This window comes from Heptranchias perlo, chromosome 20 (assembly GCF_035084215.1).
Source record: "Heptranchias perlo isolate sHepPer1 chromosome 20, sHepPer1.hap1, whole genome shotgun sequence".
NCBI classification, from domain to species: Eukaryota; Metazoa; Chordata; class Chondrichthyes; order Hexanchiformes; family Hexanchidae; genus Heptranchias; species Heptranchias perlo.
The window spans coordinates 26670549-26742637 of record NC_090344.1 but is presented as its reverse complement, the minus strand read 5'-3'; the positions used below and the strand labels follow the sequence as shown (position 1 = coordinate 26742637).

Genomic DNA, 72089 nt, shown 5'->3' with positions numbered 1-72089 from the left:
TCTTTCTTCGGACAAAAGTGGATGACCTCGCACTTTCCCACATTGAACTCTATTTGCCGCAGTTTTGCCCACTCTCTTAATCTGTCAACGTCACTTTTCAACTTCCTGCTTCCATCTACATTATTATTGTGTCACAGGAAAGCTGCGTGTTCAAATCACGCGGGGCTATCAGTTGTTTTTAGAGTTGATCGGATTCTGGATGTTCCAGAATGAATGTTTTATTTGCTCATTCTAATTATACAGAACCTTACTCTAAAGTCTGTCTCCCGAGTTCCCCAGTTTCAGGGAGGTGTCTCTTTCTGCCCTCGACTTTTACATAGAGTCCATAGCACCGAAACAGGCCATTCGGCCCAACTTGTCAATGCTGGCGTTGATGCACCACACGAGCCTTCTCTCACCCTTCCACATCCATCCCGATCAGCATATCCTTCTATTCCTTTCTCCTTTGTGTGCTTAACTAGTTTTCCTTTAAATATATCTGTGCTGTTTGTCTCAACTACTCTTTGTGCTAGCGTGCTCCACATTTCGACCACAGCCTGGGTAAAGAAGTTTATCCTGAATTGACTATTGGATTTATCAGTGACTATCTTATACTTATGATCACTAGTTTTGGACACCTCCACAAGGCAAGTGGAAAGATTTTCTCCATGTCTACCGTATCAAACCATTTCATTATCTTCATTACTTCTATCAGGTCACATCTCGGCCTTCGCTTTTCTAGAGAAAAGAGCCTTAGCCTGTTCAGCCTTTCCTGATAAGTATATCCTCTCAGCCCTGGTAGCATCCTTGTGAATCTTATTGCACCTTCCCCATTACCCCTATATCCTTCTTATTATATGGAGACCTGAACTGTAGCCAGCACTCGAAATGTTGTCTAACCTAGGCTCACTGAAAGTTTAATATAACTTCTCTGCTTTTCAATTCTATCCCTCTAGAAATGAACCCCGGTGCTTGGTTTGTTTTCTTATAGCCTTATTAACCTGCGTCGTGACTTTTAATGATTTGTCTATGTACCCATAGATCCCTTTGCTCCTCTCCTCCATTTCGACTCTTATTATCCAGCAGTATGTGGCCTACTTATTCTTTCTACCAAAATGCACCCCCTCACACTTAACTATATTGAAATTAATATGCCATTTGCACGCCCATTCTGCAAGTTTACTAATGTCTTCCTGTATTTTTCGCATTTTTCTTTTGCATTAACTACAGCACCCAATTAGGTGTCGTCCGCAAATTTTGAAATTGTACTTCCGATTTCCGTGTCCAAATCATTAATGCAAATTGTGAACAACAGTGGCGCCAGCACCGATAAATTGTGAACAACAGTGGCGCCAGCACCGATAAATTGTGAACAACAATCGTCCCAGCACCGATAAATTGTGAACAACAGTGGTCCCTGCACCGATAAACTGTGAACAACAACTGTCCCAGCACCAATAAACTGTGAACAACAACGGTCCCAGCACAGAAAAATTGTGAACAACAATGGTCCCAGCACCGATAAATTGAGAACAACAGTGGTCCCAGCACCGATAAATTGAGAACAACAGTGGTCCCAGGGCTTTTGACCTTGAACTTCAGTTGAAACTTTTGCATAAAATGAAAAGAAGTCCCCAAATCGCCCCACGTGAATCTCAAACGCTTTGGGAAGAAGTTCAGTGCAAACAATCAGAACTTTAAAAGCACCTCATTGACCTGCACTTGCTTTGAATGGGTTTTGTTGGCTATTACATTCGACCGTGAAATCGGGCTCGGCTTTCATCTCACCGAAGCTCACTGTCGCCGCTTTGTATCTGTCAGCGTGTAAGTGACGAGCTTGGATCAGGCACGGGTCTTATCCAATTTTTGAAATATCACAAGCACCAGGGAAAAGGAACTTGGAGTCGAACTGTCCCTATTCGTGATGAGTTGAAGGAATATGGATCCAAGCAGATCTGGACAGCGCACAGTGCAGTCTCACAGGAGTTCCATATCCACTGTTCAGCTGCTCGGCAATCATAAATTTTAACTGAACTTTACTCTGGCCCGGAGTCAGCCTCTGAAATCCAGTCTTTCTCGGACACATTTTTTTCTTAACATTACAACCACTGGTTTAAAAGTGAAAACTACGGTCCGCTTCACTGTGAGTGCAAGAGACAACTTTATAGATGCTGTGTAGCGTAAAAGGCCGGTTCGTTGGACTTGCTCATTTCAACTCATCTTATTTTCAGCAAACCTGAAAATTACTGAAATGGAGGATGGTGAATCACAGCTCGAAAGATCAATGCTGTCCATCACTGGGTGACTGAGTCTTCCAACATAGAGGCATTTAGGGGCAAGGGGAGTTTGAAGTTCAGAAATATGACAGCACCGATTTTCAATCGTGCAAGCTGCACAGCCTTTATTTTTGAAAAGTAAACTGATGATAAGACAGCAGTTATATTTATCGCTGCAAGCTGAAGCTTTCGCTCCGAAAATTAATGGTTCAGTTCGTAAGGCATTGTGTTTCTGTCGCACAATTGCTTATTGATAATGGTTGGTGGTTCAAGTCCACTCACAGAGAGAAGGGGGTAACTGTTACCTTAACATTCATTGTCTCACATTGCCAGGTTTCGAATGTGTCTCTTATTTGCTGCTATCAGCTGAGCACGGCTGATATTCCACCAATTCGCCGGCGATCGGAGAGCAGGCACACGAACAATAAATAAAAAACCGAGATTGGCTTCAAGGAAATCAGAAATCTTCTTGACAGACCAGGTCCGAAGAGAAGACTCATTGTTTGACGGAGAGCTGTCTCGCTGTGACGTGGATATTTCTGCAGTGAGCAAGACGCAAACTGTTTCCCATTTTTCCGCAATGATTGTCACTCCCCTTACTTTGGAAAAGTCAAATTGTACTCACAATCCGACAGGTTTCAGTTGATTTGTGAGGGATCATTCAAGGATCCTGCAGCGCTGCCTCCGTTAACAACAGCAGTTCGAAGCCGCATTTCAGACGCAGCAACAATCCCATCAGTTGTTCGCTGTTCCCCAGCTCCCGGAGTGAGCGAGACCGTGACAGCAGCGTCATTCAGGCCGCTTGTCCGGCTCTGCACTCTCCAATCACTGGCTGCCAACGGAAAGCAGCGAATACAGTCTCAGACCGAGCATTACTGCCCTTCCCTGGGAAACTGGATACCACGGCCCGACCAAGCCTTCACATACACCAAGCACAGGCAGAGGAAGCTCCGGGGAGTTTATATACTGATCACTTGGCCTTCCAGCAGGATTAACCGAGAACCAAAGTGAGTGAAACTGTCATTAGGCCTCAATGAGAAAATCTGGGTCAGCAAATCACAGCTGCTGGAGTCAGGATGAGCCAACGGTCTAAGGCGCTGTATTCAGATCGCAATTTCCCCTCGTGGTGTGGTTTCGAATTCTCACATTCAGTCCTTCACATGTCGGATTTTTTTTTTGATCCTTCTGCTGGAGGTGATTTTTCCGCGCAGTTGATTTGCTGCTTCCAGAAAACCAATCCGACATCCGTCCACGGCAGGTTTGTTTTTATTGGTTGTAAGAATGTGTAGTGTTTGGGGTCAGCAGAACACGGCCCGTGGAATCAATCCATTGTGACATTGACCAGTTGTTCCAATACCTTAGTCACTCGCCTCATCTGGCGAAATGGGAATCCAAATGTGGCTAATTGCAATTGCATTATTAAATAAGAATGAGTAATGGATACAGTCTTTGGGCCTGTGATCTCAATACTCATATTCGCATGACGTATGCATGTGGACTTTAAACGTTTTGTGTGTTTTTGATAAAATGGTGAAAAGCAGAGTGTAGTAGTGTTTTGATCGTTGTGAGTGCTTTACTTCCTCGGTTACTGAATGGTGGGAGATGTTTGCTATGAAATATACACACGTCAAGTATTGTATATTGTTTGTGTGTAAGATGTTTTCTACTAAAATTCGTTCATGCGCCTAAAACGATGTCACCATAGCCACGCCTGCGGCTCGTCAGCAATTTCTCCTGGACAACACTGCACGGAGGCATAGAGCATGGCCGAGTGGATTGAGCCCGGACATTGATATTCCAGGACTGTCCGGGTGGGTTTCGATTTTCGTCGCTCACAAACGTTCCATTGAGACGGAGTGATTGGCGGCTGCTGTTGCATAATATCACAGTCAAGCAAACGCACACACACTTTGTATGTACACATTTGTGGTTGTACAATAGTGGGGGGCAATAGTTCATGTACTTTAATTGAGGCGGCACGAGTTGAGGTTGTATGATAAAGTGGAGCATTCGTCGCCCTTCTGTGTAATTGAGGTGAGGAATTTAACTGCACCAGATTCCTTGAATCATAAACATGGAACATTTTTAACCAAGTTCGAAAGTCACGACTGTAAAATGGGAACGGATGACAATTCAACTCAGGCAAAACACAAAAAAACTTATTAAAGTTTATACTGTCACTTGGTCACCAAGGTGGAAAACCGACAACGTTGATAATTGCTCAGGTATGTCCTCTACAGAAAAAGCAGGAAAAATCCAATCCAGTCAATTACCGCTCCATCAGTCTCCTCTCAATCATCAGCAAAGTGATGCAAGGAGTCGTCGGCAGTGCTATCAAGCAACACGTACTCACCAAGAACCTGGTCACCGAAGCTCAGTTTGGGTTCCGCCAGGACCACTGGGCTCCAGACCTCATTACAGCCTTGGTCCAAACATGGACAAAAGAGCTGGATTCCAGAGGTGAGGTGAGAGTGACTGCCCTGGACATCAAGACAGCATTGACCGAGTCGAGCATCATGGAGCCTTAGGAAAGTTGAAGTCAATGGGAATCAGGGGGAAACTCTCCAGTGACTGGAGTCATACCCAGCACAAAGGAAGATGGTATGGTTGTTGGAGGCCAATCATCTCAGTCCCAGGACATTGCTGCAAGAGATCCTCAGGACACTGTCCTAGTCTCAACCATCTTCAGCTGCTTCATCAATGACCTTCTCTCCATCCTAAGGTCAGGAGTGAGGACGTTTACTGATGCTTACACAGTTTTCAGTTCCATTCGCAACCCCTCAGATAATGAAGCAGTCCGTGCCTGCATGCAGCAAGACCTGGGCAACATTCAGACTTGGGCTCATAAGTGGCAAGTAACATTCAACAGCCAGGCAATGATCATATCCAAAAAGATCGAGTCGAACCACCTCCCCTTAATATTTAACGGCAACACCATCGCCGAATCCCCCATCATCAACATCCTGGGGGGCACGATTGACCATAGACTTAACTAGCTTTGCACGGTAATATAGTGGTTATGTTACTAAATTAATAATACAAGCAGCCTGCACTAATTTATCCAAAAATATGCGTTCAAATCTCGCTACGGCAAGTGGGAAATTTAAATTCAATTCAATAAAATCGGGAATTTAAAAAACTGTAATCAGTAAAGACGACCATGAAACTTCTGGATTGTCGCAAAAACCCATCTGGTTCAGTAATGCCCTTTTGGGAAGGAAACCTGCCGTCCTTACCCGGTTTGGCCGATATGTGACTCCAGACCCACAGCAATGTGCTTGATTCTCAATTGCCCTCTGAAATGGCCCAGGAAGCCACTAAGTTGCACAATCTCGCCAAAAAAAATCATAATAAGAATAAAACCGGATGGAGCACTCGGCACCGGATACGACAAAGGCAAACCAAGCCCTTGTTCACCCTCCAAAGTCCTCCTCACTAACATCTGGGGACATGTGCCATAATTGGGAGAGCTGTCCCACAGACGAGTCAAGCAACCGCCTGACATAGCCATACTCACAGAATCGGACCTTTCAGCCAAGGTCCCAAACTCTTCCATCATACATCTCTGGGTATGCTCTGTCCCATCGGCAGGGCAGATCGACCGGAGGTGGCGGTACAGTGATCAACAGTTAGGAGGGAGCCCTCAACATTGACGCCGAACCGCATGAAATCTCATGACATCAGGTAAAACATGGGCAGGGAAACCTCCTGCTGATTACCACCTAACGTCCTCCCTTAGCTGATGAATCAGTCCTCTTCCATGTTGGGAAGCACTGAGGGTGGAAAGGGCACAGAATGTACTATGGTGGGGGACTTCAATGTCTATCACCAAGAGAGGCTCGGTAGCACCACTACTGAACGAGCTGGCTGAGTCCTGAAGGCCTTAGCTGTCAGACTCGGCATGCGGCAGGTGGTGAGTGAACCAAGAGGTGGGAAAAACCTGCTTGACCTCGTCTCTCACCAATCTTCTTGTCGCAGATATATCTGTCGATGACAGCATTGGTAGGAGTGACCACCGCACAGCCCTCGTGGACACGAATTCCCGTCTTCACAATGACGACACCATCCAACGTGTTTTGTGGCACGACCACCGTGCTAAATGGGAAAGGTTCAGAACAGATCTGGCAGCTCAAAACTAGGCATCCATGAGGTGCGGTGGGCCATCAGCAGCAGCAGAATTGTATTCCAGCACAATCTGTAACCTCATGGCCCGGCATATTCCCCACTCTAACATTACCAACAAGCCAGGGGATCAACCCTGGTTCAATGAGGAGTGTAGAAGAGCATGCCAGGAACAGCACCTGGCGTATCTAAAAATGAGGTGCCAACCTGGTGAAGCTACAACTCAGGACTACATGCATGCTAAACAGCAGAAGCAACATGCTATCGACAGAGCTAAGCGATTCCACAAACAACGGATCAGATCAAAGCTCTGCAGTCCTGCCACATCCAGTCGTGAATGGTGGTGGACAATTAAACAACTAACGGGAGGAGGAGGCTCTGCAAACATCCCCATCCTCAATGATGGCGGAGTCCAGCACGTGAGTGCAAAAGACAAGCCTGAAGCTTTTGCAACCATCTTCAGCCAGAAGTGCTGAGTGGATGATTCATCTCGGCCTCCTCCCAATATCCCCACCATCACGGAAGCAGGTCTTCAGCCAATTCGAATCACTCCACGTGATCTGAAGAAACGGCTGAATGCACTGGATACAGCAAAGGCTATGGGCGCCGACAACATCTCGGCTGTCGTGCTGAAGATTTGTGCTCCATAACTAGCCGCGCCTCTAGCCAAGCTGTTCCAGTGCAGCTACAACACTGGCATCTATCCAACAATGTGGAAAATTGCCCAGTTATGTCCTGTCCACAAAAAGCAGGACAAATCCAATCAGGCCAAATACGCTCCATCAGTCGACTCTCAATCACCAGCAAAGCGATGGAAGGTGTCGACGACAGTGCTATCAAGAGGCACTTACTTACCAATAACCTGCTCACCGATGCTCAGTTTGGGTTCCGCCAGGATAACTCGGCTTCAGACCTCATTTCAGCCTTGGTTCAAACATGGACAAAAGAGCTGAATTCCAGAGGTGAGGTGAGAGTGACTGCCTTTAATATCAAGGCAGCATTTCACCGAGTGTGGCAACAAGGAGCCCGACTAAATTGAAGTCAATGGGAATCAGGGGAAATCTATCCACTGGCTAGAGTCATACCTAGCAAAAAGGAAGATGGTAGTGGTTGTTGGAGGCCAATCATCTCAGCCGCAGGGCATTGCTGCAGGAGTTCCTCAAGGCGGTGTCCTCGGTTCAACCAACTTCAGCTGCTTCATCAATGACCTTCCTTCCATCATAAGGTCAGATGATTGCACAGTGTTCAGTTCCATTCGCAACCCTCAAATAATGAGGCAGCCCGAGCCCGCATGCAGCCAGACCTGGACAATATCCAGGCTTGGGCTGATAAGTAGCAAGCAGCATTCCCACCAGGCAAGTTCGAGACAATGACCATCTCCAACAAGAGAGAGTCTAATCACCTCCCCTTGACATTCAACGGCATTACCATGGCTGAATCCCCCACCATCAAAATCCTGGGGGTCACCATTGAACAGAAACTTAACTGCACCAGCCGCATAAATATTGTGGCAACAAGAGCAGGTCAGAGGCTGTGAATTCTGCGGCGAGTGACTCACCACAGCCTTTCCACCATCTCCAAGGCGCAAGTCAGGAGTGTGATGGAATACTGTCCACTTGCCTGGATGAGTGGAGCTCCAACAACACTCAAGAAGCTCGACACCATCCAGGACAAAGCAGCCCGCTTGAATGGCACTCCATTCACTACCTTAAACATTCACTCCCTCCACGACCAGCGCACCGTGGCTGCAGTGTGTACCATCTATAAGATGCAATGTAGCAGTGCTATTCGATAAGGCTTCTTCGACAGCACCACCCAAACCCGCGACCTCTACCACGTAGAAGGACAAGAGCAGCAGGCACATGGGAACAACACAACCTGCACATTCCCCTCCAAGTCACACACCATCCTCACTTGGAAATATATCGCCGTTCCTTCATCATCACTTGGTCGCAATCCTGGAACTCCCTATCAAACAGCACTGTTGGAGAACCTTCAGCATACGGACTTCAGCGGTTCAGGAAGGCGGCTCACCACCACCTTCTCAAGGGCAATTAAGGATGGGTAATTAATGCTGGCATTGTCAGCGACACCTACATCCCATGAAATCATAGATTTCGGAGAAAGGTTGCAGCACGGAAGGAGACCCTTCGGCTCAATGCAACAGCAATCCAGCTGGTCCCACTTTCCCATCCGATCGCCGTCGCCCGGCAATTCTTTTCCTTTGAAGTAATTATCCAGTTCCCTTTTGAAGCCCGAGGTTGAACCTGCCTCCACCACCCCCTCGGGCAGTGCATTCCAGGTTCGAACCATTCGCTGTTTGAAAAAGTTTTTTCCTCATGTCACCTTTGGCTCTTTTGCCAATCACCTGAAATCGATATCCTCTGGTTCTTGACACTTCAGCCAATGGGAAAAGTTTCTCCCGATCCATTCTGTCTGGACCCATCATGATCTTGAATACCTCTATAAATTCTCCTCGCAACCGTCTCTGTTCCGAGGAGAACAATCCCAGCTTCTCCAGTCTATCTACGTAACTAAAGTAGGTCATCCCTTTAATAATTTTAGTAAATCTCTTCTGCACCCTCTCAAAGGCCTTCACGTCTTTACTAAAGTGCAGTGCCCAGAACGGGACACAATACTCCGGTTGTGGCCGAACCAGTGTTTTATTAAGTTTCATAATGTCTTCCATGCTTTTGTACTCTATGCCTCTATTTATAAAGCCCAGGATCCCGGATGCTTTTTAATAGCTTTCTCAACCTGCTCTGCCACCTTCAACCAGCTGTGCACATAAATCCCCATATCTATCTGTTCCTGTACCTCTTTTAGAGTTATGCCCTATAGTTTATATTGTCTCTGCTCGTTCTTCCGACACGAAATGGATCAGTACGCATTTTTCTGCGTTAAATTTAATCTGCCACTTGTCCGCTATGCCACCAGCCTGTCTATAACCTCTTGCAGATTATTACTCTCCTGCACACTGTTTACTACCCTTCCAAATTTTGTGTCATCTGCAAATTTTGAAGTTGTGCCCTGTACACCCAAGTCCAAATCATTAATATATATCAAGAAAAACAGTGGTCCCAGCATTGACCCCTGGGGAACACCACTGTACAACTCCCTCCATTCCACAAAACATCCGCTCTCCACTACTGTCTGTTTCCTGTCCCTGAGCTAATTCTGTATCCATGTTTCTACTGCCCCCTTTAATCCATGGGCCACAAACTTACTGATAAGTCTAAAGTGCGGCACTTTATCAAACGCCTTTTGAAAGTCCATATACACTGCATCAACTGCATTGCTTTCATCTACCCTCTATGTTAACTCATCAAAATATTCCATCAGGTCAGTTAAACACGATTGGCCTTTAACAAAGAAGTGCTGGCTTTTCCTAATCAATCCATACTCGTCCAAGTGACTGTTAATTCTGTCCCGGATTATAGTTTATGAACGTTTCCCCACCAGTGCGTTTACCTGACTGGCCTCTTGTTGCTGGGTTCACCCTTGCACTCTTTTTTGAAGAAGGGTGTAACATTTGCAATTCTCCAGTCCTCTGCACCACCCCCGTATCTTTGGATGTTTGGAAGATTATGGCCAGTATCTCCACAATTTCCCTTCATACTTCCCTCAGCAACTGAGGATGCATCCCATCCGGATCGGGTGACTGATCGACTTCAAGTGCAGCTGGCCTTTCAAGAACCCGTTCTTTATCAATGTTTAACCCATTCAGTATCTCAACTATATCTTCCTATACTGAGACTCTGGCAGCAACTTCACTCTTGGTAAAGACATATGCAAAGTATTCTCTTTGCCCCTCGTATTTCCCCTTTCAGTTCTCCTCTCAACTTTCGGTATTCTGCCTGGTGAATGAATAAAAAAAAAGTTAGGATTTCCGTCAGCCTGAAACAGAAAGTTATTAGTTGATAAATGGCGATTTGAACAACTATTCGTCTTTTTTCAGAGTTTAATCAGCATTGCGAAATTAATACAGTAAACTATTTTGTAGAAGTTAATTCCCTGAACGGGAAAGGGACCCGTCTCCCACACCGAGAGCATTTGCAGACGGCAGCTATCTTCTGAGGGTTTCCAAAAACAACGTATGCGGCAGAGTTTCTGTAGTGTAGTGGTTATCACGTTCACCGAACACGCGAAAAGTCCCCCGTTTAAAACCATGCAGCAACATTTTTGGGCCACCCCCTCTGCCTCCATGAGTCGATCTCATTTGTGCTCCCGAATCAGAGTCCTGTTCTTACTACCCGTTCACATAAGAACATAAGAAATAGGAGCAGGAGTAGGCCAATCGGCCCTTCGAGCCTGCTCTGCCATTTAATAAGATCACGGCTGATCTAATCCTAACCTCAAATCTGAATTCATGTCCAATTTCCTGCCCGCTTCCCGTAACCCCTAATTCCCTTTACTTCTAGGAAACTGTCTATTTCTGCTTTGAATTTATTCAATGATGTCGCTTCCAAAGCTTCGTGGGGCAGCAAATTCCACAGACCTACTACCCTCTGAGTGAAGAAGTTTCCCCTCATCTCAGTTTTGAAGGAGCAGCCCCTTATTCTAAGATTATGCCCCCTAGTTCTATTTTCACCCATCCTTGAGAACATCCTTACCACATCCACCCGATCAAGCCCCTTCACAATCTTATATGTTTCAATAAGATCGCCTCTCATTCTTCTGAACTCCAATGAGTAGAGTCCCAATCTACTCAACCTCTCCTCATCTGTCCACCCCCTCATCCCGGGATTAACCGAGTGAACCATCTTTGTACTGCCTCGAGAGCAAGTATGTCTTTTCTTTAGTATGAAGACCAAAACTTTATGCAGTATTCCAGGTGCGGTCTCACCAATACCTTATATAACTGCAGCCATACCTCCCTGTTTTTATATTCTATCCCTCTCGCAACAAACGCCAACATTCCGTTGGCCTTCTTGATCACCTGCTGCACCTGCATACCAACTTTTTGATTTTCTTGCTCTCGGACCCCCAGATCCCTTTGTACTGCAGGACTGTCCAGTCTCTTGCCATCAAGATAATAACTTGCTCTCTGGTTTTTCCTGCCAAAGTGTATAACCTCACATTTTCCAATATTGTATTGCATCTGCCAAATCTCCGCCTCCTCGCTCAGCCTATCTGTATCCCCTTGTAGGTTTTTATGTCCTCCTCACTCCCGACTTTCCCTCCCATCTTTGTATCATCTGCAGACTTTGATATGTTACAACGGTCCCATCCTCCAAATCGTTAATATAGAATGTAAAGAGTTGGGACCCAGCACCGAACACTGCGGAACACGACTGGCCACTGGTTGTTCGTCCGAGAACGAGCCATTTATCCCAACTCTCTGCTTCCTGTTAGATAACCAATCCTCCACCCATGCCAGAATATTACCCCCAATCCAGTGATTCTTTATCTTGAGCAATAATCTTTTATGTGGCACCTTGTCGAATGCCTTCTGGAAGTCTAAATACACTACGTCCACTGGTTCCCCTTTATCCACCCTGTACCTTATGTCCTCAAAGAACTCAAGCAAATTTGTCAGATATGACTTCCCCTTCGTAAAATCATGCTGACTTTGTCCTATTAAATTATGTTGATCCAAATGTTCTGCTACTGTCTCCTTAATAATAGATTCAAAAATTTTACCAACCACAGACGTTTAATGTTTACATGCCTGTTGAAGGCTTTGGGATTGCATTTTATGTTGGCCGCCAGTCTATTCTCATACCCTGTCTTTGCCCCTCTTATTTCCCCTTTCAGTTCCCCTCTCAAATTTCTTTGTTCTGCCTGGTGAATGAAGAAAATAAAAGTTAGGATTTCCGTCAGCCTGAAACAAAAAGTGATTAGATGATTAATGGCGATTTGAAGAACTATTCATCTTTTTTCAGAGTTTAATGAGTATTGCGAAATTAATACAGTTAACTATTTTGTTGAAGTTAATTCCCTGAACGGGAAAGGGACCCGTCTCCCACACTGAGAGCATGTGCAGACGCCAGCTATCTTCTGAGGGTTTCCAAAAACCAAAGATGCAGCAGAGTTTCTGTAGTGTAGTAGTTATCACGTTCGCTTAACACGCGAAAAGTCCCTGGTTCGAAACCGGAACGAAACATTTTTGGGCCACCCCCTCTGCCTCCATGAATCGATTTCCTTTATGATCCCGAATCAGCTTCTGGTTCTTATTGCTCGTTTAATGTTTACATGCGTGTGGAAGTCTTTTGGATTGCCTTTTATGTTGGCCACCAGTCTATTCTCATACCCTTTCTTTGCCCCACTTATTGCCGCTTTCAGTTCCCCTCCCAACTTTCTATATTCTGCTGGTGAATGAATAAAAAAAAGTTAGCTTTTCCGGCAGCCTGAAACAGAAAGTTATTAGTTGATTGATGGCGATTCGAGCAACTATTCGTCTGTTTTCAGAGTTTAATGAGTATTGCGAAATTAATGCAGTAAACAATTTTGTAGAAGTTAATTCCCAAAATGGGAAAGGGACCCGTCTCCCACATTGAGAGCATTTGCAGACGGCAGCGATCTTCTGAGGGTTTCCTACAAATACGAAAACAGCAGAGTTTCTGTAGTGTAGTGTTTACCGCGTTAGCTCAACACACGAAAAGTCCCCGGTTTGAAACCGGGCAGGCACATTTTTGGGCTGCCTCCATGAGTCGATTTTCTTCATGATCCCGAATTCGAGTCGGGTTTTTCCGACCCGTTTAATGTTTACATGCCTGTGGAAGACTTTTGGATTCCCTTTTATGTTGGCCGCCTACCATTTCTCATATTCTCTCTTTGCCCCTCTCATTTCCCCTTTCAGTTCCCCTCTCAACTGTCTGTATTCTGCCTGGTGAATGAATGAAAAAAAAGCTCGGGTTTCCGTTAGCCTGAAACAGAAAGTTATGAGTTGATTAATGGCGATTTGAACAACTATTCGTCTTTTTTCAGAGTTTAATGAGTATTGCGAAATTAATACAGTAAACTATTTTGTCGAAGTTAATTCCCTGAACGGGAAAGGGACCCGTCTCCCACACTGAGAGCATGTGCAGACCGCAGCTATCTTCTGAGGGTTTCCGATAACAATACGTGCAACAGAGTTGCTGTAGTGTAGTTGTTATCACATTCGCCTCACACGCGAAAGGTCCCCGGTTCGAAACCGGGCAGAAACATTTTTGGGCCAACCCCTCCGCCTCCATGAATCGATCTCCTTTGTGGTCCCGAATCAGGGTCGGGTTTTGACCACCAGTTTAATGTTTACATGCCTGTGGAAGACTTTTGGATTGCGTTTTATGTTGGCCGCCAGTCTATACTCATGCCCTCTCTTTGCCCCTCTTATTTCCCCTTTCAGTTCCCCTCTGAACTTTCTGTATTCTGCCTGGTGAAGAAACAAAAAAACGTTAGGATTTCCGTCAGCTTGAAACAGAAAGTTATTAGTTGACTAATGGCGATTTGAACAACTAATCGTCTTTTTTCAGAGTTTAATGAGTATTGCGAAATTAATACAGTAAACTATTTTGTCGAAGTTAATTCCCTGAACGGGAAAGGGACCCGTCTCCCACACTGAGAGCATGTGCAGACGGCAGCTATCTTCTGAGGGTTTCCGATAACAATACGTGCAACAGAGTTTCTGTAGTGTAGTGGTTATCACGTTCGCCAAACACGGGAAAGGTCTCCGGTTCGAAAAAGGGCAGAAACATTTTGAAAAAGTTACCTGCTAAAAATCAATCCGTCTGAAAAAAAGCAAGAATTCGGTCTGTGGTTAAATGTGAATAAAATACCACACCTCACAGAACCGATATATTTTCCATTCTCTGTATAGTTCAATACACATTCAAACACTATACATATACAGACAGTGTCTCGCCCTCATTCACGTTTCATGCCCCGACTGTGCAGGAAGCCTCTCTCAAAGCTGCACATTGCGATTGTTTTCAGTTGATTTGTGAGAGGTCATTAAAGGATCCTGCAGCGCTGCCTCGGTTTATAAATACAGTTATAAACAGCATTGCAGCCGCGGCAACAAACAGATCAGTTTTTCGATGTTCGATGTTCCCCAGCTCCCGCATTGAGTGAGGCCACGACAGCAACAATATTCAGGCCGCCTGTCAGGCCCCGCTCTCTCCAATCACACGTTGCTGGCGGGAAGCTGCAATTGCCGCTTCAGGCAGCGCATTACTGCCCATCCCTGGGAAACAAGATAACACCGAAGCTTTGACAACACATCGCAGGCATCGTCTGTCCCGTAGTTGTTGCTCCGCTGCGAAGACAGAACTTGCCAGCTGTTTCAAAATTTACAACCAGAACACTGGATCCTCAGATCACTACCCGTTTTAAAAGTCTGTTGCTCTACCGACTGAGCTATGCAGGCTCGCAATTTGTTAAGTTCCTATCGTACTTATTCATTGTAGGACTCTGAATTATCCATCGTAGACGTCGAAATTGGGTGAGGGTCCCTGTTATAAAATTCTTAGCAACGTGTTGAGGAGAATCCTTGTTTCTTTTGAACATGATGTAAGAAACATGGACAGTGAACTCGTGAGTTCACAATTATTCGTGTTTGTGCCAAATAAGAACATAAGAACATAAGAAATAGGAGCAGGAGCAGGCCAATCGGCCCCTCGAGCCTGCTCCGCCATTCAATAAGATCATGGCTGATCTGATCCTAACCTCAAATCTAATTTCATGTCCAATTTCCTGCCCGCTCCCCGTAACCCCGAATTCCCTTTACTTCCAGGAAACTATCTATTTCTGTTTTAAATTTATTTCATGATGTAGCTATTATTTAACAATGTCTTGTCATTCGTTAGCAGCAATTAAAATAACACTTTATATAGTGGCTCAAAAGCTAAACTTGTCCCACACGGGAGCTGGAAAAGGCCTCTCGACCTTTCAGCGTATTAACATCTGTGAGCTGAATAATTTCACCCGTTTCACAGTGACACCAGGGAGAATATTTCCCTTCCAGATTTTCCCCACACGAAACTTCCAACTGATGAATATCCGCTAAACGAAAAGTAGAATTGTATGTTTAGTTCTTTAGATTGAAAGACCTCGTAACGGCCCCTTTGCCATATCAGATGCCGCTAATAGCTCCCTCTCCCGCTTTCAACAAGTAAATTCACACCTGCTGTTGCAAGACGGTAGGCCAGAGGAACCCAAGTGCTCACATGGGAACACTAAGAAGTAGATGGAACATACCAGTTGTACCTTGAACTCAAAATGTTCGATTGTTCCAGATGAGGCTCAAATTCACAACCTGGGCATTTCTGGAGTTCATAAAAGTACCGCACGCTGAGCGCTTGCGCCACAAGAGCAGCGCACAATCGGTCCGATCAGTGCTCCCGTCAAACAGCTTCATTTTCCGTCTCTGAATTATCGCTTTGTGATCTTTCTCCGATTTCTCCAAGAAGCCTCCAATCAAGATGCGCTTCGATAAATATCCGCAGTGAACTTTAAAAGCCGTGGAATCTGAAACAAAACCCCAGAAGATCAGAACTTTTATTGATCTTATTTTTAACTAAAGGACAACTTTTGATGGTGCTTCAAGGAGGATTTGGATAAAGTGTGAAATGAAACTGAGAAACTCTCTCTGGGCTGTCGTTGATTGAAGAGATGGGCGTTATTTCATTTGAAAACCGAGGCTCGGAACTTCCTGATGGAGAAGTGTGACAGAAGGTTGTGATTAGTGGCAGTTACCGGGGAGATCGAGAGCAGAGGGAGAAAAGTCAAAGTCACAGCTGTGACAGCTCAAGTGCACTGCTTATCTATAATATTTAAAAAAGTAATGTTATCGGTTATCAAAAATACTAAAGGATACAGCTTCAAAGGCGGATTTGTGAAGAGGGAACGGATTTAACCGCCAGACCGATATCATTCCACATGAATCTGAAGCGTCTTGAGGAAAATGGCAGCGCGAACTGTTATGTTCGTGTCATGACTTGAAAGACCCTCCAATTACCGACAGTATCTTTGAACGAGTTGTGCAGCAAAACCGTGAGTGAAGCCGCTTTGCATTTGTCAAACGTGTAGGTGACGATATTGGCGTTAATAAGGGTCGATTTCAATTATTTGAAATCTCACCATACCTCTTGACCCGAAAATCGATGATAAAATCGGGTTTTTCCTGTAGGTCGTGAATTGAAGGGAAAGCCGCATCAAACAGATCAGAGAAATGAAGAGCAGAAAATGTGGATGAAATTTGCACGAGTGAAAATCCCTGTTTTTCGGAAGACTCAGTCCCCAGTGGTGGAGAGGATTGATATTTCGAGCTGTTATTCACCAGCCTTAACTTTAGTAATTTCCCGTTTGCTGACAATGAGATGAGACGAAATGAACAGTTCTAACGAGCCGGTCTGTAACACAGGACAATGATTCAGTGCAGCTCGTTACCCAGTCACTGGGCTCCGTTACAGCCGCTCCTGTCAGTCACACACAAAGATAAATCGTAAATCGGAAACAGAAAGAGTTAATATATAACACTTTATATCAATCACCATTTTTTCCCTCTTCCCGGCTTTTAAATCAATCTGTTTCACAGTTTGTCAAACCCAAAACAGCCTCTGGTATTTGCTGATCGAGAATTTCAGTGGAAATTGGGACCGTCACTTAGTGTCGGAACAAATATCCCCGCTGAGGTTTCGGGGTTGTTACTGGTTTATTTATATCAGTGAGTGACTGGTTTTAAACTAGGTGAGGATCTAAGCCTGAGGTAAGAGCCTGGGATAGACAAGAGATTCTACAATATATCAAGCTAAATTACATTGATTCCACCAACACTGTACATCACATCCCTTAAATATTGTTACCTTTTGCTATGTAAAACTGGGTGGAAATGGGAAATAACTGAAAAAACCTTCATTGTATCAAACTTATTGTTATTATACAAACAATGTACAGCCTATCCCATAAAAAAGACTCAATGTAAAACCAGTCGCCAGTTCCAGAGCCGCTGTGCCGGTTATGAGATTTGCATCCAATTCTGACTGACTTAGTATCAGACGCGCTCCCGTCAACAGTAAACGGATGGGGCCGGATCCATAAGAGAAAAATGAGGACCGACCTCCGCATAACCTGTCTTCATAATTTAACCATTTTAGCCCCGGTATCATTCTGGTGAATCTGCGCTGCAGCCCCTCCAAGGCCAATATTTCCTTCCTGATGTTTGGTGCCCAGAGCTGAATGCAGTACTTTAAATGGGGTCTCAGCAGATATTTCTATCTGTAACATTCTCCCCCTTTGAAAACCAGCTTCTTTGAGATAAAGGCCAACATCCCATGAGACATTTAAATAAATTTTTCGACCATTCCACTGGCTTTTAGCGATTTCTGTACTTGGACCCCGAAATCTCTCTGCTCCTCCACAGTTCCTAGCTTCTCACCATTTAGAAAATACTCTGATCCATCTTACTTCAGTCCAGAGTCGATGAACTCACACTTCTCCATATTGAAAGTTTGAACAGACTGGAACTCTTCTGTATAGAAAAGAGAAGGCTGAGGGGTGACCTGATATAGGACTTTAAGATTATGCAAGGGTTTGATAGGTTAGACGGAGATAAGGTGTTTGCATTTGTGGAGGTGGGAACTCCAAATCATTGAGGCCATGGATATCAGGTATTCACTATTTAATTCAATATGGCATTCAAGAGGAACACATTCACCCAGAGAGTGGTTAGAATGTTCAATTCGCTCCCACAAGGAGTAGTTTAGGCGAATAGCATGGATTCGTTTACAGCGAAGCTGGAAAAACAAGTGGAGGAGAAAGGAATCGAAGGGTTTGCTCATAGGGTTTGATTAAATGGGGATGGCGGATGCTTGTTTGCAGCATAAACACCGGCATTGTCTAGTTGGGCCGAATTGCCTGTTTCCGTGATGTACTTTCCATGTAATTCTATGTTACTCCATCTGCCACAGTTTTGCCAACTCACTTAATTTATCAATTTCCCTTTGTAACTTTATGCTTCCATCTACACGACTCACCGTGACACCTATCTTGGTGTCAGCGACACACGTGGATACACGGCTCTCTATTCCTTCGTCTACGTCATTTATATACCGGGACTCTGTCTCCCACCTTCTAACCAACTCCCTACCCATTTCATTAGGTTGCCTTAAATTCTACGCACTTTCATTGTCGTTAACAATCTCTTATATGGTACCTTATCGAATACCTCTGGAAGTCAATATCATTTAACAACCATGGATACTCCATTATCTACCACGTTAGTTACATCTTCATAAAGTTCAACTAGTTTTGTTAGACTTGACTTACCCTTTACAAATCCATGCTTGCTCTCTCTGATCAATTCATGTTTATCCAAGTGCTCAATCTTTCTTTCCCTAATAACGGATACTGGCAACTTCCCCACAACGGATGTCAGACTAATGGGTCTATAATTTCCAACATCATCTCTGCTACCCATCCTAAATAATGGAGTGACATTGAAATTGTTTCCATCAAAGGAACAATTCCTGAACCAAGAGAGTTTGAACGATCATGACTGAAGCATGTACAATTTCCTCACCTAGTCCTCTCAGTCCCCTGGGATGGTCACCATCAGGTCCTGGAGATTTGTCTATCTTTAATCTAATTATTTTCTCCATTGCCATTATTTTACTTATACTGAAACCCCTTGATTTATTTACAGTTTTCCTCATATCTCTGATATGATAGCCTCATTTATTTCTGTGACGAACGAAGCAAAGTAAATATTTAGCAACTCTACATTTCATGATTTTCAATTGCAATATCACCTCCATCTGTCTTTAAGCGGCCCACATTACTCTCAGCCTCCCTTATTTCACTTAATATACTGGTAAAAATCTTGACTGTTGTCCTCATTTTCCCTAACAGGTTTATCTCCTTTTCCCTGTTTGGACCTCTTACGGTTTTTTATTTTCAGCACCAAAATAAACAAAGTAAAGTGCGTCTCAGTAGTTCTTCACTTTCAGAGCGAGAATTGTCGAAACCGGTAATTTATTTAATGTAACAAACATAAGTACACATACTCATCCGCATATCAACGCATTGATGGAGACACAAAGATAAACAAAACAAGATATGTCGGCAGCATCGGGATGCACAGGTGAACGGACAAACCAAACAGACAAAGATGAAACGGTCTGAACCCCAAACAGACAGTGACGTATCGCTGATAGATATTAGTGAGAGGAGGTGGGGCTGAGCTATCATGAATGGGCGCTGTGGCTTAGTTGGTTAAAGCATCTGTCTTGTAAACAGGAGATCCTGGGTTCAACTCCCAGCAGTGCCTTGCATAGCTAATTATTTTAACCTTATTTGTGGAATTTAGCGACAAAATGGCACTTTGGAATTGGTATTTGTTCAGGTTTGAGGAGGAAACGGATATCAAATTGACTCTTCTAAAACGCCCTTTCATTGTGCAGTCAGACCTCTCATAGAATGTGTCAGCAACGGGTTAACTTAAAGACACGTTCTCGTTTTTGGGCTCGTTGAGGTCAGGGTATAATTCACGATTTGACGTTCAAACCCGGAAGTAGTCCTAATTTGGACCGAGACTTGTGATCTTGACCTGCGGTGAAAATCTTTGCAAAGAGGAAAATGAAGTCCGCAGATCACTCCACCTGAATCTCCAGACCCCGATGAAATATATCCCAGGCTGTTAACAGAAGCAAGGAAGGAAATAACGGAGGCTCTGACCATCATTTTCCAATCCTCTCTGGTTACAGGTGATATGCCGAAGGATTGGAGGACTGCTAAAGTTGTACTGTTGTATAAACAGGGAGAAAAGGATAGATCAAGTAATTACAGGCCGGTCAGGCTGAAGGTATTCTATTAAATCTACTCTGCACTTCCTCCACTGCCAATACACGGAGGAGAGGACTCTTGACTGACAAGCCTCAGCTCTATTAGGAGAGGGAGACTGACCCACGCTCTCTCTTGCTTCTGGGATGTACCACTTTTGAAAAAAGAAGGTGAATTTCTCGATATCTTTAAACGCTCTGTCTCACTGCACATGGTTTAAAGTGTATTGTGGGACGCTGTGAGTGTCTCTGTACCTGTAAACTCTCTGACTCACTGCACGGATGTTTAATGTGTACTGTAGGATAGTATGTAAGTAACTCTGTATCTTTAAACTCTCTGTCTCTCTGCACAGGTATTGAAAGTGTATTTTAGGATGGTGTGTGTGTCTTTATACCTTTAAACTCTCTGTTTCACTGCACAACATTGACAGTGTATTGAAGGATGGTGTGAATGGGATGAGGGTCTGTGGGGCGAAGTGTAGCCGATTGGGAGCAGCGCCCGTTTGCGGGGTGAGTATTGCACGCTTGATTTTCTCTCTCCCTTCTATCTTTCTTTCTCTCTCTCTTTCTTTCTTTCACCTCCCTCTCTCCCATTCTTTCTTTCACTCTCTTTTCATTCCTCTTATTTCGTGCTTTTTCTTTCTGCCCCAGCACCTTTTGTCTTTATCCTGTTTTTGTTCTCCATGTGTCTCTGCTGGATGATCCATAATTCAGACCTGCCGCTTCTTCCAGCTTTTCCTTCCTTCTACGATCATGGTCTATTTCATTGAGACTTTCCTGCGGCCTTGCCTACTCTAACATTCACTTTCACATTCTTCCGGCTTTAAGTTTGCTCTCCATCGACCGCTGTTTCTCGGGGCCACATGTCCCGTTCGCATCAATGTTCATTTGTGCCTTGAAACCAGTCGATACATTTCGATCTGCTCCAGAGACAAGCTCGAAGAAAGCAGGGCTGGCATTCGGTAGGACAGCGCATACTTTTCCGTGAAATTTCCATCTTGTGACACGGGGGATGTTATCTGAAGAACTGGGTTTTGTTTTCATGGTCGTTGGCGCTTTTCCCCGAACAGTTGATGTGCGGGAGAGACGGGCGGCGCTACACAGCTGCGAAAGACGGCTGAAATGTGCATTTTTGGCAAACTGGGCGGTGCAGGAAAGTCGGAAATGTTCCGCTTGATCTTAATAGGTCTGTGGAAATGTCCGATTGAAAAGGAATGAGGAGAAATGAAAAGAGCGGCAATGGTGAAAAGGTGTCGATTACAGGAGATTGGCCGTGAGCGAAAGGTCCTTTGAAAGCTCGGCGCGGAGGAGATTTTGTTCGGAAACGGCAGACTTTAAGCGCGTGAGGAAAGTGAAGTTTGAGCTGCGTCCTTGGGTCAAATTGGGTGTTTTCAGGAAAACAGCCATTGTGAAATCACAAAAATGAAAATAGAAAATGCTGAAAACGCTGAGCAGGTCAGGCAGCACCTGTGGTGAAAGAACCAAAGGGAACGTTTCAGCTCTATGACCTTTATCATCAGATCTGAATGGCTTATCATATGCGTGAGTAACTGCGCTGTCTCAGATGCTGGTTTCCATTTTTGAATTATGTGGGTTCGAATCTCACTGCTGCCAGAATTTGTGCACCCTTCCATTTTGGCCGCCTCACCAAAAACCCATCTTTGATAAGAAGTGCTTTTCCGCATTGCTGGTTTACACATTTTTGCACAATTCAGCAAAGTCTGGATTGCTACCCAACTGTTTCTCAGATGGAGGTGTTGGGACTGTCAGGGGTGATCTCGGCGAATTATCAATCAATGTGCACAATGGCGCCCTGGTGAACCGAGTACCTCTTATTGTCAGTATAATATAAAAGATATGCACCATAATTATGAATTTCTTCTTTGCATCACACTAGGATTTATTATCAGGGAATGGACATGAGCAGGTCGATTTACATCACGCTCCGGTCGCTTCGCATCGCCTCCCACAAATAGAATAGAATCAAAGAAAGGTCAATGCACGAAAAGAGGCCATTCGGCACATCGAGTCCGTGCCGGCTCTCTGCAAGTACAATCCAGACAGACCCACTCCCCCACCCTTTCCCTGTGGCCCTGCATTCTCTTTCGTTTCAAATACTTATTCAGTTCCTCATTGAAGACCATGATTGAATCTGCCTCCACCACCCCCTCCGGCGGTGTATTCCAGATCCTAAAAACTCGCTGTGTAGAAAAGTTTTTCCTCATGTCACCTTTGGTTCTTTTGCCAAACACCTTAAATCGATGTTCTCTGCTCCTTGAACCTTCCGCCAATGGCAACAGTTTCTCTCTATCTCCTCTGTCCAGATCCTTCATGATTTTGAATACATCTATCTAATCTCCTCGTAACCGTCTCTGTTCCAAGCAGAACAACCCCAGCTTCTCCAATCTATCCATGAAACTTATACCCCTCATCCCTAGAATCTTTGCAGTAAATCTCTTCTGTGGGGATTTGATATTAACATCGCTGAACCCCCACCATCAACATCCAGAAACATAACTGGACCAGCCACATGCATACTGTGGTTACAAGAGCAGATCAGAGGCTGGATATTCTGAGCCAAGTCACTCACCTTCTAATTCCCTAATGCCGTTCAACCATCTACAAGGCGCAAGTTGAGTGAGTTGGAATACTCATGTGATAGCCATCGACCTGAAACGTTAACTCTGTTTCCATGTCTAAAGATCCTGCCTGACCTGCTGAGGATAAACACATTTCCAGTTTTCACTTCAGGTTGGCAACATAGCCAGTATTTTCATTTTGACTAAAGGAGCTTTCGCTTATTTCAGCATGCGACGAGGGTGCCGAGAGGTTAAGGCGATGCACTGCTAATCTATGGTGCTATGCACGCGTGGGTTCGAATACCATCCTCGTCGTTATTTTGTTTAAGTTTTGTTTCTCTCATTCAGTCCACCCAAAAGATCTGGTCGAAGACCCATCCTTCTGGAAACGGCAGACCGTGGGTATTGCATTGTTTGCTGAAATCAGCTACAGTTCCTTCCAGGAAGGTGTTGAGATTGTATGGTCGCGAAGTATCAGATTGTACTTTGGTGTCATTGTAAATAAAGTTAATCTTATGGTCAACGTAAGAGAAACTTATGGACCACAATGAAGATTTATGACCGGATCATTCCGTGTCTGTGTCCGTTAAAAAGGGACATACTGTTTGTCCCGGATTATTCCGTATCTGTGTCTGTTTAAAAGGGGTGTGCTGTAAGTCCCGGATCATTCTGTGTGCGTTTTACCCGATTTTCTTGATACCTTTTCCCTTCTGAACTGAAATGACGATCCTCTCTCGAGAAGAAGGTTCACCGCCTGCTTCGGGCAACTGGTAGGAAAAATAACAAAAACTGATGAGACCAAGTTCATTTTGCTGGGCTTCCATTCCAATCTCCGCACTCTATCCCCCATTCAGTCCCACCCCCGCATGGACATTGTAAGCTGCGATATTCATAAGGGAATGGAGAAGCCGAATATCATGGTTATAATTTTCTTGGTTGCTCAACACTGAATAGCCTCAATTGCAATGATTCAGAAGGTAATCATAGAATCATAGAATCTTACAGCACAGAAGGAGGCCATTCGGCCGTCGTGCCAGTGTCAGCTTTTTCGAAGACCTGTCCAAATTCGACCCACACCCCAGATTTTTCCCCATAACACTGCAAATTAGTCCTCTTCAATTATGTCCAATTGCCTTTTGAATGATCCTATGGAATCTGCTTCAACCACCATTTCATGAAGTGCGTTCCTGATCTTAACAACCCTCTGTGTGAAAAAAATTCTTCTCAATTGCCCTCCAGTTCTTTTGCCAATTATTTTCAATCTGTGATCTCCGGTTACCGACCCACTTACCAGAGGAAACAGTTTCTCCCGACTTGCTCTTTCAAAACCCCGTTAACCATCTCGGTTGCAAGGAGAACAATCCCAGCTTCTCCAATCTCTCCACATAACTGAAGTCCCTCATCACTGGTGTCATTCAGGTCAACCTGCTCTGAATCCTCTTCAATGCCTTTTCATCCTAAAGTGTGGTGCCCAGATCTGTACAATATACTTCAGCTGAGGGCTAACCAATAATTTGTAAGGATTAGTATGATTTCCCTTTTTAATGTATTCAATGCCCCTATTTACAAAGCCAAGTATCCCATACGCTTTCTTAACTACCTTATCAACTTGCCCTGTTTACTGAATATGCTCCCCCAGGTCCCTCTGCTCTTGCAACCCCCCATAAATAGTTCCATCTAGATTATACTGCCTCTCCATGTTCTTCTTCCAAAAGTGCATCACTTCACACTGATCGGCGTTAAATCTGTCACGTGACTGCCCATTTCACCAGTCTGTCGTTGTCCTCTTGAAGTCTGCTGCTATCTTCCTCACTATTTACTACGTTACCAAGTTTTGTATCATCCGCAAACTTCGAAATTGTGCTCCCTATTGCCACATCCAAGTCATTTATATATAACAAGAGAAGCAATAATCCTAATACCGACACCTGGGGGATCCCACTGCATATTTCTCTCCAGTCAGAAAGACATCAGTTCACCACTAATCTCGGCCTCCGATCCTTTAGCCAATTACTTGCCCACGTTTCCACCGACCCTTTAATCCCACGTGCTTCTCGTTTTCGAATAAGTCTGTAATGTGTTCATTTCTAAAATGTATCCTCAAAATAAATATATCCCCATAATTTTATTGTTAAACAAGGAGAATACAGATATTAAATCGAGTGCTAGATCGGGTTCATTCCCATGACCGGAGGTGACGGGACCCGAGGAGGGGGAATCCCATCTGGGTTTATTTTTTCCGAAAACGGAGACGGAAAATAGCAAATCTCATCCCGTCGAAATCCATCAATTGGACGAAGAACCGACAGCCTTTTCCCATCCCGGGTTTGCAGACCTGGCTGTTGAAGGAAGCCTGATAAGTCCATTAGGGATCAACAGCGAAAGTGAAGAAACGCAGACAGAGATAGATAGATACATGCAAAGAAAAATAGTATAAATCTCCAATTCTGTGATTGAGCAGAATTTAGGTGGCAGCTTAAAGGAAATTCGTCGCATGCCGTGAAATATTAGACGTGTACATAGGGCTGGATTCTTACATTATTTCTGAAAAAAGTAAACACTGCCTGGTAACTACAGCTCTTATTTATTTCACCATTTTACAGTGGCGGTGTGAAGTGATTTCGAATCTCAGTGAATTTCAAGACCATGCTTGACCCACTCGTTTGGTCACCCACAGGTAGCACGCGGTTGTAGACTGCGCAGGCTCATCACAGGAACTCGACCAGACTGCATGTTCCAGACTTGTATTCAACGCTGCACGTGCAGCCTGCAGCCGTGTGTGGATTGGTGGTTGAGTGGAGAACCCTCGCCTGCCGACGGGAAACCAGGGGTTTGGTTCCAGGCCAAAGCAGCTTCCTTTACCTTTTGTATCTGTACCCATGAAATCGCCTGAATTGGGATAAATTCATGTGCCGGCTTCAATCTGCACAACTTCTTGAAAGATTATCTTCATTTCGTCTACGTGTCTTTCGAGGACATACCCTCTGCATTCTGTCCTCTGGTGTTCAAACATGCTCGGCTGGAGATAAGTCAAACCTGCCTTCTGCACTTGCTTCAAAGATGTGAGAAGCCAATTGGTGGTTTTTGGCGAAAAATGGGGACGCAAGGGGGCTCATACTGGGATTTGAACCAGTGAAACTCCCTGAGCGAGAATCGGATCCAAAGTCCAACTGGTAACAGAGCCGTGCAGCCACTGTAAAATTTCGCTGCCACGCAGCCGATCCGCCATCCTTTCAGAACACCATGGCCATCCAAACTCGCTTTCTTGTACGATATACGATGTAGAGCAATATCAGGTTCTAAACTAATTATTTCAGATCAACAATATTCGTCTCTCTTTATCAAATTTGTTTTCAGTGTACGACTTGTATTATCAAGTAACACTTTACAGAATGAATTACGCTGAAACGACATTGTCGTCTGTCTCGGCATCGTCATAGTTTACACTCCACCATAAGTACACTTTACTCAAATTGCTGCTTTCATTCACTATGAGAACGAAGAGCCACGAATGTGGAAACATTAGCTACGAAATTATCAGCTGGGTTGCACCTTTCCTTTTCCTACTTCCTCAATCTTTTTTTCTTTAACCTTCTCTGCTATTGTTGCAGGTTAGATCAGCCATCGCCGTTCAAGGAAGCCTGAGAATTCCATTGTGGACAATACAGAGAGACAAGAGACGGAGACATGGAGAGATGGAGAGATGCAGGCAAAGAAAATAAAGAGTATAAATGTCAGGTTTTGCAAACTAGCAGAATTTATGTTACAGATTGGGAGAGATTCCTTCTTGGGTCTTGAAATCTTGAAAGAGAAGATTGGATACAAGTTAAAATCATAGGCCTCGCTGGAGAATCTCTCATTCTGGGAGAGAGATAAATGCGGTCAATTAACTCCAATTAATCTATTTCAGCACTGAAGGGATCTTTAAACAGTAGCTCTGCGAGCAGAATTCAAACCTGGGCAGGAAAACCTCAATTGAATTTTGAGTCCAACGCTTTAAACACTCGGCCACCGCAGCTGTAAACGGCATGTTCATTCAGATCGGATTCCAAATGGACACATGCTGCTGTTACAAACGCGCGCATTGATGGTGCTTGGGGTCGAATTCTTACTTGTTGCGCTGGAGACCTTGGTTCGATTCCCAATACAATGCAGGATCATTCTGGAACAATGAGGAGCTGAGGAGCAAAAGTATACCAGTTCGCCCCTCGAGCCTGTTGCGCAATTCAGTGAGATCCTGGTTGATATGTAATCTAACTGCATATTATCGCCTGAGCCACATATCCCTTAATGCCTTTGGTCAACAAAAATCTATCAATTTCAGTCTTAAAATTGACAATTGAGCTCGCATCAACTGCAGTTTGCGGAAGAGAGTTCCAAACTTCTGCCTCCCTTTGCTTGCAGAGGTGTTTCCCAACTTCACGCCTGAAAGTCCTGACCCTAATGTTTATGCTCTGTCCCCGAGTCCGAGACACGCTGACGGGCGAAAATTTTTTTTTCTGTTTACCCCACCAGTTCCCCTTAATATTTTGAAATGTTCGATCAAATCAGCACTTAATGTACTTATTTCGAGGCAAACCCGAGTTTATGTAATCTCTCCGCGTAATTTACACTTTGGAGTCCAGGTAGCACTCTAGTAAATCGACGCTGCACTCCCTTCATAGCCAATATATCCTTCCTAAGGTGCGTTGCCCAGAACTGAAGACAATACTCCAGGTGTGGTCTAAACAGATCTTTGTACAGCTGTATCATAATGCCTATCTCCTTGTATTCTAGTCGTCTAGTTATAAAGACCAACATTCCATTAACCTTTTTGATTATTTTTATACCTGTCCATGACATTTTAATGATCTATGTACATGGGCCCCTAAGTCTTTTTGGACCTCCACTGTTTCGAGCTTTTCACCATTTAGAAAGTACTCTGATTTATCCTTTTAGGTCCAAAGTGGATGACCTCACACTTGACGGAATTCAGAACCATTTGCCACAATTTTGCCCATTCATTTGTTATATTAATGCCTCTCTGTAATGTTATGCTTTCATCTGCACTGCTTCCAATACTGCCCATCTTGGTGTCATCGGCAAACTTGGATATGTGCCTTTCTATACCGTCATCTAATATCCGCCTGAATTGGGAAAAATCCAAATTCAGTTTCAATCTCCTCATCATCCTGAGACATTTTATTTGTTTCATGTGCGTTGCGCCGACGAAACTTCGGCATTCAGTCCACTGGAGCTCAAACATCCTCTGGCTACAATTCAGTTCTCCCAACAACAAAACTGAAAAGATGTGAGAAGCCAATTGGTAACTTTTCACTCAAAGAAGCAACACATGAGGGCTCGTCCGGGATTCGAACCCGGGACCTCTCGCATATTACTCAATGAAACTCCCGAAGCGAGAATCATACCCCTAGACCAACGAGCCGCTGTTAGCTTAGTTGTGCAGCCAGTGTAAATGTTCGTTGCTTCTCACAGCCGATCGGCCATCCTTTCAGACCACTTCTGTCCATCCAATCTCGTTTTCTATTCGGATGCACAGCAATATCAAATTGTACACCAACTATTTCCATTCACCAATATTAGTCTCCCTTTACCAAATTGCTTTCGAGTCCACGACTTGAGTTATCAAGTAAGACGTTTCAGAATTAGCTGCTCTTAAACTGCATTGCTTGGGAGGATACTGAGAGTCGTGTCGATTTGTGGCACGCTCTGTTCCCTTTGCATTGCATCCTATACATAGAATTGAATCATAGAAATGTTACAGCACGGAAAGAGGCCATTCGCGCCATCGAGTCAGTGCTAGCTCTCTGCAAGAGCAATCCAGCTAGAACCTATCCCCGAAGCCCTGCATTATTTTTCCTTTCAAGTACTTATCCAGTTCCCCTTTGAAGGCCATGATTGAATCTGCCTCCATCGTACCCTCGGGCAGTCCAGATCCGAACCTCTCGCTGTGTAAAAAAGTTTTTCCTCATGTCACCTTTGGTTATTTTGACAATCACCTTAAATCTATGTCCTCTGGTTCTTGATCCTTCTGCCAATAGGTACAGCTTCTCTCCATCTCCTCTGTCCAGACACTTGATGATTTTGAATACCTCTATCAAATCTCGACAAAACCGTCTCTGTTTCAAGGAGAACAACCCCAGATTCTCTTGCCTATCCACGTAACTAAAGTCCCTCATCCATGGAATTATGCTATTTGTTTTTATCTGCACCCCCTCTAAGGCCTTCACATCTTTCCTGAAGTGCCATGTCCAGAACCGGACACAATAATTCAGTTGTGTTCAAACCAGTGTGTTATAAAGTTTCATCATGACAACTATACTTTTGTACTCTATACATCTATTTATAAAGCCCAGGATCCCGTATGCTTTTTAACCGCTTTCTCAATCTGCCCTGCCACATTCAACGATTTGTACACATAAACCCCTCTTTGTTCCTGTACCGCTTTTACATTTGTACCCTGGAGTTTATATTGCCTCTCCTCGTTCTTCCAACCGAAATGTATCACTTCTCATTTTTCTGCATTAAATTTCATCTGCCACGTCTCCGCCCATGCCACCAGACTACCCACATCCTTTGAAGTCTATCACTATTCTTATCACTGTTTACGACCATTCCAAGGTTTGTTTCACCTGCAAATTTTAAATTGTGCTCTGTGCACTCAAGTCCAAGTCATTAATGTATATCAAGAAAAGCAGTGGTCACAGCACTGATCCCTGGGGAACACCACTGTACAACTCTCTCCAGTTCGAAAAACAACCGTTCACCAGTAATCTCTGTTTCCTGCTCTTCGTCAATTCTGCATTCATGTTGTTACTGCCCCCTTTATTCCATGGGCCGCAATCTTGATGATAAGCCGACCATGCGGCACTTTAGCAAACACCGTTTGAAAGTCCACATACACCACATCAACTGAATTGCCCTCATCTATCCTCTCTGTTACCTCATCAAAAAACTCTTACAGGTTAGTTAACCACGATTTGCCTTCAACAAATCCGTGCTGGCTTTCCCTAATCAATCCACCCTCGTCCAGGTGACTGTTAATTCTGTCCCAGGTTATCGTTTCTAAAAGTTTCCCCACCACTGAGGTTAAACTGACTGGCCTATAGTTGCTGGGTTTAATCGTACACCCTTTTTTTGGCAAGGGTGTATGTAACCTTTGCAATTCTCCAGTCCTCTGGGACCACCCACATATCTCAGGATGTTTGTAGATTATGGCCAGTACCTCCGCAATTAACACCTTTAAATCCCTCAGCATCCTAGCATGCATCCCATCCGGACCTGGTGGTTTATCCACTTCAAGTACAGCCAGCCGTTCAAGTGCCTCTTCTTTTTCAATTTTTAGACCATCCAGTATCTTAACTATACCTTCTATTGCTGAGACTCTGGCAGCATCTTCTTGGTAAAGACAGATGCAAAGTATTCATTTGGTACCTGGGCCATCCCCTCTGCCTCCATGAGTAGATCTCCTTTATCGGGCCTACTCGGCCTCTCCCCTCTCCTTACTACCCGTTTAATGTTTACATGCCTGTCGAAAACATTTGGATTCCCTTTTATGTTGGCCGTCAGCCTATAGTCATATTTCTCTTTGCCTCTCATTTCCTTTTTCACTTCCCCTCTGAACTCCTTAAATTCGGCCTGGTGAATGAGTGCATAAAAAAAAGTTAGCATTTCTTTCAGCCGGAAACAGAAAGTTACTGGTTGATAAATGGCGATTTGAACAAGTATTCGTCCTTTTTACATTGTTTAATCAGTTTTGACAAGTTAATACAGTGAACTAATACAGAAAAGTATTTTGTAAAAGTTGAATTCCTGATCGGGAACCGCCTCAGACAGCGCATTACTGCCCATCCCTGGGATACAAATAATACCGAAGCTTTGACAACACATCGCAGGTCCCGCTGCAAAGACACAGCTTGCCAGCTGTTCAGCAATTTGGAACCTGGATAGGGAGTTAAACGCGGAACCATCATCTCACTACCCACTTTAGTCTGATACTCCACCGACTGAGCTACCCAGGCTCGATACGACATAAGCTCCCATCGTACGTATTCATGGGAGGTCTCTGAATTATCCCTGCAGCCGTCGAGCAAGAGTGAGGTCCGTTTGATACAATTCTCAGTATTGTGTTGAGGAGAATCCTTGTTCCTGTTAAACATGATGTAAGAAACATGGGCAGTGAACTCGTGAGTTTATAATTCTTCTTGTTTGTGCCAAATGTCTTGTCATTCGTTAGCAGCAATTAAAATCACACTTTACCAATTGGCTCAAAAGCTGAACTTGTCCCACACGGGAGCTGCAAAAGGCCTCTCGAACTTTCAGCGTATTAACATATGTAAGCTGAATAATTTCACCCGTGACACAGTGACACCAGGCAGAATATTTCCCTTCCAAATTTTCCCCACACGACACTTCCAACCGATGAATATCGGCTTAACGAAAAGAAGAATTGTTTGTTTGGTTCTTTAGATTTAAAGATCTTGTACCGGCCCCTTTGCCATTGGAGCTGCCGCTAAAAGCCCCCTCTCTCCCGATGAACAAATAAACTGGCACCTCCTATTGCAAGACGGTAGACCAGAGGAACCCAAGAGCCCACATGGGAACACTGAGAAGTAGATGCGTTATGGAACATACCAGTTGTACCTTGAACTCCAGTCAAAATGTTCGGAGTAAAAGGTTTGATTGTTTTGGAAGACGCTCGAACTCACAACCTGGTCATGTCAGGAGCCCACACTGCTATAAATAAGTAACGCACGCTTAACAATTGTGCAACACGAGAGAAGCGCAAAACCGACAGCATCAGCGCTCCTGCCAAACAGCTTCATTTTCGGTCTCTCAATTATCACTTCGAGATCTTTCTCAAACAGAAGCCTCCAATCCAGATGCTCTTCGTTAAATAACAATTCCCGAATCAAGAGAGTTTTCATCGATCATTACTAAAGCATGTACAATTTCCTCACCTGTTCCTTTTAATCCCTGGGATGGTGACAATCAGGTCCTGGAGATTTGTCTATCTTTCGCCCAATTATTTTCTCCATTGCCGTTATTTTACTTATACGAATCCCCGTGATTTATTAACAGTTTCCCTCGTGTCTCTGGGATGTTATCCTCATCCATTTCTGTGACAACTGGTGCAAAGTAAAAATTGAGCAAATGCCATTTCCTGATTTTCAATTACAATATCACCTCCATCTGTTTTTAAGCGGCCCAAGTTACTCTAAGCCTCCTTTCTTTCTCTTAATATACTTGTAAAACGTTGAGAGTTGTCCTCATTTTCCCTCACAAGTTTTTCTCCTTTTCCCTTTTTGCTCCTCTTACGATGTTTTCGTTTCAGCACCACAACAAACAACACTTCGCTGTAAAGTTCGGCTCAATAGTTCTCCAATGTCAGAGCGAGAATTGTCTGAAGCCCTAATTTATTTAATGTAACAAATACAATCACACATAATCATCCGTGTATCAACGCACTGATGGATACACAAAGATAAACACAGCGAGAAATCCAGTCAGTGTCGGAATGCACAGGTAAACGGACAAGCGAAATGGACAGAGATGAAACGGCCTGAACCCCCAATAGTGAAGTGTCGCTGATAGATATTAGTGAGAGGAGGTGGGACTACTGCATCATCAATTGGCGCTGTGGCTTAGCTGGTTAAAGCATCTGTCTAGTAAACAGGAGATCCTGGGTTCAACTCCCAGCAGTGCCTTGTGCAGCTTATTATTTTACGTAATTTGTGGAATTAAGCGACAAAATAACACTGTGGTGTTTGTCTTTTTTCAGGTTTCAGGAGGAAACGGATCGCAAGATGACTGTTCAAAAACGCCCTTTCATTGTCCAGACAGACCTCTCATAGAATGTGCCTGCCACACGTTAATTTAAGGATACGTTCTTGTTTCTGGGCTCGTTGGGGTGGGGCCATAATTCACGATTTGAGGTTCAAAGTCGGAACTCGTCCAAATTTGGACCTCGAATTGTGATCTTGACCTGCGGTACAAACGTTTGCAAATAGGAAAAATAAGTCCTCAAATCGCTCCACCTGAATCTCCAGGCCCAGATGAAATATATCCCAGGATGTTAACAGAAGCAAGGAAGGAAAAAGCGGAGGCTCTGACCATCATTTTCCAATCCACCCTGGCAAAAGGTGTCGTGCTGGAGGATTTGAGGATTGCTAACCTTGTAACATTGTTTGAAAAGGGAAAAAGGGATAGATCGAGTAAATACAGGCCAGTCAGCCTAAACTCGATGGTGGGTAAATTATTGAGCACAATTCTGACGGAAAGTATGAATCGTCATTTCGAATCGTCACAGCCCCGGTATATTTGCTGTTTCTCTGTGCAGTTCTGTGCAAAATCAAACTTTACGCAAATACCGACAGTGCCTCTCTCTCACTCCCCACAGATGCAGCAGGAGATGCCACTTTAAACTGTCGATCCCACCCAGCGACGGTAGGGTAACTTTTATCTTCATGGTGTCGCATTTCCTGGTTTCTGATATTTGTTTTGGCTGCAAAACAAATGCCCGGTTTCGATGGCCAGCTGAGCACGGCCGATCTTCCATCATTTAACCTGTGATTGGCTTCGCGGAAATCAGAATTCTTCTTGACAGACAAGGTCCGAAGGTTGCAGGAGAGCCGCTTCACTCTGACATGGATATTTCTGCAGTGAGCGACACCAGACTGTTTCCACAATGAATGTCACTCCCTTTTATTTTGGAAACGCAAAACTGTATTCACATTCCGATGGGTTTCAGTTGATTTGTGAGAGATCATGAAAGGATCCTGCAGCGCTGCCTTGGATAATAACAACAGTTCAAAGCCGCATTTCAGTCGCGGCAACAAATCGCTACTTCCGAGTATCTGCACCCTGAAATCCGAGTATTTGCACCCTTACACCGGAATATCTGCACCATTACACCGGAGTATCTGCACCTTTAAATCCGAGCATCTGCACCTTTGCAGCAGAGTATCTGCACCCTCACACCGGAGTATCTGCACCCTCACACTGGTGTATCTGCACCGTTACACCGGAGTATCTGCACCGTTACAACCATTAACTCATCAACTGTCCCTAATCCTCTTTATCAGCGTCGGGAGACCTAAACAAAACCCAACAGTGAAGACATTGGCTTTATGATTATTCACTAATGTGCGGACACATTTTTATTTCCGGTCTTTTCAGGGAAATTTGGGGAAAGTGGCCGCTGATAGTCAGAAATTACTGCTTGTTGTTTTTTTTTCCAGCGGGCTCTTTGGTCCAGGGGTATGATTCTCGATTCGGGTTTGTTACTTGAAATATGTGAGAGATCCCGGGTTCAAATCCCGGACGAGCCCTCCTTTTTTCCCCCCCCCAGACTTTTGATCTTGAGCTGCTGTTCAAACTGGCAGGGTGTTTGGAGGTATCTCATTGATCTCACGCCCTCTGAATGCATTCTACTTGCAATTGCAATTGACCTTGAAACCGCTCTCGGATTTCATCTCACTGAAGCAGAATGTGGCCGCTTTTTATCTGTCAGCGTGCAGGTGACGAGGTTGTGGTTGATAAACGCGGGCACACCTGTCCGGACATTGGTATTCAGAATGTACAAAATGCTGTCTCAAATACTTTGTTGTCATCCAGGGAGCTCCAGTTTTTCATGCCCTACCTTTCCCCGAGTAAGAATGTGTCCAGTCTGTACCCGAACTATCTCCTCACTCAAAGCCTCCCATTGCTCATTTACTGTTTTACTTGCCAATCTTTGATTCCAATCCACCTGGACCCGATCCCTTTTCAACTCGCTGAAATTCGGTCTTCCCAGTTGAGTATTTTCAAACTTGATTTGTCCTTGCATTGTCCACAACGACACATTGGACCCTCTTTGCATCCTCCTCACAGCTCACATTTCACCCCAGCTTTGTGTCGTCTTCAAACTTGGAAATGTTACATTCCGTTCCCTCATCCATATCATATATTGTTCAATGTGATTTCGACAAGTTGGATGAGTGGGCAAGAACATGGCAGATGCAGTATAACGTGGATTAATGTGAGGTTATCCACTTTGGTTGTAAAAATAAAGAGAGATTGTTATCTGAATGGTGATAGATTGGGAAGTGCAACGAGACCTGGGTGTCCTTGGACACCAGTCGCTGAAAGCGAGCATTCAGGTTCAGCAAGCAGTTAGGAAGGTGAATGGTATGTTGGCCTTCATTGCAAGAGGATTTGAGTACAGGAACAGGGACGTCTTACTGCATTGATACAGGGCCTTGGTGAGGCCACACCAATATCTGGAGTATTGTGTGCAGTTTTGGTCTCCTTATGTGAGGAAGGATGTCCTTGCCATGGAGGGAGTGCAACGAAGGTTTACCAGACTGATATATATTGTGAATAGCTGGGGCACAAGCACTGATCCCTGCGGTACCCCACTGGTCACTGCCTGCCACCCGGAAAAAGACCCGTTCATTCCTACTCTGTTTCCTGTCTGTCAACCAATTCTCAATCCATGCCAGTCTATTCCCCCCAATCCCATGCGACATCTTGTGTGGGACCTTATCAAAAGCCTTCTGAAAATCCAAGTGCACCACATCTACTGGTTCTCCCCTATCTATTCTACTAGTTACATCCTCAAAAAACTCCAGTAGATTTGTTAAGCATGATTTCCCTTTCACAAACCTATGCTGACTTTTACTAATCCCATTGATGCCTTCCAATCGTTCTGTTATCACATCTTTTTAAATAGACGAGCATTTTCCCCACGACTGATGTTAGGCTAACTGGTCGTAATTCCCTGTTTCTTCTCTCCCTCCTTTTTTAAATAGTGGAGTTACATTTGCCACCTTCCAATCTGTAGGAACCGTTCAGGAGTCTATAGAATTTTGCTGGATGATCACGAATGCATCCACTATTTCCAGGGCCACTTCGTTTTGTACTCTGGGTTGGAGATTAGCAGGCCCTGGGGAATTTTCAGCCTTTAGCCCCATTAATTTGCCGAGCACTATATATTTTTTGAACTAATACTTGTTTCCTTCAGTTTGTCCCTCACTAGGCCCTTGGTTCCCTAACATTTCGGGAAGGTTATTTGTATCCTACTTTGTGAAGACAGAACAAAAAGTATGTGTTTAATTGTTCTGCCATTTCTTTGTTCCCAATTATAACTTCCCATTTCTGACTGTAAGGAACCTACATTTGTCTTCACTAATCTTTTTCTCTTGACATATTTTTATAGAAGCTTTTACAGTCAGTTTTTATATTCCCTGCTAGTTTACTCTATCTTTCCCCTCTTAATCAATCTCTTTGTCCTCCTTTGCTGAATTCTAAACTGCTCCCAATCCTCAGGCTTTCGGCTTTTTCTGGCAATTTTATATGTCTCCTCTTCGGATCTAATACTATCCCTAATTTCTTTTGCAAGCCACGGTTGAGCCATCTTTCCTGTTTTATTTTTGCGCCAGACAGGAATGAATAATTGTTGTAATTCCTGCACACGTTCTTTAAATATTAGCCATTGCCTCCAGACCGTCATCCCTTTTAGTAAAGTTCCCCAATCTATCCTGGCCAACTCACACCTCATACTTTCGTAATTTCATTTATTTAGATTCAGGACCCTAGTTTCGGATTCAACTACTTCACTCTCCATCTTAATGAGGAAATCTATCAAGTTATGGTTGCTCTTCCTTCAGGGAGCCCGCACAACAAGATTGTTAATTAATCCTTTCTCAGTGCACAATGCCCAGTCTAGGATCGCTTGTTCTCTAGTTGGTTCCTCAACATATTGGTCTAGAAATCCATCACGTACACACTCCAGGAATTCCTCCCCCACAGTATTATTGCTAATTTAGTTTGACCAATCGATGTGTAAATTAAAGTCACCCATGTTTATAGTTGTACCCTTCTTGCATGCGTCCCTAATTTTCTGTTTAATGCCCTCCCCTACAGTTTGGGGGGAGGGGGCAATAGACAACCCCCACCGACGCTTTCTGCCCCTTGGTGTTATAGCTCCACCCATAGAGATTCCACATACTGATTTTCGGAGGAAATATCCTTCCTTACTATTGCATTGATTTCCTCCTTTACTAGCAACGCTACCCCACCTCCTTTCCCCTTTTTGCCTGTCGTTCCTAAATATTGAATACCCGTGGATGTTCAGTACCCATCCTTGGTCACGTTGCAACTATGTCTCCATAATCGCAACTATATTATACCCGTTAATATCGATCTGCATTTAATACATCTACCTTATTGCGAATGCTCTGCACATTAAGACAACGCCTTTAGACTGGTTTTGAAGATAGCTTGCCATCTTAGTATTATTTTACACTATGAGCCTATTTGTTTTTTCTGCCTTCCACTATTGCTTCTTCCCGTTCTGTCTTGTTTCAACCTCCTCCGCCTCCCTGCTCAAATTCCCATCCCCAACAGCACAAGCAAACACCTTCACGAGGACATCGGTCCTGGTCCTGCTCCGGCGTAGCCCATCCCACTTGTACAGGTCCCACCTTCCGCAGAACCGGTCCCGATGTCTCAGGAACTTAAATCCCTCCCACACCATCCCTGCAGCCACATATTCATCTGGTCCATTCTCCTGTTCCAAAAGCTGGAGAGACCAGCAGCCAGCAGGCATGAGAGGAGAGGCTTGGCAAACTGGTCAATCGATGCCCTCAGGGAATTGGTAATTCCAGAGACATGGGCCCAGGACCAACCCACAGGATCAGAGTTAGAGGCAAATGAACCAGTCATTCCTGCCCGACACCATTTTACGACAAACCCACCGCAACTTCGCCCCGGATCTCAATCCGAACGGTGGGGGTGGGGGCAGGGGCAGGGGTAATTGTTGGCTGCAGCCATCGGATGGTGCACAAACAATTCTCAAACCAGGCACCAAGTTAACTCACTGCAAAGAGTAAAATCCAGCGAGCATTTGGAAGATAACACGAGACCAGCAATCATCTATAACAGGAGTTTATTATCCAACAGACACATCTACAGTTCCATAGAGCTGCACTCGGAGCCCACCCTGCGGCCAGGCTCCATTTTCCACATAGCAATAGTCCCGACCAACAGGGCCACGGAGAGCAGCGCTACCCCAATCGCCAATCCAGGAACACGGGAGGGTGAATCAACAGCAGCATCTGTGGGGAGAATCCAGGGTTAGATGGGCACCAGATACTCCATAACCAGACACAAGTAGAGCTTACTGCTTACCTTTCTCGTCCTGGTGGATTCGAGCAGCCAACCTCGCTTCACCTTCCAGGAAAAGGATGGGTCCATTTGCGGTCACCAAGACCCCAGACCGGTCATCGGCGCTTCTTCGCCTTTCTGGGGGACAAGGAGAACAAGAGACAGTTTATGGTGAATGATTAAATCTTCAGCTCTCTGCAAATACTGAATCAGATGGCCTCATGCAAAAAACATCAAGGCCCTGGGTACCGGACTGAGTTTAGAGTTCCGGCTATAATTGCATCTGGTTCTCACCAAACCGATTCTCAGAAGGACGCGGCATCTGAGCAGAGTTTGCAATTGCTGCTGCTACAATGGCCAGTCTGGTCTCCTGGTGAAGAGACACTGTTTGATGCATTACTTTGACCCGCAGTTTCATGAGACTTTGACAATTGGCCAGGTGTCCAGCCCCGGGACATCCGTTCGGTTCCACCCTGAATTCCCGGTGTCAGAAAGGGGACAATTAGATGCTGGTTTAATGTTCTCCAAGGCCAAGGGTGGACTCTTCCGAACCGGATGTGGAACACACCCGTGCCAACAATGGGGATTCTGCTCCTCAGGGATCGGCAATTAGGACAGCTCAGCATCCGGGCAAGTAGCCAGGGACCAAAAATACTTCATTCATCCCAGCTCAAGGATTAGAGCATCCTTCACAATTACTGACCTGGTGCAAGATGTGCTCAGACCCGCTGACCTAGATTGCTATTCTAATGGAAACCGGCACCGAATGGAACGGGACAAGTTCCCAGATCCGCCAGATTCGGGACACTCAGCAAGTGGCCGAGCACTGGGCACAGTTTCCGCGACCGGTGGGCACCTCAGGGGCTGGAGTGCATCCTGGACGAGGAAAATAAAATTTTACTTTGATGCCTGGTTTTGGTTTATTTGATTTTTAGTACTTAAGCACACCCTACCCCCACCCCCCTTCTTATAAAAGGGGGGCCTAAAAACACAAAAAACCCACAAAGGTGCTGATTGAAGAAAAGAAAAGCACTGGGCACAGGGTGAGGGAGCCCCATGTCCAGATGTCCCACACCCACCCCTCCCAATCAGGGTTTAGTTTCTATTCAGATCACAGGTACTTACTGGAGCTGCAGGGAGCCGTGCAGTTCTCTCGGGTGGAAGGGTAGCAAACCTCAGCACTGCAGTGGAAATAAACCTGCAAAGGGACAGTGCGGTATGGTCAATCCCACAGGTTACAGTCAGATTAATGCTTCTACAGTCAACCGACCAGAGGCCTGCTCACTTATTAAGAGCCAGGGAACAAGTGATACCAAGTGACGGGGAAAGAAGCACTGAAGGAAACTCACCTCTCCGGTCAGAGCCCGGCCCGAAACTCGGTCCCAGAAAGCGAACGTGCTGACTACAAAACGATTATGGTGAGTTGGGAACCGCAAATGGGAAGCAGCGTTTACTGGTAGGAGGCGGGTTTTGTAGTTATCACCAGCAAAGGGGCACCTGGAACAGAGACAGAGGGGCGTCACGGGGAGAGGAGACCTCCAATAGATGGCCACACGGTTATAGGTTTACATCAACCCAATTATTCCGGAGAATGGCCCAAAATGTCAACTTCGAAGGAATATTTCCCCAATCACTAACCCGGACTGAAGTAATGATTTCTGTATTAATCCCCGCCCATGTCGCCCCCTCCCCAATCTGCCTCAAGCCCCCTCACTCGATCCCTTACCTGCCCACCAGGAGGTCCCATCGGAGCCCCGAATACGGCTCGGGGGTGGGGGTCGCCCAGCAGTCATTGAGCACCAGCACAAGGGACGGATCGTTCCGGTTCAGGACACGAACCTCCACAAACACGGGCTCCCGGAGCACACTCAGGATCGGGTAGTCACTGGCCACGTACCAGCTCCGGTAGCCACCATCTGGAAAGAGAAAGATGAAGGGCGGGCACTATTTGGAGAGAGACTGAATTTGGACACTACCATCAGCGAGCACTCGTTACCTCTCGCTATTCTCAGCTCCAGAAGCAGGATCCCGGCCTCAGTAGCTGGCAGTGGCGGAGAAAGGGTGTAAACTCTGGGCTTCACCAGCAGATCAGACTCCTGGCTTCCCTTGTAACTGCACTGAACATGGAGCCTGCAAGAGAACGGACACGGCTGGAGAATTCAGCTCCTCACTGTCTCTACCCGCTGAATGTGCTCCTATTCTCACCTGAAAGGGCTGTCCCGGGTCACCGATCCCAAAGCGCCATCCAAGATCTCAAACTCACCCAACACATCCGTTTCATACAGGATGTTCACGCCGTCCAGTTACAAGAGACAGAAGACCATCAGTCCCGAACTGAGCCATTGACGGGACTCCTAGCCCGCAATACCTACCCGCTGAGTAGCGCCACATTCAGTGACTGCGAACTGAAAGAGCACAGTGTCTGCAGAGGCCACGGTTGGACTGCACTCAGCTCCGTCTCCATCCTTCAGATGGAGGGTTGTTAGGTTTACAGGAGGCAGCGTCAAATCCTTGGAGATCGCGATCAGGACCCGCCCATCCTTGGTGCAGACTGCAAGAGAGGCAATGGAAGGCGGTTAGTTGCCCCACGGGGAGGGTCAAGGGAACCGTTACCGGGAGGGGGACAAACCCCATCAATGTTTCAGTTTCTATCCCACCCCATTATCTGTCTAATGGAGACCAGTGGACCAACTACAGCTCATCACCGCGCTGCTTGGACTTAAATTGCCCGCATCTCCGATAGAAATCAAATATCAAATCCAAATGGTCAGTGGCAGCAGGGGCCGGAGCTCGTTCACTCTGCCCTTCCTCAGTGTGACTCCCAAGTTATCGAGCAACAGTAGAATGATTCGAACTGCAGATATTGGGTCAAAGGGCGATGAACTATTGCCCTTTCTGTATCTGATTAACAGCCACCCCCCAATCCCACCATCAAATCTACTCTGCGGGATTGGAAGCTCCCAATCCCACCACCGGTTCCACTCTCCGGACTGGAAACGTTTGAATTTCCAACTGGCGTTGTAGGACAGGAAGGAGAGGTGTGAAACTGTCCAGGGAAACCGCGTGCAGCTGGATTGCGGGTGACCCTGGAAAGTCCTGGCCCAGAATATAGACAGACCAAGAATACACCCACCTGGCAGATTGTCCAGTGAATAGAAACACGGCGGCGCATCCCGATTCCCCGCATCCCGATTCCCCGCATCGAAGCAGCAGTATCTCTTCAAACACTTACTCGCTTCAATTCCCGGAAATCCGCAGTCTTTGCGGTTTTTAGGAGACAACCAACATTTATCGGCGGGGAAAAGAAGAGAGGGCGGCTGAGCTGAACAGATTACAACAAATAACAAATAAGAATCCCCAACCCCTCCATTATAACAAGCGAACTCTCCTAAGTAAGTGATAATGGAAAGCCGACTTCCCCTTTTTAGAGCAGCGCTGTTTAACCCGCAGTAACGGAATGTCCCAATCAGCCTGAGGCAGAGTCCGTGGCCCACGAGCTCCCGAACATCAACCCGCATTCGCACGGCTCACACGGATGGGCCTGTTTTTAATGGCAGAACAAAGGTGAGACTGGGTCCAACGACACCTCGATTTCTTCATCACAACCAAACCGCATTATTTGTTCTTTTTTTGCTTTTTTAGTCACCTTTATTTTTTAGACCCAACGTCACCTTTAATAGTTTATTAAAAATAGGCCCCATCTCCGTGTGACCGTTGGGAATGCGGGTTTTTTAAAACTAATTAATAAACAGAGTGAAATCAATATGTCATTGTTCAGATACGGTACGGTAGCAGAGTGGTTGTGTTACTGAAATAGTAATCCAGCAGGCCTGGCTGAATAATCTCCAAGTCATAAGTTCAAATCCCGCCACGGTAGCTGAGGAATTTAATTTCAATTAATTAAATAAAATCTGGAATTAAAATACTGGTATCAGTAATGGGTTGCCATGAAACGACCGGATTGTCGTGAAAACCCATCTGCTTCACGAATATCCTTCAAAGAAGGAAACCTGCCGTCCTTACCCGGTCTGGCCTACATGTGACTCCAGACCCACAGCAATGTGATTGATTCTTAATTGCCCTCTGAAATGGCCGAGCAAGCAACTCAGTTGTCTCAATCTCGCTGAAAAAAAAGTCAAAATAAGAATAAAACCGGACGGACCACTCGGCACGGGACACGACAAAGGTCAAAACAAGCCCAGTTGACCCCGCAATGTCCTCCTCACTAACATCTGGAGACTTGTGCCAAAATTGGGGGAGCTGTCCCACAGACGAGTCAAGCAACAGCCTGACATAGCCATGCTCACAGAATCATGCTTTTCAGCCAACGTCCCAGACTCTTCCATCACCATCCCTGGGGTTGTCCTGTCCCACCGGCAGGACAGATCCGACCAGAGGTGGCGGTACAGTGATATACAGTCAGGAGAGAGTGGCCCTGGGTCGTCCTCAACATTGACTCTGGACCCCATGAAAACTCATGGCATAAGGTCAAACATGGGCAAGTGAAACCTCCTGCTCATGAGCAGCTACCGTCCTCCCTCAGCTGATGATATCAGTCTTCCTCCATGTTGAGCACCACTTGGAGGAAGCACTGAGGGTAGCAAGGGCACAGAATGTACCCTGGGTGGGAGACTTCAATGTCCACCACTGACCGAGCTGGTCGAGTCCTGAAGGATATTGCTGCGAGACTGGGCCTGCATTAGGTGTTGAGCGAACCAACACGAGGGAAACGCTTACTTGTCCTCACCAATCTACCTGTCGCAAATGCATCTGTTCCACGACACCACTGCACAGTCCTCATGGAGACGAGGTCCCGTCTTCGCACTGAGGATACCATCCAACGTGTTGTGTGACCCTACCATCGTGCTAAATGGGATAGATGCAGAAAAGATCTCGCAGCTCAAAACTGGGCATCCATGAGTTGCTGTGGGCCATCAGCAGCAGCACGATCTGTAATCTCATGGATCGGCATATCCCTCACTCTCCCATTACCAACAAGCCAGTGGATCAACCCTGGTTCAATGAGGAGTGTGGAAGAGCATGCCAGGAGCAACACCAGGCGTCCAAATAATGAGGTGTCAACCTGGTGAAGCTACAACTCAGGACTACATGCATGATAAACAGCGGAAGCAACATGCTATATACAGAGCTAAGCGATTCCACAACCAACGGATCAGATCAAAGCTCTGCAGTCCTGCCACATCCAGTCGTGAATGGTGGTGGATAATTAAACAAGTAATGGGAGGAGGAGGCTCTGTAAACCTTCCCATCCTCAATGATGGCAGAGCCCAGCACATGAGTGCAAACGACAAGGCTGAAGCGTTTGCAACCATCTTCGGCCAGAAGTGCCGTGTGGATGATCCATCTGGGCCTCCTTCGGATATCCCCAAAATCACAGAAGCCAATCTTCAGCCAACTCCATTCAATCCATGTGATATCAATAAACGGCTGGAGTGCACTGGATACAGCAAAGGCGATGGGCCGGGACAACATCCCGACTGTCGTGCTGAAGTCTTGTGCTCCAGAACTAGCCGCCCCTTTCGCCAAGCTTTTCCAGTACAGCTGCAACACTAGCATCTACCCGACAATATGGAAAATTGCCCAGGTATGTCCTGTCCAAAAAAGCAGGACAAATCCAATCCGGCCAGTTACCGCCCCATCAGTCTACTCTCAATCATCAGCAAAGTGATGGAAGGTGTCGTCGACAGTGCTATCAAGCGGCACTTACTCACCAATAACCTGCTCACCGATGCTCAGTTTGGGTTCCGCCAGGACCACTCAGCTCCAGACCTCATTACAGCCTTGGTCCAAACATGGACAAAAGAGCTGAATTCCAGAGGTGAGGTGAGAGTTACAGACCCTTGATATCAAGGCAGCATTTGACCGAGTGTAGCACCAAGGAGCACTCGTAAAATTGAAGTCAATGGGAATCAAGGGGAAAACTCTCCAGTGGCTGGATTTATACCTAGCACAAAGGAAGATGGTAGTGGTTGTTGGAGGCCAATCATCTCAGCCCCAGTGCATTGCTGCAGGAGTTCTTCAGGGCAGTGCACTAGGTCGCAATCCCTCAAATAATGAAGCAGTCCGAGCTCGCATTCAACAAGACCTCGACAACATCCAGACTTGGGCTGATAAGTGCAAAGTAACATTGGCGCCAGACAAGTGCCAGGCAATGACCATCTCCAACAAGAGAGAGTCGAACCACCTGCCCTTGACATTAAACGGCATTACCATCGCCGAATCCCCCATCATCAACATCCTGGGTTCTCCATTGATCAGAAACTTAACTGGACCAGCCATATAAATAGTGTGGCTGCATGAGCAAGTCAGAGGCTGGGTATTCTGTGGCGAGTGACTCACCTCCTGACTCCCCAAAGCCTTTCCCCATCTGCAAGGCACAAGTCAGGAGTGTGATGGAATACTGTCCACTGGCCTGCATGAGTGGAGCTCCAACAACACTCAAGAAGCTCGACACCATCCAGGACAAAGCCGCCCGCTTGATTGGCACCCATCCACCACCCTAAACATTCACTCCCTTCACCACCGACCCACAGTGGCTGCAGTGTGCACAATCTTTGGGATGCACTGCAGCAATTCGCCAAGGCTTCTTCGATTGCACCTCCCAAACCTGTGACCTTTTCCACCAAGAATGACAATGGCAGCAGGCACATGGGAACAATGACACCTGCAAATTCCCCTCCAAGTCACACACCATCCCGTCTTGGAAATATATCTCCGTTCCTTCATCACTGCTGGGTGAAAATATTGGAACTCCCTACCTAACAGCACTGTGGGAGAACCTTCACCACACGGACTGCAGCGGTTCAAGAAAGCGGCTCACCACTACCACCACTCAAGGGCGTTTAGGGATGGGCAATAAATGCTGGCCTTGCCAGCGACGCCCACATCCCATGAACGAATATATGTAAAAAAACTTAAATACTGTGGCTACAATAGCAGGTCAGAGGCTGGGCACTCTACGGCGAGTGACTCACCTCATGACTCTCCAAAATCATTCTACCATCTGCAAGGCACAAGTAAGGAGTGTGATGGAATACCCTCCACACGTCTGGAAGAATGCATCTTCAACAACAATCAAGAAGCTCGGCACCATCCAGGACAAAGCAGCCCATTTAATTGGTACCCCATCCACCATCTTTAACATTCGCTCCCTCCAGCGCACCGTGGCTGCAGTGTGTACCATCTACAAGATGCACTGCAGCAATGCAATTCGCCAAGGCTTCTTCGACAGCACCACCCAAACCCGCGACCTCTACCAGCTAGAAGGACAAGAGCAGCAGGCGCATGGGAACAACACCACCTGCACGTTCCCCTCCAAGTCACAAACAATGCCGACTTGGCGCTGGGTCAAAATCGTAGAACTCCCTGCCTAACAGCACTGTGGGAGAACCTTCACCACACGGACTTCAGCGGTTCATGAAGACGGCTCACCGCCACCTTCTCAAGGCAAATTAGGGATACACAATAAACGCTGGCATTGTCAGCGACGGTCAAATCCCATGAAATCATAGATTTCGGAGAAAGGTTGCAGCACGGAAGGAGGCCATTCGGCTCTTTTAACAGCAATCCAGCTCGTCCCACTCCCCTACCGTTTCCCCGTAGCCGTGCAATTCTTTTCCTTTCAAGTAATTATCCAATTCCCTTTTGAAGGCCATGATTGAATCTGCCTCCACCACCCCCTCGGGCAGTGCATTCCAGGTTCTAACCATTCGCTGTGTAAAGAAGTTTTTCCTGATGTCACCTTTGGTTCTTTTGCCAGTCACCTGAAATCTATGTCCTCTGTTTCTTGACTCTTCTGCCAATGAGAACAGTTTCTCTCCATCTATTCTGTCTGGACCCATCATCATTTTGAATACCTTGATTAATTCTCCTCGCAACCGTCTCTGTTCCAAGGAGAACAACGCAACTTCTCCAGTCTATCCAAGTAACTAAAGTCCCTCATCCCTGGAATCATTCCAGTAAATCTCTTCTGCACCCTCTCGAAGGCCTTCACATTTTTCCTAAAGTGCGGTGCACAGAACTGGACACAATACTCCAGTTGTGGCCGAATCAGTGTTTGATAAAGGTTCATCATAACGTCCATGCTTTTTTACTCTATGCCTCTATTTATAAAGCCCAGGATCCCGTATGATTTTTAACGGCTTTCTCAACCTGCTCTGCCACCTTCAAAGATTTGTGCACATAAACCCACAGAACTCTCTGAACCTGTGCCCCTTTTAGATTTGTGCCCTCTAGTTTATATTGCCTCTCCTCGTTCTCCCTACCGAAATGTATCACTATGCATGTTTCTGCGTTAAATTTCATCTGCCATGTGTCCGCCATGCAGCCAGTCTGTCTATCACCTCTGGAGGTGAATCACTATCCTTCACAGTGTTTACCGCCATTCCAAATTTTGTGTCATCTGCAAATTTTGAAGTTGTGCCCAGTACACCCAAGTCCAAGTCATTAATATATATGAAGAAAAGCAGTGGTCCCATCACTAACCCCTGGGGAACAACACTGTACACCTCCCTCCAGTCCACAAAACAACCGCTCACCACTACTTTCTGTTTCCTGTCCCTTAGCCAATTCTGTATCCATGTTTCTATTGCCCCCTTTATCCATGGGCCGCAATCTTACTGATAAGCCTACAGTGGGGCACTTTATTAAATGCCTTTTTAAAGTCCATATACACCGTATTAACTGCATTGCCTTCATCTACCCTCTCTGTTATCTCATCAAAACATTCCATCAGGTTAGTTAAACTCGTTTTGCCTTTAACTAATCCGTGCCGGCTTTCCCTAATCAATCCACACTCGTTCAAGTGATTGTGAATTCTGTCCCGGATTATCGTTTCTAAAAGTTTCCCCAATACTGAGGTAACCTGACAGGCCTCTTGTTGCTGGGTTCACCCTTGCACTCTTTCTTGAACTAGGGTGTAACATTTGCAATTCTCCGCTCCTCTGCACCACCGCCGTATCTTTGGATATTTGGATGATTATGGCCAGTACCTCTGCAATTTCCCCTCTTACTTATATCAGCAACCTAAGATGCATCCCATCCGGATCGGGTGACTTATCTACTTTCAGTGCAGATAGCCTTTCAAGTACCTCTTTTTTACCAATGTTTCGCCCATCTGGTATCTCAACTATATGTTCCTATACTGAGACTCTGACAGCATCTTCATCTTTGTTAAAGACAAATGCAAAGTATTCATTTAGTCCCTGAGCCACCCACTCTGCCTCCATGAGTAGATCTGCTTTATGGTCACTAATCAGAGTTGGGCTCTTACGACCCGTTTAATGTTTACATGCCTGTAGAAGTCTTTTGGATTCCCTTTTATGTTGGCCTCCAGTCTATTCTTATACTCTCTCTTTGACCCTCTTATTTCCTCTTTCACATCCCCTCTGAACTTTCTATATTCTGCCTGGTGAATGAATACATTAAAAAAAAGTTAGGATTTCCGTCAGCCTGAAACAAAAAGTTATTAGTTGATTAATGGCGTTTTGAACAACTATTCGTCTTTTTTCAGAGTTTAATGAGTATTGCGAAATTAATACAGTAAACTATTTTGGAGAAGTTAATCCCCTGAACGGGAAAGGGACCCGTCTCCCACACTGAGAGCATTTGCAGACGGCAGCTATCTTCTGAGGGTTTCCTATGAGATCGTATGCAACAGCGTTTCTGTAGTGTAGTGGTTATCACGTTTGCCTAACACGCGAAAGGTCCCCGGTTCGAAACCGGGCAAAAACGTTACCCACTAAAAATCAATAAGTGTGAAAAAAGCAAGAGTTCAGTCTGTGGTTGAATGTGAATAAAATACCACACCTCACTGAACAGGTATTTTTTCCATTCTCTGTCTGGTTCAATACAAACTCAAACACGACACATATGCAGACAGTGTTTCACACTCACTCACGTTCCCTGCACTGACGGTGCAGAAAGCCCCTCTCAAAGCTGCACATTGCGAATAATTTAAGCTGATTTGTGAGAGATCATTAAAGGCTCCTGCAGTGCAGCTTCGGTTAATAACCACAGTTTTTGACAGCATTGCGGCCGCGGCAACAAACATCAGTTTTTCGATGCTCGATGTTCCCCAGCTCCCGGATTGATTGAGGCCACGACAGAAACAACATTAAGCCCCTCTTTCGGCCCCGCTCTCTCCAATCACACATTGCTGGCGGGAAGCTGCAATTCCCGCTACAGACAGCGCATTAGTGCCCATCCCTGGGAAACAAGACACCTCCGAAGCTTTGACAACACATCACAGGCATCGTCTGTCCCGGAGCTGTTGCTCCGCAACAAACTCAGAATTTACCAGCTGTTTCAAAATTTATACCTTGAACACTGGACCCTGATATCACTACCCGCTTTAAATGTTTGATGCTTTAACGAACGAGCTACCCTGGCTCGCTAATCGTTTAGTTCCCATCTTAAATATTCATAAGAGGACTCTGAATTATCCCTCGAAGACGTCGAACAGGGGTGATGGTCACTGTTCTAAAATTCTCAGTCACGTGTTGAGGGGTATCCTTGATTTTATTCAACATGATCCAAGAAACATGGACAGCGAACTCGTGAGCTAAAATTCTTCTTGTTTGTGCCAAATGTCTTGTCATTCGTTAGCTCCAATTAAAATAACACTTTACCCATTGGCCCAAAAGCTGAACTTGTCCCACACGGGAGTTGGAAAAGGCCTCTCGACCTTTCAGCGTATTAACATCTGTAAGCTGAATAATTTCACCCGTTACACAGTGACACCAGGCAGCAGATTTCCCTTCCAAATTTTCCCCACACGAAACTTCCAACCGATGAATATCCGCTCAACGAAAATAATTATCGTATGTTTGGTTCCTTCCATTTAAAGATCTCATCCCGGCCCCTTTGCCATATCAGCTGACGCAGAGATCCCCATCTCCCTCGAAAACAACGAAACTCGCATCTGCTCAAGCAAGACGGAAGGCCAGAGGAACCCAAGTGCCCACACGGGAACACTAAGAAGTAGATGCGTCATGGAACATACCAGTTGTACTTTGAACTCCGGTCAAAATGTCCGGAGTGAAATGTTGGATTGTTGAAGGTGAGACTGAAACTCACAACCTGAGCACTTCCAGAGCCCATACTGCTTTCATCAGTACCGAAATAACAGTGTTTCTGACAAACAGCTTGATTTTCGGCCTCTCATTGATCGCTTCGGAATCTTAATCAAAGAGAAGCCGTCAATCAAAAGGCGCTTCGTCAAATATCCGCAATGATCTTTAAAAGCCGTGGAATCTGAACAAAACTCCAAAAGATAAGAACTTTTATTTATATTATTATTAACTGAAGGACATTTTTGCATGGTACTTCATGGAGGATTTAGGCAAAGTGGGACCTGAAACTCAGAAACTCTATCTGGGCTGTCCGTGACTGAAGAGATGGACGTTATTTCATTTGAAAACTGAGGCCCGGAACTTTCTCGTGGAGAAGTGTGACAGAAGATTGCTGTTGGTTAGTGGCAGTTGCCGGGGAGATCTAGAGGAGAGGGAGAAAAGTCAAAGTCACAGCTGCGACTGCTCAAGTGCTCTGCTTAGCTGTAATATTAAAAAGTAATGTAAGTACAGGGCAGTGTCCTAGGCCCAACCATCTTCAGCTGCTTCATCAATGACCTTCCCTCCATCATAAAGTCAGAAATGGGGATGTTCGCTGATGATTGCACGGTGTTCAGTTCCATTCGCAACCACTCAGATAAAGAAGCAGTCCGTGCCCGCATGCAGCAAGACCTGGACAACATCCAGGCTTGGGCTGATGAGTGCCAAGTAACATTCGCGCCAGAAAAGTGCCAGGCAATGACTGTCTCCAACAAGAAAGAGTCTAACCATGTCCACTTGACATTCAACGGCATTACCATCGCCGAATCCCCAACCATCAACATCCTTGGGGTCACCATTGACCAGAAACGTAACTGGACTAGCCACATAAATACAGTGGCTGCAAGAGCAGGTCCTGACTCCCCAAAACATTTCCACCATCTACAAGGCACTAGTGAGGAGTGTGATGGAATACCCTTCACTCGCCTGGATGAGTGCAGCTCCAACAAGACTCAAGAAGCTCGACACCACCCAAATCAAAGCAGCCCGCTTGATTGGCACTCCATCCACCACCCTAAACATTCACTCCCTCCACCACCGGCGCACAGTGGCTGCAGTGTGTACCATCCATAGGATGGACTGCAGCAACTCGCCAAGGCTTCTTCGACAGCACCTCCCAAACCCACGATCTCTACCAGCTAGCAGGACAAGGACAGCAGGCAGATGGGAACAATACCACCTGCACGTTCCCCTCCAAGTCGTTGGTTCAAAATCCTGGAACTCACGACCGAACAGCAGTGTGGGAGAACCTTCACCCCACGGACTGCAGCTGTTCAAGAAGGCGACTCACCACCATCTTCTCAAGGGCAATTAGGGATAGGCAATAAATGCCGGCCTCGCCAGCGACGCCCACATCCCGTCAACGAATAAAAAAATCCCTCAACCAAAGAAACAGACATTTTGGATGGGTTCACTAATTGGGAATTGGATTTAACTGCTGTGTTTGTGCACACAGTCCCACACTGCTGAACTCCCAGCCCCTTCCATCGGCACTCGTTTTCTTTCACACACCGACTGGATTTCAATATGTGGCTGTTCCATCTGAAATTCATCAACGGTCTCTCTGCCAAAATATCGAGTGAATCCTAATGCTTGGTATCCTGGCAATTCCCCACGCTCACCATTAGTCTTTGGTCCTTCCAGCATGCTGCATGCAGTGAAAAAATCTGTTCTTCCACAGAAGTTTTCTGCTGACTGGATATTTTCAACATTCTCGATTTGGGTGCATGGGCAGGTCATATTGTATGGTCAGACTTTCTTGTCCTCAGAATCCAGGGCTCAGCATTCAAAAAAAGAAAATAAAAGCGCTTTTATTCTGACTCAGCTCAGACGAAAGGTCATCGCCCTGAAACATTAACTCTACTTCTATATCTAAAGATTCTGTCTGAAATGCTGACGATTTCCAGCATCGACTGTTATTATTTCAGATTGGCAACATAGCCAGTATTTTCATTTTGAATAAAAGGGCTTTCCAGTTTCTGCTTATGTGACGCGGTGGCCGAGCGGTTAAGTCAATCGATTGTTAATGTATTTTGCTCTGCACGCGTGGGTTCGAATCCCATCCTCGTCGGTGTTGTGTTGAAGTCTTGTTTCTCTCATTCATTCCATCCAGAAGGTGTGGCTGTAAGTCCCATGCTTCTCGAAACGGCAGACGGAGGTTTTTGCGTTGTTGGCTGCAATCAGCAACAGTTCCTTCCACGAAGGTGTTGAGATTGTGAGATCGCGACGTATCAAACGGACAGCGGTGTCCTGGTAAAAAGAGTCGATCTCATGGTCAACGTCAGAGAAACTAATCGACCATAATTGTGATTTATATCCCGGATCATTCCGTGTCTGTGTCTGTTCAAAAGGGATGGGTTGTAAGTCCCGGATCATTCCGTGTCTGTGTCTATTTAAAAGGGATGTGCTGTATGACCCGGATCATTCTGTGTCTCTGCCTGCTTAAAATGGATGTGCTGTAAGTCCCGGATCATTCCGTGTCTGTGTCTATTTAAAAGGGATGCGCTGTAAGTCCCGAATCATTCCGTGTCTCTGTCTGTTTAAAAGGGATGTTATGTAAGTCCCGGATCATTCCGTGTCTGTGTCTATTTAAAAGGGATGCGCTGTAAGTCCCGGATCATTCCGAGTCTGTGTCTGTTTAAAAGGATTTGCGGTAAGTCCTGGATCATTCCGTGTCTGTGTCTGTTTAAAAGGGATGTGCTGTAAGTCCTGTATCATTCCGTGTCTGTGTCTGTTTAAAAGGGATGTGCTGTCAGTCATGTATCATTCCGTGTCTGTGTCTGTTTAAAACTGATGTGCCGTAAATCCCAGATTATTCCGTGTCTCTGTCTGTTGAAAAGGTATGTGCCGTAAGGCCCAGATTATTCATTTTCTGTGTCTGTTTAAAAAGCTGTGCTGTAAGTCCCGGATCATTCCGTGTGCGTTTCACCCGATTTTCTTGATACCTTTTTTTCCTTCCGAACTGAAATGACGATCCTCTCTCGAGGAGAAGGTTCACCGCCTGCATCGGGCAACTGGTAGGAAAAATAACAAAAACTGATGAGACCATGTTCATTCCGCTGGGCTTCCATTCCAATCTCCGCACTCTATCCCCCATTCATCCCCCCCTCCCCCAGATATTATAATCTGCGATATTCATAAGGGAATGGCGAAGCCGAATATCACGATTATAATTTTCTTGTTTCGTCAACACTGAATAGCATCAATTGTAAAGATTCAGAAGGTAATCATGGAATCCTACAGCACAGAAGGAAGCCATTCGGCCGTCGTACCTGTGCTGGCTCTTTCGAAGACCTTTCCATTTCGACCCACACCCCATATTTTTCCCCATAACCCTGCAAATTAGACCTCTTCAATATGTCCAATTGCCGTTTGAATGATCCTGTGGAATCTGCTTCCACCACCCTTTCAGGAAGTGCGTTCCTGATCTTAACAAACCCTCAGTGTGAAACAATTCTCCTCAATTCCCCTATAGTTCTTTTCCCAATTATTTTAAATCTATGACCCACTTCCCAGAGGAAACAGTTACTCCCTACTTGCTCTTTCAAAACCCCTCATTATTTTGAATATCTCTATTAGGTCTCCCGTTAACCATCTCTGCTGTAAGGAGAACAATCCCACCATCTCCAATCTCTCCATGTAACTGAAGTCCCTCATCATTGGTATCATCCAGGTCAACCTGCTCTGAATCCCCTTCAATGCCTTTTCATCCTTAAGTGTGGTGTCCAGAACTGTACATATCGTCCAGCTGAGGCCTAACCACTGATTTGTAAGGATTAGTATGACTTCCTTTTTTTGTATTCAATGCCCCTATTTACAAAGCAAAGTATCCCTTATGCTTTCTAAACCGCCTTAACAACTTGCCGTGTTTTGTGAATATGCACCTCCAGGTTCCTCTGCTCTTGCATAAATTGTTCCATTTAGATTATACTAACTCTCCATGTTCTTCTTCCAAAAGTGCATCACTTCGCACTGATCTGCATTGAATCTGTCACGTGACTGCCCATTTCACCATTCTGTCTCTGTCCTCCTGAAATCTGCTACTATCATGCTCACTATTTACAACTTTTTCAACTTTTGCAATATCCGCAAACTTCGAAACTGTACTCCCTATTCCCACATCCAAGTCATTTATATATAAAAAGAAAAGCAATAGTCCTGGTACCGACCCCTGGGGGATCCCACTGCATGTTTCCCTCCAGTCAGAAAAACATCCGTTCACCACCACTCTCTGCCTCCTATCCCTTAGCCAATTACGTGCCCGCATTACCACTGGTCCTTTAACCCCACGTGCTTCTAGTTTTCGAATAAATCTGTTACGTATTAATTTCTAAAATGTGACCTGAGAATAGCTGTCACCCCGTTATCTTATTCTTAAGCAATGAGAATACAGATATTAAGGCCGAGTGATAGATCAGGTGCATTCCCATGACCCGGAGGTGACGGGACCTGAGGAGGGGAAGGCCCATCTGGGCCTTCAGATGTTCCGTCTCCGTTTTCCGAAAACGGAGACGGAACATCGCAAAGATCATCCCGTCGAAATACAACATTTGACTGAAGATCCGACAGCCATTTTCCATCCGGACCTAGCCGTTCAAGGAAGCCTGATAAGTCCATCAGGGGAAAACACAGAGAGAGAGAAGAAATGCAGACAGAGGTAGAGAGAAGCACGCAAAGAAAATAATAGCACAAATCTCCACATTCGGTGATTAAGCTGAATTTAAGGTGCAGCTTAAATTAAACCCCATATCGTGAAATCTTATAGGTAAACATTTGGCTGGATTATCTCTTTATCTCTGAGAGAAGTAGTGCCTCGTAATTACAGCTCATATTTATTTGAGCATTTCGCACTATGAGTGTGAGTTGGTTTTGAACGCCCAGGTGAATTTCAAAGTCCATGCCTTGCATAATTCGCTCGTTACCCCACAGGTACCGCGCGGCTGTGAAACAGGCTGCCCAGGAGCTTTGGAGACTGCATATTCAAGACATATGTCCAACGCTACACGTGCAACCTGCAGCTGTGTGTACATTAGCGGTTCAGTGGTGGAACCCTCGTCTGCCGGTGGGAAACCAGGGGTTTGGTTCCAGGCCAATGCAGCATCCTTTACCTTTTCATTCTGCACACATGAGATCGCCTGAATTGTGATAAATTCACGTGCCGGCTTCAATCTGTAAAAATTCTTGAAAGATTATCTTCATTTCGTCTACGTGTGTTTCGTGGACAAACCCTCTGCATTCTCTCCTCTGGTGCTCAAACATGCTCTGCTGGAGATAAGTCAAACCTGCCTTCTGCACCGCTGAAAAGATGTGAGAAACCAATTCGTGACTTTGGATTAAAAATGGGGACACAACGGGGCTCATCCGGTTTGAACCAGTGAAACTCCCTGAGCAAAAATCAGACCCAAAGGCAACGGAGACGTTCAGCGAGGGTAAAATTCCGCTCCCATATACCCGATCCGCCATCCTTTCAGAACGCGATGTCCATCCAATCTCGCTTCTTGTACCATGTACGATGCAGAGCAATATCAGGTTCTGCACCAATTATTTCACATCAACAATATTAGTCTCTCTTTATCAAATTCGTTTTGAATGTACGACTTGTAATATCAAGTAACACTTTACAGAATGAACTGCGCTGAAACGACATTGTCGTCTGTCTCGGTGTCGTCACAATATGCACTCGACCAGAAGTAAACTTTACTCAAATTGCTGCTTTCATTCACGATGAGAGCGAAGAGACGGAAGTGGACATTTGCAGTTAGTCGATGTACCAGCATTGGTGGTTCAGTGGTAGAATTCTCGCCTCCCACGCGAGGGACTCGGGTTCGATTCCCGGCCAATGCAGGATCGTTTTGCATTCTGCACCAATGAGCAACTTGGGAACTGGATTCGGCCATTTCGCCCCTCGAGACTGTTCCGCAATTCAATGAGATAATGGCTGATCTGTGACTGACCTCCAGAAAACCGCCTGAGCATCAGAAACCTTAATTCCTTTGGTTCACAAAAAACTATCAATCTCAGGTTTAAAATTAACAATTAAGCTCGCATCAACAGCTATTTGCGAAAGAGAGCTCCAAACTTCTACCTCCCTTTGCTTGTGGAAGTGTTTCCCAACTTCACTCCTGAAATTGCTGACTCTAATGTTTATGCGATGTCTCCTCGTCCCAGGCACCCAACGAGCAGAAATAGTTTCTCTCTATCTACCCCAACAGTTCCCCTTAATATCTTGAAAACTTCGATGAAATCAGCCCTTAACCTACCAAATTCCAGGGTATACAAACCTCGTTTGTGTAATCTCTCGGCGGAATTTAACCCTTGGAGTCCAGGTATCATTGTGGTAAATCGACACTGCACTCCCTCCACAGCCAATTTATCCTTCCGCAGGTGCGGTGCCCAGAACTGAACACAGTACTACAAGTGTGGTCTAACCAGATATTTGAATAGCTGTAGCATAATGTCTATTCTCTAGTATTCTATTCCTCTAAATATAAAGGCCAGCATTACATTAAACTTTTTGATTATTTTCTGCACCTGTCCATGACATTCTAATGACTATGTAGCTGGACCGCTAAGTCCCTTTGGACCTCCACAGCGTCGAGCATTTCATCATTTAGAAAGTATTCTGAAATATCCTAATTAGGTCCAAAGTGGATGAACTCACACTGGACTAAATTGAAATCCATTTGTCACAGTTTTGCCCATTCATTTATTATGTTAATGCCTCTCTGTAATATTGTTCATCCATCTGCACTGCCTACAATGCTGCCCATCTTGGTGTTATCGGCTAATTTGGATATGTGGCTTTCTATCCTGTCATCTAATATCAATGAGGCCGCCTGAAGGTAACTTCACATCGAGCTTCAATCTCCTCATCAGCTTGAGACATTTATTTACTTCACATGTGTTTCGCCTTGGAAAGTTCCGCACTCTCACCTCTTGATCTTAAAAATGCTTTACATATAATTCAATTCGACCAACAGCAACACTGAAAAGGTATCAGAAGCCAATTGGTGACTTTTCACAAAAAGCCTTCTCGTTGTCAGGGTCGTCGTGGATTCGAACCCGGGACCATTCGGATCATTAATCAATAAAATCCCCAAAGTGAGAATCATACCCCGAGAAAAACAAACCACTGGCTGTCGCAGAGCCAGTATAAATGTCCGCTGCCTCCCACAGCCGATCAGCCATCTTTCAGACCGTTTCTGTCCATCGCATCTCGTTTTCTATTCTGGTGTACAGCAATATCAACTTGTGCACTTACTATTTTCAGTCACTAATATTAGTCTCCCTTTACCTAATGGTTTTGACTGTACGACCTGTATTATCAAGTAAGACGTTTCAGAATTCGTTGCTCTGAAACTACCTTGCTTGGGAGGATACTGATAGGTGCAGATGAACACAGGGACCTTGAAGTGCATGCCCACAGATCGTTGAAGGTAGATGGACAGGTAGATAAGGTGGTTAAAAGGCATACCGGATACTTTCCTTAATTAGCCGAGGCATAGACTGCAATAGCAGTGAGATTATGCTAGAACTGTACATAACATTAGTTAGGCCACAACTTGAGTACTGCGTGCAGTTGTGGTCATCACATTACAGGAAAGATGTGATTGCACTGGAGACTCGTGACTCCCCGAAACCTTTCTAACATCTACAAGGCATAAGTCAGGAGTGTGATGGAATGCTCTCCAGTTGCCTGGATGTGTGCAACTCCAACAACACTCAGGAGGCTCGACACAACCCAGGAAAAAGCAGCCCACTTGATTGGCACCTCATCCACCACCTTAAACATTCACTCCCTCCACCACCAGCGCACCGTGGCTGCAGTGTGTCCCATCCACAAGATGCACCTCCCAAACCCGCGACCTCTACCACCTGGAAGGACAAGGGCAGAAGGCACATATGAACACCGCAACCTGCACGCCCCCTCCTAGTCACACACCATCGTTACTTGGAAATATATCGCCGTTCCTTCATCGTCACTGGGTCAAAATCCTGGAACTCCCTACATTGCAGCACCGTGGGAGAACCTTCACCACACGGACTGCAGCGGTTCAAGAAGACGGATCACCTCCATCTTCTCAAGGGCAATTAGGATTGGGCAATAATTGCTGGCCTTTCCACCGACGCTGACATCCCATGAATGATTAAAAAAATGTTAGGATTTCCTTCAGTCTGAAACAGAATGTTGCTGGTTGATTAATGGCGATTAGAACGAGTATTCGTCTTTTTTACAGAGTTTAATGAGTTTTGCGAAATTAATACAACAAACTATTTTGTAAAACTTAATTCCCTGAACGGGAATCTGACCCGGCTCTCGCACTGAGAGCATTTGTAGACGGCAGCTATCATCTGAGTTATGCCAATATGCATTTACACAGTGAACTTTTCGTCGTGCAGTAATTATCACGCACGCCGAACACACTCAATAACTCCGGTTCGAAACCGAGCGGAAACATTTTGAAAACGTTATCCACCAACAATTAGTGAATATAAATGAAGCAAGAATTCACTCTGTAGTTAAATATGAAAAAAAACACAACACCTCATGGAACCTCTGTACAGTTCTACACAAACTCAAGCAAACAGAGTTACCGACAGTGTCTCTCCCTCACTCCCGTTTCCTGCCCTAACGGTGCAGAAAGCCCCTCTCAAAGCTGCACATTGCGACAGATTTCAGTTGATTTGTGAGAGATCATTAAAGAATCCTGCAGCTCTGCCTCGGTTAATAACTGCAGTTCTAAACAGCACTGCATCCATCAGTTTTTCGATTTTGATGTTCCCCACCTCCCGGATTGAGTGAAGCCACGACAGCAACAACATTCAGGCCGCCTGTCCGGCCCCGCTCTCTCCAATCACACGTTGCTGGCGGAAAGAAGCGAATGCCGCCGAAGAAAGCGCATTTCTGTCCATCCCTGGGAAACAGGATACCACCGAAGCTTTGACAGCACATCGCAGGCCTCGTCTGTCCCGCAGTTGTTGCTCCGCTGCAAAGACAGAACTTGCCAGCTGTTTCAAAATTTACAGCCTGAACCAGACTTTGAACCTTCAGATCATTATCGGTTTTTAAAGTCCGATGTTCTTCCGATTGAGCGACCCGGACTCGCGATTAGAAAAGTTTCCATTATGCAGATTCCTGCACTATGAATTATCCCTCGTTGACGTCGAACCATGATGAGGATCCCTTTTTGAAAATTCTCAGTGACGTGTTGAGGGGATTCCTTGTTTCTGTTGAACATGATGTAAGAAATGTGGAGAGCGAACTCGTGAGTTTACAATTCTGTTTGTTTGTGCCAAATGTCTTGTCAATCGTTAGCACCAATTAAAATAACACTTTACCCAGTGGCTCAAAAGCGAAACTTGTCCCACACGGGAGTTGGAAATAACCTCTCGAACTTTCAGCGTATTAACATCTGTAAACTGAATAGTTTCACCCGTTACACAGTGACACCAGGCAGCAGATTTCCCTTCCAAATCTTCCTCACACGAAACTTCCAATCGACGAATATCCACTCAACGAAAAGAAGATTTGTGTGTTTGGTTCTTTAGATTTAAGGACCTCGTGTAGACCGCTTTGCTTTATCAGCTGTCGCTAATCGCCCCCTCTTCCCTTATAAACAAGTAAACTCGCACCTGCTATTGCAAGACGGTCGGCCAGAGGAACTCAAGTACCCACAAGTGCCGACATAGGAACACTGAGAAGTAGATACCTTATGGAACATGCCAGTTGCACCTTGAACTCCGGTCAAAATGCTCGGATTGGAAGGTTTGTCTATCCAAGGTGCGACTCGAATTCATAACCTGGGTATTTCTAGAACCCTCTAATTACCGCAGGCTGACCGATTGCACCACAACCTGATACACCCAGAAACGCTACTCACTGTGCTATCTAATTTGATGCTAGCGACAAACGTGGCGATACGGCTTCCTATACCTTCACCTACGTTATTTATACATATAGTCAAAAGCTAATGCCCCAGCACTGATCACATCCTGCCAATTTGAGTACACACCTTATTATTCCGGCTCTCTGTCTCCCACCTTCTAACCAACTCCGAACCCATTTCATTAGGTTGCCTTAAATTCTACGCACTCTCATTGTTGTTCACAGCTTCTTATGTGGTACCTTATCGAATGCATCTGGAAGTGAATATTATATAACACCCAAGGAAACTCCATTATCTACCACGTTAGATACACCTTCAAAAAGTTCAACTAGTTTTGTTAGACTTGACTTACCCTTTACAAATCCATGCTGGCTCTCGCTGATGACTTCATATTTATCCAAGTGTTCAGTCATTATTTCCCTAATAACAGATACTGGTAACTCCCCCACAACAGACTTCAGACTAATGGGTCTTTAATTTCTAACTTTATCTCTCCTACCCATCCTAAATAATGGAGTGAGATTGACAATGTTTCAATCAAAGGAACAATTCCTGAATCAAGAGGCTTTTGAACGATCATGACTAAAACATGTACCATTTCCTCGCCGATTCCTCTTAGTCCCCTGGGATGGTAACCATCAGGTCCTGGAGATTTGTCTATCTTTCGTCTCATTATTATCTCCATTACCATTATTTTACTTATACGAATCCCCTTGATTTATTTTCAGTTTTCCTCGTGTCTCTGGTATGTTAGCTCCATCCATTTCTGTGAAGACCGATGAAAAGTAAATATTTAGCAACTCTGGCATTTCCTGATTTTCAATTACAATATCACCTCCATCTGTCTTTAAGGGGCCCACATTACTCTTAGTCACCCTTCTTTCTCTTAAGATACGTGTAAAAACCTTGATTGTTGTCAATATTTTCCCTCACAAGTTTATCTCTTTTTCCCTTTTTGGACCTCTTACGATTTTTTAGTTTCGGCACCATAATAAACAACACTTCGCTGCAAAGTTTGGGTCAATAGTTGTCCAATGTCAGAGCGAGAATTGTCTGAACCCCTAATTTATTTAATGTAACAAACACAAGCACACATAATCATCCGTGTATCAACGCACTGAGTGACACACAAAGTTGAACAGAGAGAAATGCAGGCGAAATTGGGATGCACAGGTTAACGGACAAGCGAAACAGACAAAGATAAAACGGTCTGAACCCCAAACAAACAGTAACGTGTCACTGATAGATATTAGTGAGAGGAGGTGGGCGAACAATGGTATCAAGTGGCGCTGTGGCTTAGTTGGTTAAAGTATTTGTCTTTTAACAGGCGATTCTGGGTTCAACTCCCAGCAGTGCCTTCCGTAATTTATTGTTTTCACCTAATTTGTGGAATTAAACGACAAAATAAGAGTGTGGAATTTGTATTTGTTCAAGTTTCAGGAGGAAACGGATATCAGAATGACTGATCAAAAACGCCCTTTCATTGTACAGACAGACCTCTCATAGAATGTGTCTGTAACACGTTAATTTATTTGTTTTTGGGCTCGTTGGAGTTGTGGTATAATTCACGATTTGAGGTTTAAACCCGGAAGTTGTCCTAATTTTGACCGAGACTTGTGATCTTGACCTGCGGTGCAAACTTTTGCAAACAGAAAATAGAAAATCCCCAAATCATTCCGCCTGAATCCCCAGGCCCGGATGAAATATATTCCAGGTTGTTAATAGAAGCAAGAAAGGAAATAACGGATGCTCTGACCATCATTTTCCAATCATCTCTGGTTACAGGTGTGATGCCGGAGGATTGGAGGACTGCTAAAGATGTACCGTTGTTTAAAAAGGGAGAAAGGTGTAGATCGAATAATTACTGGCCAGTCAGCCGAACCTCGGTCAGGCTGAAGGTCTTCCATTAAATCTACACAGTACTTCCTCCACAGCCAATACTGGGAGGAGGGTACTCTTGACTGACAAGCCTCAGCTCCATCAGGAGAGGGAAACTGACCCTCGCTCTCTCTTATTCCTGGGATGTGCTACTTTTGAACAAAAAGGTAAGTGTCTCTATACCTTTAAACTCGCTGTCTCACTGCACATGTATTGAAAGTGTATCGTAGGACGGTGTGTCAATGTCTTTGTACCTTTAAACTCTTTGTCTCTCTGCACAGGTATTGAAAGTGTATCGTAGGACGGTGTGTGAGTGTCTCTACACCTTTAAACTCGCTGTCTCACTGCACAGGTATTGAAAGTGTATCGTATGACTGTGTGTGAGTGTCTCTATACCTTGAAACTCGCTGTCTCACTGCACATGTATTGAAAGTGTATCGTAGGACGGTGTGTGAGTGTCTCTATACCTTGAAACTCACTGTCTCACTGCACAGGTATTGAAAGTGTATCGTAGGACGGTGTGTGAGTGTCTCTATACCTTGAAACTCGCTGTCTCACTGCACAGGTATTGAAAGTGTGTCGTAGGACGGTGTGAGTGTCTTTATACCTTGAAACTCTCTGTTTCACTGCACAGCATTGACAGTATATTGTAGGATGTTGTGAATGGGACGAGGGTCAGTGGGGCGAAGTGCAGCCGAATGGGAGCAGCGCCCGTTTGCCGGGTGAGTATTGCACGGTTGTCTTTCTCTCTCCCCTCTTTCTTTCTTTCTTTCTTTCATCGCCTTCTATCCCATCCTTTCTTTCACTCTCTTTTCATTCCTCTTAATTCGTTCTTTTTCTTTCTGCCTCCAGCACCTTTGTCTGTATCCTGTCCTTGTTCTCTCATGTGTCTCTGCTGAAAGATCCAAAATTCAGACCCGCCGCTTCTTCCAGACTTTTTTCCTTCCACAATCATGGTCCATTTCATTGAGACTTTACTGCGGCCTTACCGACTCTAACACTCACTTTCACATTCTTATGTCTTTAAGTTTGCTCCACATCGACCGCTGTTACTCGGGGGCACATGTCCCGTTCGCACCAATGTTCATTTGTGCCTTGAAACATTCCCACCTGCGAGACTGCTCCAGAGACAAGAACGAAGAAAGCAGGGCTGGCAATCGGAAGGACAGCGGCATACTTCTCCGTGAAATTTCCATGGGGTATCTTGTGACACGGGGGACGTTAACTGAAGAACTGGGTTTTGTTTCCATGGTCGTTGGAGCTTTTCCCCGAGCAGTTGATGTGTGGGAGAGACGGGCGGCGCTGCATCGCTGCGAATGACGGCTGAAATGTGCACTTTTGGCAATCTGGGCGGTGCAGGAAGATCGGAAATGTTCCGCTTGATCTTAATAGGTCTGTGGAAATGTCCGATTGAAAAGGAATGAGGAGAAATGCAAAGAGCGGCAGTGGTGAAAAAGTGTCGATTACAGGAGGTTGGCAGTGAGTGAAAGGTCCTTTGAATGTCCGGCGCGGAGGGGATTTTGTTCGGAAACGACAGACTTTAAAGCGCGTGGGGAAAGTGAAGTGCGAGCTGCGTCCTTGGGTCAAATTGGGTGTTTTCAGGAAAACAGCCATTCTGAAATCATAAAAATGAAACCAGAAAATGCTGAAAACATTCAGCAGGTCAGGCAGAACCTGTGGAGAAAGAGCCAGAGGTAACGTTTCAGCTCTATGACATCTTTCAGCCGCAACGAATCGATTGCCATGTGGGACAGTGGCTTAGTTTTCGAAAATGTTAGATTTGGTTTCTGAATTACAAGGTTCGAATTCCACCGCTGTAAGAATTTGCTGGTGCTGTTCAGTTTGGTCTCTTCACCAAAAATCCTTCTTTTCTAAGAAGTGCCTTTCCGCATTGCTGGCGAACATCTGTTTGCTCAAATCAGCAAAGTCAAATTAGCACCTAAACTGTTTCTTGCACGGAGGTGTTGGGAGTGTAAAGTGTGATCTCTGTGAATTATCAATCAAAGTGCACAATGGTCCCCTGGTAAACCGAGTATCTCTAGTGGTCAGCATAAGATAAAAAATAAGTACAATAATTATGAATTTCTTCTTTCCCTCACACTAGGATTTATTATCAGGGAATGTACATGAGCAGGTCGATTGACGTCACGCTCCGGTCGTTTTGCATCGCCTCCTACAAATAGAATAGAATCATAGAAATGTTACAGCACGGAAAGAGGCCATTCGGCACATTGAGTCCTTGCCGGCTCTCTGCAAGAGCAATCCAGCAAGACCCACTCCCCCGCCCTTTCCCTGGAACCCTGTATTTTTTCCTTTCAAATACTTATCCAGTTCCCTTTTGAAGGCCATGATTGAATTTGGCTCCAAGACCCCCTCGGGCGGTGCATTCCACATCATAACCACTCGCTGTATAAAAAAAGTTTTTCCTTCAACTTTGGTTCTTTTGCCAAAGACCTGAGATCTATGTGCTCTGGTCCTTGACCCTTCCGCCAACGGGATCAGTTTCTCTCTATCTACTCTCTTCATGATTTTGAATACTTCTATCAAATCTCCTCGCAACCGTCTCTGTTCGAAGGAGAACAACCTCAGCTTCTCCAGTCTATCCATGTAACTAAAGACCCTCATCCCTGGAATCTTTCCAGTAAATCTCTTCTGTGGGAGATTACCATTTCCATGGCATTACCATCGCCGAATCCCCCCGAGTAACATCCTGAGGATCACCATTGACCAGAAACTTAACTGGGCCAGCCACATAAATACTGTGGCTGTAAGAGCAGGTCAGAGGCTGGATGTTCTGCGGTGAGTGACTCACCTCGTGACTCTCCAAAGCTGTTCTCCGATCTGCAAGCCGCAAGTCAGGAGTGTGATGTAATACTCATGTGATGGTCATCGACCTGAAACTTTAACTCTGTTTCTATATCTAAAGATTCTGCCTGACCTGCTGAGGATATCCACATTTACTGTTTTTATTTCAGATTGGCAACATAACCAGTATTTTCATTTTGAATAAAAGGGATTTCGCAGGTTTCCTCATGTGACGAGGTGGCCGAGAGGTTAAGGCGATGGACTGCTCATCCATTGTGCTCTGCACGCGTGGCTTCGAATCCCACCCTCGTCGTTATTGTGTTTAAGTCTTCTTTCCCTCATTCAGCAGGTCTGGTTAAAGTCCCATCCTTCTCGAAAAGGCGGGCAGAGGTTTTTGCGTTGTTTGCTGAAATCAGCAAAAGTTCCTTCCACGAACGTGTTGAAATGAGAATGGCCGCGAAGTGTCAAAGAGAAAAGCGGAGTCATTGCAAAAAGGAGCAAATCTTATGGTCAACGTAAGAAAAACTTATGTTCCATAATGATGATTTATGTCCGGATCATTCCGTGCCTGTGTCTGTTTAAAAGGGATGTGCTGTAAGTTCACCACGACTCTCTGCCTCCTTCCCTTTAGCCAATTATGTGCCCAGGTTATCACCTGCCCTTTAATCCCACGTTTCCGAATACGTCTGTTATGTGTTAATTTCTAAAATGTGTCCTGAGAATAGCTGTAGCCCCGTAATTTTAATCTTAAGCAAAGAGAATACAGATATTAAGACCGAGTGATAGGTCGGGTTCATTTCCGTGACCGGACCCGAGGAGGGGAATTTCCATCTGGGTTTATATTTTCCGAAAGCGGAGACGAAAAACAGCAAAGCTCATCCCGTCGAAATAAAGCAACTGGACTGAAGATCCGACAGCCTTGTCCCATCCCGGGTTTCCAGACCTGGCCGTTCAAGGAAGCCTGATAAGTCCATCAGGGGAAATAGAGAGAAAGAAGAAACACAGACAGAGATAGAGAGATGCATGCAAAGAAAAATAGTATAAATCTCCAAATTCTGTGATTGAGCAGAATTTAAAGTACAGGTTAAAATAAATTCAGTCTCATGTCGTGAAATCTTTTAGGTGAACAATGGGCTGGATTATCCTTTATGCTCTGAGGGAGTAAACACTGCCTGGTAACTACAGCTCTTATTTATTTGAGCATTTCACAGTGGCGATGTGAGGTGGTTTCAAGCCCCCATTGAATTACACGGCTATGTTTGACCCACTCCTTACGTAACCTACAGGAACTGCACGGCAGTGGTTCAGACTGCGTAGGGTTATCACGGGAACTCTGCCAGACTGCATGTTCTGGACATGTACCCAACGCTACACGTGCAGGCTGCAGTTGTGTGTGCATTAGTATTTCAGTGTTAGTATCTTCGCCTGCCGGTGGGAAATCAGGGATTTGGTTCCAGTCCAATTCAGCATCCTTTACCTTTTGTATTCTGTACCCGTGAGATCGCCTGAGTTGGGATAAATTAGTTTGCCGGCTTCAGTCAGTCCAACTTCGAGAAAACTTGTCTTCATTTCGTCTCAGTGTGTTGCGTGGACAAACCCTCTGCATTCTGTCCTCTGGCGCTCAAACATGCTCTGCTGGAGATAAGTCAAAACCGCTGAAAAGCTGTGAGAAGCCAATTGGTGATTTTTGACCAAAAATGGGGACACCACGGGGCTGATCCGGCACTTGAACCAGTGAAACTCCCTGAGCGAGAATCAGACCCAAAGACCAACTGGCAACAGAGCCGTGCAGCCACTGTAAAATTTCGCTGCCTTGAAGCCGATCCACCATCCTTTCAGAACGCTCTGTCCCTCCAATCTCGCTTTCTTGTACGATGTACGATGTAGAGCAACATCAGGTTGTACACGAATTATTTCACATCGACAATATTAGCCTCTCTTTATCAAATTCGTTTTGAATGTACGACTTGTATTTTCAAGTAACAATTTACAGAACGAATTGCTCCGAAACGACATTGTCAACTGTCTCGGCATCGTCATAGTTTACACTCTACCATAAGTATACTTCACTCAAATTGCTGCTTCCATTCACTATGAGGGCGAAGAGACATAAATGTGGGTACATTAGCTCCGAATTTATCAGCTGAGTTCCACCTTTACTTGTCCAACCGCCTCAATCTTTTTATTCTTTCCCCTTCTCTGCTGGTTTTGCAGTTTCGATCAGAATTACATCGGGGACAACACAGAGAGACAAGAGTCAGAGACAGGGGGAGATAGAGAGATGCACGAAAAGAAAATAAAGAGTATAAATGTCAGGTCTTGTAAACTAGCAGAATTTAAGTTACAGATTGGGAGAGATTCCTTCTCGGGTCTTGAAATCTTTCAAGAGAAGTTTGGGCACCCAATCAAAAGCACCGGCCACGCTGAAATATCTGTCATGCTGAGCGAGAAATAAATGCGGTCAACTAACTCCAATTTTTCTATTTCAGCATTGAAGAGATCTTTAAACAGTGACGCTGCGAGCAGAATTCAAATCGAGGGAGAAAAACACCATTGGAATTTTGAGACCAACGCTTCAATCACTCGGCCATCCCAACGGCAAACGGCATGTTCGTTCAGAGATCATTTCAAATGGAAACAAGCAAGGCATCCTTTATGAGCATTGGTGGTTCAGGGGTAGAATTCTCGCCTGCCACGCGGGAGACCCGGGTTCGATTCCCGGCCAATGCAGCAAGTTTTTGCATTCTGGACCATGCGGAACTTGGGAACAGGAGTGGGCCATTTGGGCACCTCGAGCCTGTTCCACAATTCAATGAGATCATGGCTGATCTGTGACGTAACTCCATATATGGGCATGAGCCGCATATCTCTTGATAACTTTGGTTAACAAAATAATTTCAATCTCAGCTTTAAAATCAACAATTGAGCTCGCATCAACTGCCGCTTGCGAAAAAGATTTTCAAACTTCCACCTCCTTTTGCTGATAGAAGTATTTCCTAACTTCAATCCTGAAAGTCCTGACTCTAATGTTTCGGCCCTGTCCCTCCATCCTGGACTCCCCAACCAGCGGAAATGGTTTCTCTCCATCAACCCCATCAGTTCTCATTAATATCTTGAAAACTTCGATCAAATCAGCCCTTAATCTACTAAATTTCGGGGAATATAGCCCTAGTTTGTGTAATCTCTCCTCGTAATTTAAGCCTTGGAGTCCAGCTATCATTCGAGTAAATCTACGCTGCACTCCATTCACGGCCAATATATCCTTCCTAAGATGCGGTGCTAGAAATGAACACAGTACTCCAGGTGTGGTCTAACAAGAGGTTTGTATCGCTGTAGCATAATGTCTATCCCCTTGTCGTCTAGTCCTCTAGATATAAAGGCCAGCATTCCATTAGCCTTTTCGATTATTTTCTGTACCTGTCCATGATATTTAATGATCTATGTACATGGACCCTATGTCCTTTTGGAACTCCACAGTTTCGAGTTTTTCTCTATTTAGAACGTATTCTGATCTATCCTTTTTAGGTCCAAAGTGGATGACCTCACACTTGCGTCAATTCAAATCCATTTGCCACAGTTTTGCCCATTCATTTATTATATTACTGTCTCTCTGTAATTTTATGCCTCTATCTACTCTGCTTACAATGCTGCCCATCTTGGTGTCATCAGCAAACTTGGATATGTGGCTCTCTATCCCATCATCCAATATCAATGAGACCGTCTGAATTGAGATAAATTCACAGTCAGCTTCAATCTCCTCATCATCTTGAGACATTTTATTTACTTCACTTGTGTTGTGACATGCAAACTTCCGAACTCTGTCCTCTGGAGCTCAAACATTCTCTGGATGTAATTCAATTCTACCAAAAGCAACACTGGAAAGATGTCAGAAGCCAATTGGAGACTTTTCACTAAAAGCAGCGAGACAGCAGGGCTCGTCCGCGATTTGAACCCAGGACCTCTCGCATATCAATCAATAAAATCCCCGAAGCGAGAATCATATCCCGAGACCAACGAGCCGCTCTCACTGTGCAGCCAGTGTAAACGTTCACTGCCTCCGGCAACTGCTCGGCCATCCTGTCAGACCTCTTCTGTCCATCCAATCTCGTTTTATATTCCGGTGTGCAGCAATATCAAGTTGTACACTAACTATTTCCAGTCACCAATATTAGTCTCCCTTTACCAAATTGGTTTCGACTTATGACTTGTATTATCAAGTGAGACGTTCCAGAATTAGTTGCTCTGAAACCACATTGCTTGGGAGGATACGGAGAGGTGGAGACGAACAGCGGGAACGTGGAGTGCATGTCCACAGATCACTGAAGGTAGCAGGACAGGTAGATAAGGTGGTTAAGAAGACATTCGGGATACTTTCCTTTATTAGCCTAGGCATAGGATATAATAGCAGGGAGGTTATCTGACAACTACATAAAACACTAGTAAGGCCACAGCTCGAGTACTGCGTACAGTTCTGGTCACCACATTAGGGGAAAGATGTGATTGCTCGAGAGAGGGCCATGATGTGGAGATGCCGGTGATGGACTGGGGTGGACAAATGTAAGGAATCTTACAACACCAGGTTATAGTCCAACAATTTTATTTTAAAATCACAAGCTTTCGGAGATTATCCCCTTCGTCAGGTGAATGAGTGAAAGGTTCTCAAATCGCATATCTTATATTAGGCTGGGACAGCATCACACCAATCAAAAGGTGTCGTTGTTGTTCAAACAGGCCAGTCACGGAGAACAGTACGTCCCAGTACACTGAATAAACATTGTGTCAATTACACAGACAGAGAGAAAGAGACCCAAATGGCAGAGAGAGAGAGAGAGAGAATATTAAAGGGTACAGAGGAGATTTACGGCGACGTTGCCAGGAGTTGAGAATTTTAGCTATGATGAAAGATTGGATAGGCTGGGATTGTTTTCTTTGGAACCAAGGACATTTAGACTCTTATTGTCCAAGTAGCATGCGGCCTCCTTGTTCTTTCTACCAAAATGCTCCACTTCACCCGCATCTGCATTTAGATTCATTTGCTAATTATACACCCATTTTGCCAGTTTATTGATGTATTCTTGTATTTGGTCGCAATCTTCATCAATATTATCTATACCCCACCCCACCCACCCACAGCCCCCCGCCCCGCTAATCTGGTGTCATCCGTAAATTTTGAAATTGTACTTCCGATTCCCGAGTCCAAATCGTTTATGTAAATTGTGAACAGTGTCCCAGAACCGACCCTTGTGGAACACCTCATTCCACCTTATACAGTCTGAGTAGCGACCCTTAACCCCTGCTATCTGTTATAGAGCAGTGATCAAGAGCAACTTCTTTACGTAGGGAGTTGTGAGACTGTGAAATTCACTTCCACGGTTAGTGTTTGGGGCACAAAGTACTGTAATGACAAGTGGTCCTCATGTTTTTATCCAAGACAGGCCTCAGCCCAGTCATTTACTCCAAATGTTGATGCAATGGTTCAAGCTAAGAGGTGCCAGGTATCGGGAGCCGCAGTAGCAGTAAATGAAACCCAAATGCAAGCAAGCACCAATATAGTCCATCTTCATCTATTTCTAGTTTACAACTTTTGTTGAATGTGGCCCAGGCCAAGTGCCAGGATATCGGATCAGGCCCACCATAGAAAATGAGTTTCGCACCCCTGAGATAGACAATGTGAATCGGATTACCCTCATCCACTAATCCGGTAACTTCTTCAAAAAACTCAAGCAAGTTTTTGAGACACGACCTTCTTTCCCGGAAGCCGTGTTGAGTATCTCTAATGGCTCCTTCTTTTTCCCCGTGATAATAAATAGCATCTCTTAGGATCCCTTCAAGCATCTTCCCTCTGATCGAGGTCACACTGATGGGCCTGTCATTCCCTGGCTATGATTTGTCCCCGTTAATGAAAATGGGAACGACGTGAGCTACCTTCCAATCCCAGGGAACAATCCCTGACTCTATTGAGCAGTTGTAGATACAGGCAAGGGGCTCACAGAGCACCCGTCCCATCTCTTTAAACACCCGGGGGTGGATATCATCTGGACCCGGAGCACAAAGTATTTTGAGATTTCATATTTTATCCAAGATCACATCCCTTTCTATTTTAATATTTATGATGCTATTGTCGACAGCACATCCCACAGCTGGAATCTGAGCATCATCCACAGGAGTGTAGACTGATGAGAAATACTCATTTAACAGCTGTACCATAGCCCAGGGATCTGTCCTGAACTGTCTTTCAGTGGACCTAAACCATCTTTAATGGTCTTCTGACTCCTGACGTAGCTGGAAAATCTTTTACTATTATTACCACAATTGTGCACCATCTTCTTTTCCAAAGATCTCTGAGCTTCTTTAACGGCTGCTTGTGTCTCCATCGATTGTGGGTGATATTTGTCCCAATTCTCCTGTAAACTGAATTGATCCTGATCCGATCTGGGTTAAATGTAAGACAGTTCTGGGAGTCAGGAATCATTCACCCCGAGACCTACACTGACATGTAAGGTTTCCTCTGGTTCCTCGGCATATATTTGTCAAGATACCGAAACCCAGCTTTCTTACAGTCCACTCCTGGAGGCCCCACTCCCTGAGCCTGCAACCTTCAGCAGGGTCAGTGGTGGAGTTCCGCAGCAGGAGTGATCCCAGAGTAACTGTCGAGATCGCCCCCACCCCGTGGATGGTCAGGGTCGTGTATCTTTCATTATCCTGGTGTCCAACACAAAGACAACAATCAAACAGGGAATTCTGGCAACACACTGCAGGTCCTTCTTTGCCTCCAGATCAAATGCCTGTTGTACAATTGTACCAGCAGTTAACAGGCTCCTATGAATTAACTCTTCTGCTATTTTATTGCACGCTTTAACCCATTGATTTTAAATGGGTTTATTTTCGCCTGCCTTAATTGGTGGACTCAGGACTGTCACACAAACAATTTAAATCTTCATAGAATAAATACCAGTTATTTTTAGACTGGAGACTTAAACCTGCCGTTTCACTTCCAGTCAGGAATCGATTACAGTTTTACACCAATCTCTGATTTGACAGCACTTTTCCAGCATTCACCATTGTCCTTCTTGACTCCATTGGAAAGGACCCTTCTGTTCCGTGCCGAGGAGATCTGAACCATGAAAGAGTGCGGCTGGGACACATTTCTTACACGCAAGATAAACCCGCACGGCGACTTTACTGTCAGTGAAGAGAGACGAGAAAGACCAAAGTGCCGTTTGCCCCTCTCAGTGTGGCCCTGAAGGACTGTGTCCAGGCTGAAGTTCTGTTCCCACCGGACGATCCTCCCCGCAGATTGTCCTTTCTGAGCTCCAGACAGGTGATGCTAAACACTCAGGTGGGAAAGACCAAAATCAACAATAAAGTGTTTAAAATAAAGCTGATTTATTTTACAGATATTCAGAATATTAAACTCCAGCCCAGTTATAGGGGTTATTAACATCAGAAGAAACAAACCCCAACTGTCAGAATGAACATGGTTCAGTCCTGGATGGGATTAACAGCAGAATCCAACCCCTGCAGTCATATGTGAACTCGCTGGTGTCTCAGCACGTGTGATGACTGAGTGAATCCCTTCCCACACACGGAGCAGGTGAACAGTCTCTCCCCAGTGTGAGTGTGTTGGTGTTTCAGCAGATCATTTGTGCTTTTAAAGCCCTTCTCACAGTCAGAACATTTAAAAAGTCTCTCCCCAGTGTGAGTACGTTGGTGTGTCAGCAGATTCCTTTTGCTTTTATATCTCTTCCCACAGTCAGAACATTTAAAAGGTCTCTCATCAGTGTGAACTCGCTGGTGTCTCAGCAGGTTGGATGACTCAGTGAATCTCTTCCCACACACAGAGCAGGAGAATGGCCTCTCCCCAGTGTGAACTCGCTGGTGTATCAGCAGGGTGGATGACTGAGTGAATCTCTTCTTACACACGGAGCAGGAGAATGGCCTCTCCCCAGTGTGAACTCGCTGGTGTTTCAGCAGGTTGGATGACTGAGTGAATCTCTTCTTACACACGGAACAGGAGAATGGCCTCTCCCCAGTGTGAATTCGCTGGTGTCTCAGCAGGGTGGACGAACGAGTAAATCTCTTCTTACACACTGAGCAGATGAACGGCCTCTCCCCAGTGTCACTGTGCTGATGTCTCAGAAGTTTGTTTCTGCTTTTAAAGCTCTTCCCACAGTCAGAGCATGTAAAAGATCTCTCATCGGGGTGAACTCGTTGGTGTGTCAGCAGGTGGGATGACTCAGTGAATCTCTTCTTACACACGGAGCAGATGAACGGCCTCTCCCCGGTGTGTCTGCGTCGATGAATTTCCAGCTGTGACGGATAATTGAATCCCTTCCCACAGTCCCCACATTTCCACGGTTTCTCCGTGGTCCGGGTGTCCTTGTGTCTCTCCAGGTTGGACGATCAGTCGAAGCCTCGTCCACACACAGAACACGTGTACAGTTTCTCCCCGATGTGAATGGTGTGATGTCTATTCAGGCTTTGGAACTGGTTAAAGCTCTTTCCACAGTCAGTGCACTGGAACACT

The 72089-nt window shown here is 45.2% G+C and overlaps 1 protein-coding gene and 8 non-coding genes across 9 annotated transcripts; 7 read left to right on the top strand and 2 right to left on the bottom strand.

Annotated features, from left to right (window-relative positions):
- Positions 1-13455: 13455 nt before the first annotated feature.
- trnav-cac (transfer RNA valine (anticodon CAC)) lies at positions 13456-13528 on the top strand. The gene has a single exon. It is a non-coding gene; the product is annotated as a tRNA-Val (tRNA).
- Positions 13529-19552: 6024 nt separating this feature from the next.
- Positions 19553-19626, top strand: trnat-ugu (transfer RNA threonine (anticodon UGU)). The gene has a single exon. It is a non-coding gene; the product is annotated as a tRNA-Thr (tRNA).
- An 8426-nt stretch (positions 19627-28052) lies between these two features.
- On the bottom strand, positions 28053-28141 carry trnap-cgg (transfer RNA proline (anticodon CGG)). The gene is given in 2 exon segments: positions 28053-28088; positions 28106-28141. It is a non-coding gene; the product is annotated as a tRNA-Pro (tRNA).
- Positions 28142-32349: 4208 nt separating this feature from the next.
- On the top strand, positions 32350-32423 carry trnat-agu (transfer RNA threonine (anticodon AGU)). The gene has a single exon. It is a non-coding gene; the product is annotated as a tRNA-Thr (tRNA).
- Positions 32424-38974: 6551 nt separating this feature from the next.
- On the bottom strand, positions 38975-50732 carry LOC137335994 (zona pellucida sperm-binding protein 4-like). The gene is made up of 10 exons (XM_068001495.1): positions 50615-50732; positions 48961-49063; positions 41901-41986; positions 41096-41185; positions 40236-40414; positions 40069-40166; positions 39860-39993; positions 39590-39779; positions 39213-39360; positions 38975-39061 (listed from the first exon to the last, which is right to left on the bottom strand). The coding sequence occupies exons 1-10, from the start codon at positions 50730-50732 to the stop codon at positions 38975-38977; spliced, it is 1233 nt and encodes a 410-aa protein (XP_067857596.1).
- Positions 47544-47616, top strand: trnav-aac (transfer RNA valine (anticodon AAC)). The gene has a single exon. It is a non-coding gene; the product is annotated as a tRNA-Val (tRNA).
- A 4033-nt stretch (positions 50733-54765) lies between the features above and the next one.
- trnag-ccc (transfer RNA glycine (anticodon CCC)) lies at positions 54766-54836 on the top strand. Its single transcript has one exon. It is a non-coding gene; the product is annotated as a tRNA-Gly (tRNA).
- Positions 54837-63793: 8957 nt separating this feature from the next.
- On the top strand, positions 63794-63875 carry trnas-gcu (transfer RNA serine (anticodon GCU)). The gene has a single exon. It is a non-coding gene; the product is annotated as a tRNA-Ser (tRNA).
- Positions 63876-66221: 2346 nt separating this feature from the next.
- On the top strand, positions 66222-66292 carry trnag-gcc (transfer RNA glycine (anticodon GCC)). Its single transcript has one exon. It is a non-coding gene; the product is annotated as a tRNA-Gly (tRNA).
- Positions 66293-72089: the final 5797 nt, after the last annotated feature.

Bases quoted from the DNA above. Each gene is read 5' to 3' on its own strand.
- LOC137335994 (XM_068001495.1), bottom strand. From the start codon at position 50,732: ATGACCTGCCCATGCACCCAAATCGAGAATGTTGAAAATATCCAGTCA. The intron at 41,186-41,900 runs GTAGGCCAGACC...TAATCTGTTCAG, and splicing joins CTGTGGGTCTGGAGTCACAT to CTCAGCCGCCCTCTCTTCTT. The intron at 40,167-40,235 runs GTAGGTATTGCG...TGTCTCTTGTAA, and splicing joins AATGTGGCGCTACTCAGCGG to CTGGACGGCGTGAACATCCT.